The sequence below is a fragment of the Lytechinus variegatus genome, chromosome 4, assembly GCF_018143015.1.
Source record: "Lytechinus variegatus isolate NC3 chromosome 4, Lvar_3.0, whole genome shotgun sequence".
Lineage (NCBI taxonomy): Eukaryota > Metazoa > Echinodermata > Echinoidea > Temnopleuroida > Toxopneustidae > Lytechinus > Lytechinus variegatus.
In genome coordinates this window covers 21,825,951-21,898,039 of record NC_054743.1, presented here as the reverse complement: position 1 = coordinate 21,898,039, position 72,089 = coordinate 21,825,951, and the positions used below count along the sequence as shown (strand labels likewise).

At 36.0% G+C, this 72,089-nt stretch overlaps 3 protein-coding genes across 3 annotated transcripts in view; all 3 read left to right on the top strand.

Annotated features, from left to right (window-relative positions):
* LOC121413628 (juvenile hormone acid O-methyltransferase-like) overlaps positions 1-4,402 on the top strand; it is a 5,848-nt gene extending 1,446 nt beyond the window's left edge. The window contains exons 2-4 of the mRNA XM_041606533.1: positions 490-818; positions 3,077-3,212; positions 3,962-4,402. Of these exons, the coding sequence (XP_041462467.1) occupies positions 490-818; positions 3,077-3,212; positions 3,962-4,137 (641 nt within the window). The 3' untranslated portion in view covers positions 4,138-4,402. The remainder of the gene's footprint in view (positions 1-489; positions 819-3,076; positions 3,213-3,961) is intronic.
* A 37,919-nt stretch (positions 4,403-42,321) lies between these two features.
* LOC121412604 (juvenile hormone acid O-methyltransferase-like) lies at positions 42,322-56,310 on the top strand. The gene is made up of 4 exons (XM_041605384.1): positions 42,322-42,508; positions 48,013-48,341; positions 49,072-49,207; positions 56,135-56,310. The coding sequence occupies exons 1-4, from the start codon at positions 42,322-42,324 to the stop codon at positions 56,308-56,310; spliced, it is 828 nt and encodes a 275-aa protein (XP_041461318.1).
* A 5,660-nt stretch (positions 56,311-61,970) lies between these two features.
* LOC121412603 lies at positions 61,971-71,750 on the top strand. Its single transcript, XM_041605383.1, has 4 exons — positions 61,971-62,281; positions 63,657-63,985; positions 67,767-67,902; positions 71,009-71,750. Exons 1-4 carry the CDS (start codon positions 62,095-62,097, stop codon positions 71,182-71,184), a joined length of 828 nt encoding a protein of 275 aa, XP_041461317.1. The 5' UTR covers positions 61,971-62,094; the 3' UTR covers positions 71,185-71,750.
* The last annotated feature ends 339 nt before the right edge of the window (positions 71,751-72,089 follow it).

Below are 72,089 nucleotides of genomic sequence, written 5' to 3'. Positions count from 1 at the left end.
CAGAACTCCTCTGCCTCAGCGGGTGAGCGGTTACACTCAGAGAAGCCCGGCCTTTGCTCTTGGTGGAGAAAAGAGAGTTCTTCTACATTAAAGAAAATAAAAATCCTATACGAGCTTTTTAGATTATGAGAAACTTGATTTAGACAGACTTGTTAGCAGTGAACGGAGAAGGGGAGTTTGATTTTGTTTTTTGCACATTTCAGTTACAGATTGTATATTATGTCACTGCTTAACCTACCCCCCCCCCCCACTCTTGTGTAAATTATGGGGATACTGGGATAACCAGAATTAAAACCATGGACATGTGACTTCTTCACAAATCCTTGGTTAATGTATATCATTTTCATTTCGGACACAAGTCATGCCTGTTTGCACTAATTTTCTTCCATCTTTTTACTAAAGAATTTTCTGATTGGCGTACTGTTCCTCTCTGATGGTGAACATGGGTCTCTTGGAGATGCTGTACTACTTTTTCTCTTCCTTGTGCAGGCTTAGATATCTCTCATGGAATGATAGAATTCGCTAGGATTGAAAACTCAGGGCCCAATATACGATTCTTTCAAGAAGACGCGCAGACGTTTGGTCCTCATCTTACCGATTGGCGGGAAAAGTTCAACAAAATTCTGAGCATGTGTAGTTTGCATTGGTGTTCTGACAAGGAGAATGTGTTGAAGAATGTCTACCAGTGTCTAAAACCAGGGGGTATATTTCTTCTTAACTTCGTTACACATGCGGAGCTCTTTTCGGATTGGAGTTCCTACGGAGAGACATGGGACTCATGGATTCGAAAACATCCAAAATGGTGTCAGTATCTGCAGGTAAATTATATATTATGCATGAGAGGGTATGTGTGTAACTTATATGGTGTTTTGCAAAATTTAAGATTAAAAATATGATTATACACAGTAAAAACGCTGTTTAAAACTTTTATACAACACTGTTTACTATATGAACCATACATTAATTGTTCAAACAGTTTAAACAAGTGTTTAAATCTTAAACAACAAAGTTTACTAGTAATTTTCAATATCTAATCTTCAACAAATTAAACATAATTGTTTAAACTTTTAAACAACTACTGTAAGGTTCATATAGTAAACAGCGTTGTATTGAATCTTGAACAGTGTTTTTACTGTGTAATGATGTTTTGGGAGTAAAAAAATGTTATCCTGCCTGTACATGTACTTTATCCAAAGCACTCGAGGCTGACTATACAACTGGGAAGTATCTATGATAGCACTCGGCTCAACGGAGCTAAAATAAGAACGTAGTCAATCTCTTATTTGCATATTTCCCCATTTGCAATCGATTTCAACTTATATTCTAACCTTTTCTAATAACCTCTAATCCATTGGTAACCTCTTCTAATCCATTGAAATCATAGCCTGTAAGAAAATATCTACCAAATTCTTTGCCAAGTTTTCCAAGACACTACCCCAAACTCAGATTTTAAGGCGAAAGCAACCAATGTGTTGACTTTCACACTCAAGGCTCAAAATTACAGGTCATTTCTTTCTCCCAAACGCCGAAATACGTTCCTCAATGATTCTTCTCTTAAGCCCCTTTTACACCTTCACGGAAGCAACACGGATCATCCCGGATTGTCAATCCGGGGTCATCCGTGTACAGTCCGGGACTACCGTGTACACTCCGGCTACTCATCCGGCGCCATCCTTGATGTACCGGCATGTCCGGGAGAAAAATTGAACATGTTCAATTTCTCATCCCGGAGTACGAGGACTGATAGTCATCCGTGTTCATCCTTGTAGCCTCCTTGTACATCCGTGTAGCTACCGAATGCATCCGGGAGGCTCCTTGTAAGAACCGGGTGATCCTTGTTGATACCGGCTTTATCCGGGGTCAAATGTTTGTATTGTTTGCGTACATGAACAATAGTCCGTATTCATAACCAAGCACGAGCATGCTCCAGATGCTGCAAAAAGGGACGAAACTTCATTCTAGCAAGATGCCGGCGACAAGAAGTGGTAAGGTCCTTGTAAAGACCCAGTAACATCCGTGATCATCCGGGTATTCCGTGTTGGCTCCGGGAGCATATCAAATAGGATCCCTATTGCTACCTTGCCTATCCTTGTAGACTCCGTACTTTTCCGTACATATCCGTGTTAATAACCAGTTAACTCCGTACTCACTCCGGGAATGCTATATAGGAAAATACAAATTTGGCACCCCGGATCATCACGGACTGAGATCCGTGATGATCCGTGTTGCATCCGTGAAGGTGTAAAAGGGGCTTTAGGAAATAAACCGACGCCTTTCAGCTGAGGAAGACGGAAAGGGGTGGCCCCGCCATAATTATGTCGCACACATCATGTAAATTTCATCGATATCTTAGCATGTTGAAGAACTTTTAATCCGTAATAGGTCCATGGTTATTTAAAGCCAAGGTTAAGGCTCAGTTACACCAGGGGACCGTTTCATCAAAATTTTTGTCCGACAAGTTGTCAGATCTGACTTCTTTCCTTGTTTCTGATTGGCCGAGAGGCACTGTTACTATAGTGACTGTCGGATAAAATGGGACGGGTTAAGGCTCAGTTACACCGGAACCGAATCTATTCGAGTACACATGATTATTCGGGTGATTTCGGAAGTATTTTGGTATCCGCGAATGCGAGAAAATTCAGGAAGGATTCAGGAACATTTGAAACTATCCGAATAAAATTCGGTTTCCTTGTAACCCTAGCTTAACCTATACCCATAAAGCTGTATATGTATGATTCCCATGTTTAGGAATAAACGAGGCCGCCATCACTATCAAGCCTATATCGCTCACGATGGCGGTCTCCTGCACTCCTTTAATTTCGTTAAATGAACATTATGTCATGTCTTATATTTTCATTGCTTATGTTACGACCACAGTAATGTTAATATGTTATATTCATTACCCCTGTATAATGTTATCTGTTATGTCAATGCAGAAATTAAATAAAATCAATCAAAATAAATGCGTAGCTTAAAGAAGCAGAGCATGAATCTCTCTCCGAAGGAATTTACAATGGTGATACTTTGTGTCAGCTAATGACTTTTTTTTGTCACATATAACAACACTTGTGTCAAGAATCGCGACTACGAGGTGTTTGCAACAAAAAGTACTGAGGGTTTTCTGGACCTTATGAGATCAGTGGGTTTCGTCATTGGACATTCAGAGGTGAAGCAGGACCCTTGGGTTGAATGGGAGGAAAGTAATGTCAAAAGTAAGTTCAGAAAGTGATTAACTCAGATGGGGGGGGGGGGCATCAGGTGACAATGCAGGAACCTGGATGCGTTTTAGTTTGAAGCTAAATAATGATGAGAAATAAAAAAAAATACCATGGGGGATACTTTTCATAAGCCAAATCGTATCATATTGATACATTCATTGTAATGTTAATATATGCTGGAACAAAAAAAAATTAATAATCCTAGTCGAAAACTGAGATTCGTCTCTTCTATTTATATTTTGTGTATGTTTCTAGCGTTTATAAACAATGCATATTGTGCGCTATAAAATTATATTTTCATCATCATTGTTAATATTATCATTATCATCATCACTGATGTCATTTTTATTAGCAGTAATAGTGGGAATAGTAGTAGTAGTAGTAGAAGTAGCAGTAGTAGTAGTAGAAGTATTAATAGTAGTAGTAGTAGTATATAGTAGTAGTAGTAGTAGTAGTAGTAGAAGTATTAATAGTAGTAGTAGTAGTATAGTACTAATACTACTACTACTACTACTACTAGTAGTAGTAGTAGTAGCAGCAGCAGCAGCAGTAGTAGTAGCATTAATAGTAGTTTTTGTTGTTGCTAATGTTGCTGCTGCTGTTGTTGTTGTTGTAGGTCTATTAGTATTGTATAACTCGTTTGTGGTAGTTTGGACGATATAAGCATGAAAACATAGATCAATATGATTCTTTAAATTGTTTTGCATTCATTTTTTTTCGCTGTTCATATTCACAATATACAGAACAAATACGCTGCTTGTTTTATCCGATAAAGTACATCCCTCTGGAACACCAAGAAGAATTCGTCGATGACGTGTACAAACGGGCCTGTGACGTCACTCCTAAGAAGTCTGGTAATGTTTACCAAGGTGAAGTAGGGAGAATGGAACACATGACCGTAATGGCTACCAAAGAATGACATCCTTGTTTGTTTTCCTGAGCCACTTAAGCACATCCCTCGATTTGTGTGTGTGTGTTTTTAACACCCGAACACAGTTTTGACCTATTCCTCCATCTTGATGATGCGGTCTTCTCTTGGAATAAAATTAGGGGAAGGCGGGGTAAGTAGAGCCTAAGCGTAAGTTGAGCCACCGCCGCCATTCCTATTCTGAATGGGTCTGCCATGTTGGTGGTTCCATATATTGATTATCCGTTGCATAACCTCTAACCCCACCACATTGTTTTCAACAGTAGTTTTTGAGAGGTAAAAATACACATTTCAGCCAAAAGAGAGTGTGAAAAGGACAAGTGCATTGAACCCACATGCATCTTTGAATGTACTGATAAGGACATAATATAACAATATTGATAGTCTAGGTATACGGATCCTCATTCTTGTCATAGTCTTTTACATGATGTGTGGATGTGAAAATATCCCATGAAGTTCAGACTGGGGTAACTGTTGAGCCAGCCAACGTGGGGAAAATGAGCCATGGTCATTCATATTGTAATGTATTTAATAACAAACAAACCTCAGTAGGTCATTGATACTCGGGCAGAAGGGGCCAAATTCACAAGACAGTTGGGTTTTTTTAGAGGATGTTTATGTTTAGGGGATTAGCAAGTGAAAAGACTTTTAAATGAAAAAAAATATATGATTCTTGCCTCATAGCTTTTGTGCATAGTTTTTGGCGCTCAACTTACCCCAGAAGTCGGCTCAACTTACCCCATGGGTGAGAAAAGTTGATCCATTTGACATATTTTGTTTCAAAGGTGACAGAAGTGCCTTTCAGTGTTGGGGTGGAAATTTTCAAAAAGGTAAAACAAAAAAGGTTCCCATGAATTGAATTTTAGGGCAAGGCATTTCTACAAGGTTTGCAAAGAGCAAAAAATGGCTCATCTTTCCCCACCTTCCCCTGCAAATAAACTCTAATAAAAGTTATTTTCAACATAAAGAACTCTGTGGATTGGGTGGAGGATATGATTCTTGAAAAAAAACTGATAACATGTATTATGTCATTGTTTCTCTTATACTATAGTCAACTATCAATTAAAAACTCGGAAAAATTACGGCGAGTTCCGTCGACATATGAAGACCAGCGCACTCTGTGCGATTCGATGCGATTTTTTTTATACATCGCATTTTGCATCAAATGCGAAGGTTCCAAGAAGAAATATTATTTCATTTGATTCGAATCACTGCAAATCTTCGATTCTAAACTGAAGTTTTACCTTTTCTAGCAGTATTACTGGCACTTTGACACTCATCCGAACTCTCTCATTCTTTCTTTTCTTGTGCGCCTCGGAATAGAATACTTCTAGAAATCTGATAGATGGCGCTATATAAAAATGCCTATTTTTGTCGACCGATATGCATATAATGCTAAATCTAACATTGTTATTGTGCTGCTCTTTGTTTTGTTACATCTGTGTCCGTCTTCGGAGGCAATTCTACAATAATATTTTAGATGGGTCCACACACTTTAGACAAGCATTTGCTTTTTACCGGATCCAATTTTCTCATATGTTTATGTGAATGATAATTTGCTTTTATAAAATAATTTGCTTTACTTATGGCCTTGCGTTGACCTCAATTATCATTGTTTGTATACGCTTCATTTGGAAATGTCATTGAAAATATTTACGACAGTTTTATTTTCTTTATGTTGAAAATGAAATAAAGTAACTACGATCATAAACCACTATTGTCTATTTTGTTCTTCAATTTTCCGTCCTCTTTTCACTCGAGTTTTAATTTATTATCTGTGAATAATAGGCCGGTGCCAGAGTTTTGTTTCGAAATCTTTGCCATAAAGTTAATATTCAAGCGACACAGTTAATTAACGCAATTTCAAGAAAGGAATATAAAGTCGAGATTAAATTAGGATGATCACTCAACAGCGGACAATTTGTAATATCTTATTCCAACTATTTTTTAGTGTTTTATTGTCAATATCGTTGTTTTTAATATGTTTGGTTTTAGTACTCACAATTTTGCAACCGCTTTTAATATGATAAGTTTATTAAGTATGCAATTATCTCTTTCATGTCTGATATTGTTATCAATTGGTTTTTTACATTGTTTAGTAATAATATTCTTTGTAGTATAATACAAGTGATAATATCCTCCTCCCGTCCCTTTTCTTCTGCTATCCTTCTTCTTCTTTTTCCTCTCTTCATTATTCTATCCTTGATTTGTTAACATAATATTGGTCCACTGGGATCCGATCACAAACACCAGCGATATATTAACAGAATATTTCAGCCGGTTTCCCTATCAGCATATTTCAGCCGGGTCGAATCAAGTCCGACTTTCCAGAAAATCAAAGGGAAATTGCTTTATGTATGTTGCACAATGTAATTTGTTTACTATCCAAAATTTTGAAATGAATGTTTGCAAGGCAATACGATACAGGGGCGTCGATCCATTTTTCAGAATGGGAGGGCATAATCATGACTCAACAACGCTTCAAAGGCGCTCGATCACACAAAACAAACAAACTCACACACGCACACTATATATATACATATGACTCACGAGAAAGAGACATATCTCACAAACAAATTAATGCGAGAGCTATGCGCGAGCTGAAAATTTTTAGTATACTGAACTTAAAACAGGTAAAAGGTACTTGTTTAAGACTTTTTGTAATAGTAACTCATGGAGAGGAATGAGGATACATAAATTATCTCACTATGCGAGTGCCGAGAGTGAGCTGAATTTTTTTATATTCTGACCTGAAATCTTGATATCAAGATGGTTGTATAAAATAACAATAGATGCGAGCGCGAAGCGCGAGCTGAAAATTTTGATATTTCGGTCTGAAAAAAATTGACAGTTTAATGGACTTTTTTAATAAATAACAAGATATATATTCAACAAAAGATTATTGCAAATCGAAGCGGTAGTACTTTTGAGGTTTAGAACTGATAACAAGATACTCTATTTACCTATTTAATCATGAAAAGAATGGGTTTTGCTTCAGAAATTATGCGAGCGCGAAGCGCGAGCTGAAAATTTTGATATTTCGATCTGAAAAAAATTTGACAGTTTAATGGACTTTTTTAATTTAATAACAAGATATATATTCAACAAAAGATTATTGCAAATCGAAGCGGGAGTACTTTTGAGGTTTAGAACTGATAACAAGATACTCTATTTACCTATTTAATCATGAAAAGTATGGGTTTTGCTTCAGAAATTATGCGAGCGCGAAGCGCGAGTTCAAAATTTTATATTCCAATCTGAAAAGTGTACATTTTGAGCACAATTTTAAATAAAGAACGAGTTGTGTATAACAATCTCGCTTGCTGATTTCTGTGTAATATTACAATTTTATTTTTGCACACATTTGGAATTATTGGGGGGGGCAAAACGACATGTTTGCCCCCAATATTTTCATAGGTGGGGCGATCGCCCCCCTCCCCCAGGATCGACGCCTCTGAATTAATATACTGAAATCAGCATACCCCCCCCCGAATTAGGCCTCCTGTACATTGCAAAATTGTACGAGGCTGCATTCGATATGCAAATTTTGCTGTCAACAGTGTTTTGATCGCATGTAAAGGCCCGGTCACATATAGGCGACGCACGAGGGGCGCATGGCCCACGTGTTGAATTTTGGCAGTTTTGGTCAATGCGTTGTTACTCGCTAGATCTGCGTCATTGTTCGTTAAGCGTTCGACGAGCGCGTTTTACCAACGTTATATATTCGACGCTCTTCGCTTGTGCGTCGTGATTTTTTGAGCATGCTCAAAAATATGCGCAGAGCTCGACGCATATATACGCCATGAACTCGCTAAACATTCGCACAGCGCGCTAGACCAACGCTAGACGTACGCTGAGCCTACGTTGAGTATTCGGCGGCTGATTTCGAACGAACGACTGGCGCACACATAACGTGCTTTCCAACGAACACACAACGAATATGAACGAGCTGAACGAATGCTGAACGAGTGCTGAACGTGTCTCTAACGCACACAACGTGTATCTTGCGTGTTCCTAACCTATACCCGGCGTGTGCCTAGCGTGTAGTAGAACTCGTAGTCATAGGGCATGTAAGTGGATCCGGCACCAACTCCTCATCACTTCTCCTCCAGCCCTCGAAAGAATCACCTCGGAAGATGGATGATCCTGACACTCAAATGAAATATAAAATTGCAGTTCTTCAACATCAGCATAACCTAATGGCACTGACTATTCACCAACTACAAGTCTCCAGAAGGAGAAAGAAAAAAGTCAACATTTGAAGACAAATCCACACACCCTTTTCTCCTACATGTGTCTATTAGCTTTTTTCATATTTCCCCTCTCTTCTTTGTAAAGTATTAAAAATATTATGTACAGTGATAATATTCAGATATGCCGGCAATTTTTTTTTTCAAAAAATAACTTGTGTTTTCCCTGCCTGATAAATTGAAATTGGTTTAGATATAAAATATTTTCAAACTATTCTTCTTTTGTAGTGTAAGTAAAAAAATATATTTTCTTTATAACTTAGTATTTTTTCTACAAAATTAATGTATACAGTTTCTGTTTCTGTTTCTGTTTCTGTTTGTGGTAACTCCCGTAGGAACTCGACAGGACAGCATTTTCTGCTGGTAAACGCCAAGCTGGTATATAACCAATTACCTTGGAAACATTTTACGTCTAGGTTAATCAGTCATAGTGGCTGACGTAATAGACGACAGATATCACTCTTGGGCCTTTTTATCAAAGTGGAGACAATGGCAGAGTTGGGATTCGAACTCACAACCTTGCGATTATGAGTCCAATGCTCTAACCACTGGACCACACGACCCGTGTTTATTTGGTTGTTTAGTTGTTTAGTTGTTTATAGGGTTTTTGTATTTTTTTTTTTACTGGATATCACGTCAGTCTTTTTTACCAAATGTGTTATAATGTACTTCTGCTCCCATTTTTCTGATATCCCTTTCAATTCCTATTCTTTATTTTTTTCTCATTATCCATGTCCTCTCTTTAATTATGTAATTATATTTTGTCTATTTCAAGAACTAAATGTATTCGCGTTTTTATATTTCCATTTCATTGATTATTATGTCGACTTTTATATTGTGTAAATCCAACTTGCATGTTGCAGAAGAATAAGTTTGACAACACACTTATTGTAGTTTGACAAGAAACAGGACTGTGCTGTATTTATTCAATGCACTAATTGTTTTTATTAAAGGCCTTGCAAAAGTTAATACCCCCATCAATTTTTTATTGAGGGGAAGGAAGGGGGTACAAAACCGAAATGGAATAAACTAAAATCATTATAAGTGTTTTCTTTTTTAGCATTATTTTCTATAACATTAAAATCTTTGTCTTAATCTTTTGCATTCATTTTTTTATATCATTTACTTGGCAAGTCCCCTTACATTAGTTTTCATTATTTATTGGTATGATTTGAAGCTATTCCGGTAATAGCAAATCAATAGTTAAAACAATATAAACAAAGAAAAATAAAAAAAAAAGAGGTACAAGCACTGAAACTTGAACTGAGGGACTTGTTCAAGGAGGATAGTTCCATAATCTACTGCACATTAAACAAAACGTGTTATAATGAGAATGACAAAATCGAAGGTGTAATAAGCATTTTACTATGTTTAATAACCAACGCTTTCTCTTTTGACATTTTTGGAATATTAAAATCGAATACAAAGCACATTGTTTAACAGTTGAAATGAGAGGTTGATAAAAAAATCATTTACCAAGACTTTTATTACCACTTGCTTTCAATCTGCACTGTCCACGTGAGAAATGGGCAAACACAAAGCGTATTATTTCAATTAAACATATTAACAATGAAATATGCATTAAAAAGCAAAACTGTCCTTGTGCATCATTCTATAGCGTCCCTCCCAATCTTGATCAAGAGTTCAAGACTGATTCTCACCGGCACCAGACATAGTAGGAGTATTTATATCCCTGGGTGTCATCTGGCCCGAGGTTGAAGATGCCATCTGACTTGAGGTTCTTTTTAGTTTTGCAGCCACAGTCACGTGACTGGAAGTTTTCGGTCGCGGGCTGCGCGTTGAATGCGCAGTGCATGCGCTAGCCATTCGTTCAACACGCTCGCAATACGTGATGCATTCGTTGGGAGGTTTTGTATATGCGCTCTGTGTACGGTCAAAATGCGCCCAGTATACGCGCAGCGCGTTAGCAATATGTTATGTATTCGATGCAAGTTCGCTAGCCTTTCACAAATTCTGACAGGAGTTGAGCGCACAACGACGCACTGGCCCTATTTTCCAATTTTCAATGCGCGGGTCGTGCGTCGGGCTATATGTGACCGGGCCTTAAGAAAGTAATCAATATTGTCGATGGTTGCCTACATTGAAAATCTAAATCATCAATTAACTGGACCAATGCGTAAATCATTTTTAAATATCATCAATAAAAAGTCGTTTAGATACTCGGGAGTTATTGTGATGTTGGTTACATCGACGTTTAAGGCCACGGGGAAAAAGGAGTTCGGCCCTAATATGAATTTCTTTATTATTATTTTATGTGTAGATCTATGAGGTGAAGAAATAAATTATCAGCAATCAGCATCATACTAATTAGGAAACTATACTTGAAAAAAAAATGCAGTCGTGTTTTTTTTCGACACCTAGTGCTTGCCTTCGTGTCTCAGATGCATCAGACAATATGATAACTATAGGCCTATGTAATTTCTCACGTCAACTTGAGTACCAAATTATATCAATGTTTAATTTGTTAATCAGAACCTAGAATATGCCTAGGCCTACATAGCATTTTTAAAATTCATACCTTCCAAATCATTAGAAAATAAAAGTTATATTAATGTATCGAAATGTTATGACCAAAGCAAAAATAATTGGGCATGTAGCCTACTGATCGTTGGCCTGTAGGCCTATACATGTAGTTATAGGATTATGCGCTATAGACATGATCTTCCTTGCACACCACCCGTCGCCGTCGACATTGAGAGAAAATGCATTTACGGCAAGCCATACTGACATATCATCTTCAAAAATTTTTTTTTTTTTTTTTTGGGGGGGGTTGCACTCTGATGCATTTTATCTAGGATGGCGCCATGTTTTTATTTAATGGGGGCTAGTTGTCATCAGTTTCAGGTCGTCTTTTTGCACGTACGGCAGGACGACCAAAAACGGATGTCATGTTAACTTCTCCGGGGTATTATAACCGGGTGTATATATATTTTTTTATATGCTTTCTTCTATTCTCCCTCCGTCTTATCCCCACCCCTTTTCCATAAAAAAATAAACTTGAAATACTTGAAATGGACGGCAATATCTCTCTGACCCTTCGTGCTTTCTCATAATAGATAAACAACATGAAAACATATCTATTAAAAAGAAATTATGTAGATAAAAAAACGTGTTTACAACGTTCACCCCAAAAACACGATACAAAACTTAGATGTTAAACATGCTAAATCATTTATTTATTAATTTTCATTATATTTTTTTTGTAGAGATTAATTTTAATCAATGAAAATTAATTGTTGGATTTGGAAGTGAAAAAAAAAAATATTATGGAAATTCAATACGGAGAGGCGCATTTTAAATCGTAGGGTCGGCCCCTTGATCGGCCCCTATGTCATAGCATAGAGCTAGCTCCATGGTCATAGCAATGTACGCGAACGCGAGTGAATATAATAAGCCATCTAGCTATACTCCTTAGCTTTGAAATGTTGAACATATATATTTTTTATGTTATTTCTTAAACCTTATATTCTTATCTAAACTCCCATAAATTAAGTGATAAACTTTAATTTTTTCCATTGCGGATTGATTCACACCTTTTTCTATGTTTTAATTATTATTGCAAAGTACTACTTTATCCATTTGTACATGTTTGCAGCAATTTTCATATTTTTAATTTCTTCGGTCATTCATCATGTAACTGAGGTGTGTTTATACTCACATTTGTATTTCTTGCGTTATAGCTGACAATAAAATAAATAAATTAGATTTTTCACACGCAGCCTCTCATTTTCCCTTTTAGTCTAATACATTCAGACACTGTTGATTTTGTTTACTCCCTTCAAACCCTAGTTTTACCTCAACAAATAACATATTAACGCATAAATTGCACAATTATCAGTATATAAGTATTCGCAACTTAATGGCATACTAGCGATACGGATGCGTGGCCATAATTGGCCTTAGCAACACTGATCTCTCCACTAGTGTAGAGATCAGCGCCTTTATAGCACAATAACACTTTTGTGTCAATTTTTGTACACAACTGTTATTGTAGGGTGCGCATTCAGACCCTTTAACTCGAGTAAGGGATTTTCACAGCAGACTGCATTGCATCAAGCCTGTGCAACAAGAATCAAGATGACTCGCGCTACGGGCGACTTACGATTGTGTACAGGCAAGACCCCCCCAAAAAAAAAAAAAAAAATATTAATAATGTTGATTGTTATTGTAATCTTGTCAGTAAGGTTACTTTTTGATGGCTTGAGCCTTTTGACCCGGGACGAATCAAAGCAAACAAATGTCATGTCTGAATAGTTTATTGGTATGCACACTGCAGTGGCGTAACTACGGGGGGCATGCGGGGGGCGTGCTCCCCCCCCCCCCATCGGCTGGCCAAAAAATAATGGAGGAACGAAGAAAAAAGGGAGAAAGGGAGAGAAACGTAGTGGGAAAAAAGAAATCACTGTTCATTATAAAGTTATTATATTATAATTATGTTACGTTATATTACAAAAAAAATCATAACTTTATGAAACAATTTGATTAGGGCATATGTCTTCATTGTTCCGGGTGCTCGTATTGTCTGTTTAACGAGATATATAATCATGTTGTACTAAAACCTCCCATTTTCAAGCCAATATACACCAAATATATGTCCTCGTACTGCAAATTATTATTGTTTTACGTAGTAACATATGCTTCTTTTTCATGACTACTTAAAGTGATTGCCCCGTTTTAAGGTCTCAGTATAAAAATTTCCTGTCCGTGCTTACGTTTGCATTATTGGATTGGTGAGATATGTCTGCTCTTCATAAATTCCTAAAATCAGTCATTAAAATGTCCCTTTTTCTGATCTGAATATGAAAACTTTTCAGCTTTCACTTCGCGCTCGCATAAGAAGTGAATACACATGGTCTTCATGAATTCCTACAAAAAATAGCCTTAGAATGCCCTTCTTCAGGTCTAAATTCCTAAATTTTTAGCTCGCGCTCACATTATTTGATAAGTGAGTTGCGTATGATAATCATGATTGCAATGACTACAAAAAGTGCTTCATGTGTTTAGATTATGATTTTAACAAATTCAGCATGCGCTTGGCACTCGCATTATAAGACTATGGTGGGATATGTATACTCTTAATGGATTCCTTAAAAAAATAGTCCTTAAGATACCCCTGTTTGGGTTCAATATATATATATATATATGTACAAAAAATATCAGCTCGCGCATCGCGCTCGCATCATTTAGTGAAATACTAATGGTCTTCGTGAATTCCTACAAACAAGCCTTTAAATATCTCTCTCCAGGTCTAAATTTTCAGGTGAGATGCGTACGTTAATCATGATTACAATGACGACAAGTGCTTCATGTGTTTATAAGAATTCTAACAAAATCAGCATGAGCTTGGCACTCGCATTAGATGACTATATGGTGAGATATGTACACTCTTAATGGATTCCTAAAATATAGTCCTTAAAGTCCCTGATTGGGGTCAATATACAAAAATTCCAGCTTCGCGCTCGCATTATGTGATCAGTGAGATACGTATCCACAATAATGACAATGTCCTTAAAATGTCTCTATTAGGTCAGTATACCTGGCAACTGAGCGCTTCTCGCGCTCACTGAGTGACTCAAAAGTTTTACTGGTGCCCCCCCCCCCATGCTGTGACCCACGGTACGCCACTTGCACACTGTATAGGCTTTGTATGCGTACTATATCATACATAGAGTGCATGCTAAGATCAATAGGCCCTACTCACGAGTGTCCATAGATTTCAAACTTTCCCGTGCGTTTTACATTTCAACGAAGCCGCAGTCTTTCTCGACAAATTTCAGCCATTTGAAAAAGCAAGATGAATACGGAAACAGTAGAACTAGCACGGGAATATGATTTGATAAGTTCGGTTTATGGTCAGAATCGAGTCCGAGATGAAGCTTTGACATGGATCGATTTCGATGAAAACGACGACGTGCTCGATGTTGGATGTGGTCCGGGAAGGTTGTGTAAAATGTTGTCTCCTCTTGTAAACTCGGTTACTGGTGAGTAAAACGGCTCGGTGTAAAAATTACAGAGGTAAAAATGGCAACGGTAAAAATGGCAAAGGTAAAATGGCAGAGGTTCGTTGTTCATTTCGTTTTCGGACTAACGAACCTTCGGAATTACGCCACAAATGTTCGGATTAACGAACCCTTTTTCCTTTTCGGATTAACGATCATCGAGGTATAGGCAATTTACGTGTTTCGGAATTACGAACATTCGGAATAAAGGACCTTCGGAATTACGAAGTGTAACCCCACTAATAAAGTTTTCGATTCGACTGGATCCATTAAACAAAGATGGAATGCGAGTTTAATCAAAACTTTTACAGAAAGTTTAGATAATGGCGCGCTTAAAAGTTTACTTCCAGACTTAAGACTCTTGGAAGGCAAAAACATCTGTCAAGAATGAACTGATCATGTAACGTGCTCGATCAAAAATGTTTATCTTAACGCAGCTATTAACATAATATGTCAAAAAGATATAAAACAAATTCTCATCCAAAACAAAATGATTTTAAAGTAGACGCAATGCTAAGCATTCCTTTTTTTTCTATGAAAAAAGTTCAGTAAAAATCTATCAAAATTGCGGTCTAAATAATTCGCATTAAAGAATTTAAGTAAGAAAAACAAATTCAATGCAGTTCAGAAGGAACTCTCAAATCTTAAAAAAATATTAAAAGGCAATTCAGTCTGCTAAACCAAATAACGATTCTAATCTTCGTAATAAATTGAGAGATTTGAATAAGAATCAACACCAGGTCCACTGGTAAATCATAAATTCTGCCAAAAGGATAAAAGAAAATAAGATTCTAATAGAAATTGAATCTCTTTACATACACTTTCGCAATGTTAGTCAGTCTTGCAATAATGATATTGAATCTGCTGATTCAGAATTCTTCGACAATGTTTCTTCAAATAGTATAAGTTTGAATTGTCCGTACTTAGACATGTTAGAGAAGAAGTTTTTAAACAAATGAAGCGTTTGAAATGGTAAATCCCACGGTGAAGGTATAATTCTTAACGGATTCTTAAACTTCAGCACAAGTTCTTTGTTAGATACAATTGTTAAATTATTTAAGATTATTCTAGGAAGTAGAATTTGCCATCAGAATAGACGATAGGGTTGATTCGACCACTTTACGAGAGAAGGGGTGATCCTAGCTAATTACAGAGGCATAACTCCACTTAGTTCTTTAGTAAAAGTATTCACTGCAGTTTTGAATGATCGTTTATCTAAAATTCAGGAAAAAAAATCAGGTTCATTCAATTGTAATATTGGTGTACGTTAGGGGGGAAATTTGTCTCCAATTCTGTTTGCTCTTTTCCTCAACGATTCTGAAGAATTCATGAGCCAGAGGTTTCAAGGAATCGATATTTTTCCTCTTATAATCGGAATTAGTCATTTATGGGATACTTGAGAGAACACTAGTTTCAAGTGGATCAAAGGTGCGGTAGAAAATATCTGCATGACATTCACTCACATAATTTATTGTTTGGAATATTTGAAAACTCACATTCCACTTACCGAATATTTTTTTAAAACATCTCCACTTCGAGAAGTACTTAATTGAATTTCCTAGACGTGAACTAATTATTCTTATGTAGATTTAGATGTGGTAATCATAAAGCTAATCGTCTTCGACAGGTATTCAATTATTCCACGGAATATGAGGGTATGAATTTGAATTTATTATTATTGAATTTGAATTTGAATTTATTAACAAACTTCATTCACATGACGTGAATACTTTGTTTTAAAATATATACAATGATAAAATAAACAAAAACATTCATAACTGTATGTCGTATAAATCAGTAATACATCAATACATAGATTTCCAATTATTATAAAAATATACATCTATATACAAAGAGAAATGACATATTGAAATTTAACAAGGTGTAGCATAATACAATGTTCATCAGTTATCTAATTATCGAATACAAATCAGGAAGTAAATAAATGTATAACGTTAGAGATATGTCTTTGGTAATAGTGACTTTGGTGGATTTTAGATAGCTTGAATGGAATTTATGTATTCTTTGCAAAATTGAAGCTATGTGAGATGAATTTCAGTATTTATTTCAATGCCCCTATTTGGAAAAGAAAGGAAAGTACCCCTCAAGAAATATCATATCAAGAGACCGAGCTCATTAAAATGAATCAGGTATTTAAAACTACCAGCCGTAAAAGCCGTTTAAACCTTGTACAATTTTGTCATGCAATAATGATTTGTTTTCGTTAATATACGACGTGTATACGTGACGTCTTTCTGTAATCAGAATGCCCTTTTTCCCTCTGGCCCCTCTCTCTCTCTCTCCTTCTTTGTCGATTTATTTGTATTTAAGCTATACAAATATTGAATTCATTGAAATGAAAATTCAAACTCGTGGGATTATTTTTCATTGCGTCTCTTTTTTTTCTCTTACCTTCTTATTTGTATTATTATGTTTGCTACGATCCGATTTATCGGTGCCTTTTTTGCCTTTTCTTCTTCGTCGTCGTCTTCTTCGTCTTCTTTTTTTTTCTTCTTCCTCTTCTTCTTCCTCTTCCTCCTCTACTTCTTCATTATTATCTTCTCCTATCTATTTTTCTCCTCCTTTCTCCTCTTCTACGTCTTATTCTTTCTCTCTATTCTTCTTTGTAGATATTTCATTGTATACACTTTTGTAATAGTCTGTAAATATTTTATGGAAAAGAAGACTAAATTGTAAAGCTTTTGTGAAAATGGCTCCAATATCCAATAAGCAGATAAGGGTGATTTAAGGGTCAATAAATTCATTGTCATTATCATTGCGCGATCGTTAAAAAAAGGTAATAAATCAACGGGAAACTGCATGGTTTTAGGTGAACTTGGAAGATTGAAATTAGAGGAATATATTGAAAAATAGAACGATAAACTTCTGTTCAAAAATGCCTGGTATGATTTACGAGATTGGAAAGATACTGTCTGATCAAGGCATATATCAGACAAGTTGTTTAACAAAGATAAAGCAAACTCTTAATAGACTGCAGAAATTGGATAAAACAAGCTGTAGATCTAAGAATAAAGAATTCACAAAATTGCCAAATTGGTTTACGTTCATAAATGAAAACGCTTAATGTGTTAACTGTAGAATATTCAAAGAAAATCTTTGTCTAGGAAGTTACGTCATTAATATGAATAAAGAAAAGGACAATACTCACTTTCTGTAGATTTCGTTGTGGCAATCATCGCCTTCCTATTGTCTCAATAAGATATGAACACCGTCAAAGAAACATGAGGCTTTGTAAATTATTCAACCTTCAATCAATTGGTGATGAATTCAACTATTTATGCATTTGTCCTTCTTTTGCTAAAGAAAGAAAGTTTCATCTAAAAAAAATTTACAATGAAAGACCGAATAGACTCAAAATGAATCAGCTGTTTAATTTAAAAAACAAGGCACGTGTTCCAACCTCGTTACATTTTGCAATGCTTCGTTACTGAATAACCTATGCTCAAAATGCAATATTTTGAGTTTTTAATTGATTAGTGGCATAACAGCCAATGATATGCTGATGCCATTACTCTGTTAGACATAATATGTATATGCTAATTATAATTTTAAAAGCTGGGGTTTCTAAGCGTTAGGGCATTGATCCATTATTTCAACTGTAGGCCTAATTTTCTAAACTTTTAATTGTGGTATAATAGCCATCGATATGACTATGTCGTTACTTGCATTTTTCTTTTTTTCTATCATATTTTAGTTTTGATTATATTTTTAAGCTTCAGGGTATTCTATTTCAACCGCAATTATCAAATTATTTTAATGCTAAAATTTGATTTTTTTTTATTACTTTTAGTGATTAACTTCATTTTTGATGATTTTTACTTGTAATGATTTACAAATTATTTGTAAATATTATTGATGGTTTTGTGCATTTGTAGGACTTTTTTCTCCAATACCCACTCTTTGGGTGACATGGGAATAAATGTCATTGTCATTGAATGTGATGGGGAAAAATGGACCAACAAATGAAGTGGCAAAGACCTCTTCATTTTGCACGTACTCAATCTAATTCATTACGCGTTATGACCCTATGGGCTAAAAGAGGATCAGCGAAACAAAAAGCTCAATCACTGCGCGGGGTGATTGATGGGGAGCGGGACTCTTTATCACATAACCGACTTCTGACCAACCCTAAGATTCTTACTATGGGGAATATAAATGTTCATTGAGCGCAAATTGCCACCTAGGCCTATATAGAACATTTTGGGGATGAAATTTAATACGCGTACTCTATAAAGCATATTGGGTAAAATGCTTCATGAGGGTATGTGTCCAACAAACATTGAGCATTTCTCTCGGGCATTTTTATTCATCCAGTGTAATGAATATTTCCCATTATAAAGTAATTGCTGCTTTGACAATATGCTTCACGCATTGGATAAACTACTGTCACATATTGGTTGTAGACATAATTACCCTCGTGCTGGTAAAAATTTTACCCAATATGCTTTTTTTCTGAGTGTATATTGGTCTCACTGGCGTGCCGTGGTTGGGCACCAGCAAGAATTTTTAGTTACTTCGTGAGCGCGCGAAGTGCACTCAGTTGCCAGGTTAAAAAAAAAGTGGTTCCCGGCCGGATGGCCACAACTCGGTGCCCGGGCGAAATTGGCTAAAAACTCACCGCTCGGTCGCCGAGGAGTGAGTTTGGTTGTGACCTCAAGTTTACAAGGTCTTTTATAACAAGCCTGTGTAAACTGTTGGGAGCATGGGGTAACCCCCCCCCCCAAAAAAAAAAAATATGGAAATGTGACCTCTACACAAATCCTGGGTTAATGTGCATTTCATTTCGGACCCTTGCCTGTGTGCATGGTGTCCTTTTCCTTGTTTCGCACCGTACTGTCCCTCTGATGGTGAACATACTTACATTTGGGACGCTGTTCTATTTGTATTTCCATTTTATGTGCAGGCTTAGATATCTCTCATGGGATGATAGAATTCGCTAGGATTGAAAACTCAGGGCCCAATATACGATTCTTTAAAGAAGACGCGCAGACGTTTGGTTCTCATCTCAACAACTGGCGGGATAAGTTCAACAAAATCCTTAGCCTGTGTACTCTCCATTGGTGTTCTGACAAGGAGAATGTGTTGAAGAATGTCTACCAGTGTCTAAAACCAGGGGGTATATTTCTTCTTAACTTCGTTGCACATGGGGAGCTCTTTTCGGAATGGAGTTCCTACGGTGAGACATGGGACTCATGGATTCGAAAACATCCAAAATGGTGTCAATATCTACAGGTAGATATACATGTATAAATCATACAAATGTTTAGGAAATTATTTAATTGTGATCAAAATGAATGATTGCAATATTTTATATTCCGATAATTCGGCAACAGGGGCGTGTCGTTACCCTCCCCCCACCGTGATTCCCGTGGTCTGTGCCACTTCGAGGTAAACAAATTTGGCATCCTACCAGTGCATGTACTTAATCCAAAACACGCAAGGCCGACTACAGCTGGTAACATTTATGATGGCACTCGGCTCATAGGAGTTAAAATAAGAACATTGTCAAGAGCAAGCGAAGCAATCTCTTATTTGCATTTTTCTCCTTTTGCAATTTACTTCATCTCATATTCTAACTTCTTCTACTAGGAATATGCTTTTGTATCATTGCCTGAAAGACGAATACCTACAAATTAGGCATGGTACCTCAAAGTGAGATTTTAGGAATAAAAATCCCCCGGGGGCAGCTAAATATATTGCTGTACACATGCGTGACCGAAAAAATGCGTTTAAAGGAGTCTTTTTTTTTCAGTTTTGGACGCAGGCCGCGCGTGCACTCGTTAACTTAAGGGTATAAAAAACACCGATTTTCAAGAAAAAAGGATGAAAGGATGGTCAATGGTCAATCACGGGGTCAAACATATTTAGGGTATTTTTTACCGAAGCTTTTTTAAAGACTAGCCAAACGTGTTTTGGGTATGTTTTATCCCAAGGTTTTGGTATACAAGTTATCCCCAAGTCTTGGTATACAAACTGGTTAAAGGCAAACTAGCATTACATCATGTGAGATGAGGGAAAACAGAGGTCATATCCTGGCGACAACTTGTTTAGGGGCAAAATTTTTAGGGGGTTATTTCCACACAGAGAAAAAACTCGTTAAGGGGTGTTAGGAAATAATTTGGTCATGCATGTGTACAGCAATACATTTGACTGCCCCCCCCCCTCCCGCGATAAATGCGTAGCGTAAAGAAGAGTATGAATTTATGGCAGAAGGAATTTACAATAGTAGTGCTTTGTTTCAGCTAATCATTGTTGCGCGGTCGGTTTTTTTTTTGTCACGACATTTGTGTCAAGAATTGCGACTACGAGGTGTTTCCAACAAGAAGTACTGAGGGCTTTCTGGACCTTATGGGATCAGTAGGATTCACCATTAGACGTTCGGAGGTGAAGCATTCCCCTTGGGTTGAATGGAATGAAAGTGACGTCAAAAGTAAGTTCAGCAAAATATTTGACCCAGATTGGGGGGGGCGATCAAGTGATAATGTAGGAACCCGGATGCATTTTAGTTTGAAGCTAAATAATACTTTTATATAATATACAAATAATATATTCTTATCAATATTATTATCATCATTATTATTATTATTGTTGTCATCATCCTCATTATCACTATATTTTTATCATCACCATCAACACTATTGCTGTTTAATATATTCATTATTATTATTATTTTGATATTTTAGTAGTAGTAGTAGTATTGCTTCTTGTATAGTCATAATACTTGTTCGTTGTAGTTGTGACGATAATAAGTAGGAAAGGTAGATCAATATGATTCTTTGAATTGTTCTGCATTCAATTTTTTCACCGTACAGAACAAATACGCTGCTTATTTTATCCGATAAAGTACATCCCTGTGGAACACCAAGAAGAATTCATCGATGACGTGTACAAATGGGCGTGTGACGTCACTCCAAAAAGGTCTGGTAATGTTTATCAAGGTGCAACGGGGAGAATGGAACAAATTACCATAATGGCTACCAAAGAATGACATTCTTCAAGTTTTTTACCTGTACTGATTGCACAGAAACGTTGTTAGTGCTAGCAGAAGGCCTGTTACAACCGGTAATGTGACTTAGATGCCTTATGTCACAACAATGCATTACTAACACATTGAAATAAATGTTTTGACTTCACTATGCAATAGCTATGACTGGGCTTATACTGTTAGCGCTTTGTTCATGTTGTTAGGCTAACAAGGTGTCTGTGCGGCCAGCACTGATTCCCTGGGAGGGGGGGGGGGGGCACTCAACTTATTTTCGAATGGGGGCAATAGCGTACCTAGGATGTTCGACGGGGGGGGGCAAAATCCATAGGCGGCGGAAATTTTTGGTTAGCCACTCCTAAAATTTAGCTTGATAATCTGTTTTTGGGGCGCTTGTCCAATTTTTTACCTGTGTCCATCCAAAAATTTCAGGTGACCACCCCCTAAATTTTGGGGCTTCCGCCGCCAATGGCAAAATCGCCCCCCCCAAAAAAAAAAAAAAAAAGACAAGCAAAAAAAGGTCAAATAGATAAATAAATAAATGTTAAACATAACAATGAATTATTAATTTAAACTCGGAAATATACGACGAACTTGAAATTCGACCTATTTAGACCAGGAGCCCGTAACACAAAGCTTAGCAATGATCGTAAAACATTTTCTACGATTGATTGTATTGACAACAATGTACAATCAATCGTGAAAATTAAGCGTACGATCAATCGCTAACCGTTGTGTTACGGAACCCAACATATACTATGCGATCCGATGCGACATTATTTTGAATATGCATTTACTTCTACATGGAGACTCGAACTAGACTTAATTTCGAATTCACTAGTACCACCATTCTGAACTCTGAATTTTGAACTCTTTATCGCTAAGATTTAATTGGTTAGAATTGTTATCTAAATGCTATAGCAATTCATTTGAAATTCGGATCGCAGCGAATCGCATATAGTCCAGGATAGAAGAGGCATGACCTTGTTTTTTATATTTACAATATTTTTTCATGGTTTCTTGTCAATTCGAGGGTGCTGATTACGAATCTGAATGATGCCACTCGTGTAACCTTGAGCATTTTCCGCAAATTGGCAAAATCCAATATGGCCGCCAAAATATGCAAATTACCCATGACAATCATAAAATTGTCCGCACATTGGCTGTGAAATTCATGAAATTGTGTGGCAGGAGTGAAATACAATCTTAACAAATAATTTTGACAAAAAATGTTTTTCCTGATATTCAAAAATTTTAGGCCATTGTATACACTATCATGTCCATTATGAATAGGGAAAACTAATTTTTACAAAAATGAGCACTAAACTGCAAAAATGGCGATGAATGAACGAAGTAATATATGCAAATCACCATTACTAACGAGATACATCATTTGTAATGTCATATATGGGAAAATTGCAGTATTTTGATATCTAAAATAGCCGCCGCTGGCCCAAACAGTATTGCGTACAATGGCATTGGGGGCCAAAAATTTCTCAAGAGTGATCACTAAAATGCTTATAATGAAGATTAAACAGTTGGAATACTGACTATAAACATAATTATTAACGAAATATATTATCAATATGCCAAGTATGTGGTGAATGTTGTATTCTGATATTCAAAATGGCTGCCAAAGGCCCTCAAAGTATTTTACACAATGAGAAATGGGAGAAAAGAAATCACAAGAGTGAGCGCTAAAATGCATATATATGTGATAAATTAATTGGATACTGTCTAAACACGTATTTTCTAACGAAATATATTATTCAGGTTTCAAGTTTGTGTTAAATACTGTATTTCGACTTTCAAAATGGCCGCCATCGACATTAACCGTATATGTAAAATGCAAAGTGGGAAACCAATATTCACAGGAGTGAGCACCATAAATGCACGTAATAGTGATCTATGAGTAAAATATTATCTGAAAGCATCATTTCTATTAAGATATAACATTCATTCTGCCAGTTAGGTGATAAATACGGTTATTTTTAAGTCAAAATGGCCGCTACAGTCCCTTACGGTATTATACACAATATGAATGGGAACAAATCATTTGAACAGAATTTGACTGCTTAGTCAAATGGTGGAGTGGAATGTTGTTTGAAAACATGATTTGTAACAAAACATATCATATCTTATGTAATTTAGGTGATAAATACTGCATTTCAACATTCAAAATGGCTGTCATATGCTCTTTTTGTGAACATCATTTGTCTCCACCCAAATTGTATATTATACGATACGTGCCTATGGTAGCCATTTTCAATTTAAAAATGCAGCATTTATCACCTTAATTACACAACATTATGATATATCTAGTTAGAAACCATGGTTCTAGACAATAATTCACCTTTACATCACAATTCACAATTATATGCAATATTTATAGTCAAGCAAAGCCAAATTCTGTCAAAATTATATGTCCTATGGTACAATGTACACAATACTTTTACGACGTATGGCAGCCATTTTGGATTTCAAAGTACAGCATTTATTACCTCCACCATGTCCACGACCAATATGTGATGTATTTAGTTAGAAATAATGTTTAAGACAATATCTTTACCCGTACATCACAGTTGTATGCATTTTATGATTCTCACTCTTGTGAAAATTAGTTTCCCTGTTCGCATGTTACATAATTTAGTTAGGGCTTGTAGAGGTTATTTTTAATGTAAAAATACAGTATTTATCACCTATATGAAAGAAGAAATGCGATGATTAAAAAAAATGTTTTCAAACAACGTTTTACTCATACAACAAGATTATATTACAAGTACATGCATTTTATGTTTCTTACTCGTGTGAAAATTAGTTTCTCTATTCGCATTGTACATGATGAATATAGGGGCTATGGCGGCCATTTTGAATTTCAAAATACAGCATTTACCACATAAATGGCATATTTACAATTATGTTTTTTTGTCAGTAATCCACTCGTTTATCTTAATAATATGCATTTTAATGCTCAATCTTCTCATTTTTTGGGCCCCGGCCATTGCCATTGTGGGCATTGTACGCAATACTGTTTGGGCCAGTGGCGGCTATTTTAGATATCGAAATACAGCAATGTTCCCATATTTGACATAATAAATAATATATCCCATTAGTAATGATGATTTGCATATATTACTTCGTTCATACATCGCGATTTTTGCAGTTTAGTGCTCATTTTTGTGAAAATTAGTTTTCCCTATTCATATTGTACATGATAGTGTATACAATGGCCTATGGCGGCCATTTTGAATATCAGGAAGAGAAATATTTTGTCAAAAATTATTTGTTAAGATTGCATTTCAATCCTGCCACACAATTTCATGCATTTCACAGCCAATGTGCGGACAATCTTATGAGTTTCATGGGTAATTTGCATATTTTGGCGGCCATATTGGATTTTGCCAATTTGCGGAAAATGCTCAAGGTTACACGAGTGGCATCATTCAGATTCGTAATCAGCACCCTCGAATTGACAAGAAACCATGAAAAAATATTGTATATATAAAAAACAAGGTTTGGTCAATTTTCTATGGGGCCTATCCTGGACTAATAAGGTGGTTTCAAACCGCCTCGATCACAAGAATCCCCGTTAAATTACGAGAACTTTTTAAGGCTAAAAAATACCCGTTAACTATTCTGCATTCACACCGCCCCGAAACACATCGTTCGGGATAAGTTCCCAAAAATACGAGCATGCACATAGTATGGTCTGATAAGCAGGCAAGGCGCGAGATTCAAAATCACTAGCCCAGCAGCAACCCACAGCCCCCGCGCCCAACGACACGCTGGGCTAAAAGTTCCCGTAATTTGCTTTCACATCGCCAAAATACCTGCGACCTTGTAAAAATTCCCGCGAAAGTTCTCGTAATTTCGCCAAGTACCTACTAGGTGGTTTCAGACCGCCTCGTAGTTCGCCAGTTCCAGCTATTCTCTGATCGGGAAATTTACCCCGATCAGAAAATACCAGGTATTTTGGTAATGTGAAAGCAAACTACGCGTAATCTCCCCGAAAGAAAATACCCGCTAAATAGTAGGTACTTGGCGAAATTACGAGAACTTTCGTGGGGATTTTTCCAAGGTCGCAGGTATTTTGGCGATGTGAAAGCAAATTACGGGAACTTTTATCCCAGCGTGTCGTTGGGCGCGGCGGCGTGGGTGGCTGCTGGGCGAGAGATTTTGAATCTCCCGCCTTGCCTGCTTATCAGACTACACTGCGCATGCTCGTAACTTCGGGAACTTATCCCGAAGGATGTGTTTCGAGGCGGTGTGAATGCAGGAATAATATTAACGGGTATTTTTTAGCCTTAAAAAGTTCTCGTAATTTAACGGGGATTCTTGTGATCGAGGCGGTTTGAAACCGCCTACTATTTAGCGGGTATTTTCTTTCGGGGAGATTACGCGTAGTTTGCTTTCACATTACCAAAATACCTGATATTTTCTGATCGGGGTAAATTTCCCGATCAGAGAATACCTGGAACTGGCGAACTTCGAGGCGGTCTGAAACCACCTATAGTGTGTGCCGAGTTTAATACCTTGGTCACATATGCTGTACGGCGGCCGTAGATACATGAATTCGAGAGATTTCTGCGGCGGCCGTAGAAAATCTGCGGTGGCCGCAGGGTCGACGTACGGCGGATTCCTACTTTTTACAGGCCGTAGGGGTGGCCGTAGAATTTTAACTCGGAGTTATAACATTTTTTCTTTTCTACGCTCGCCGTAGAAATTAGACTAGCCGTAGGCATGGCGTAGAACGGTCTACGGCGGCCGTACGGTGAGCGTACGGTGGCCGTGCGGCTGCCCTCGTGTTTTTCTTCCCTCCTTTCCCCTTCTCCTATTGTGTTATCTGCTCGGAAGCCACCAGGCGCGTATTCAGAATTTTGCACCTCGTGGGCCCGCCCTATAATTTTGGCCCATATGCATGTGTACTTTTCGGAAAAAAATGGTGACCCCTGTTACACCCACAAATGTAATAATCGCCCACAAATGTAATAACGCCCACAAATGTAATAACACTTTACCCACAAATGTAATAACGCCCACAAATGTAATAACACTTTACCCACAAATGTAATAACGCCCACAAATGTAATAACACTCTACCCACAAATGTAATAATGCACTTTACCCACAAATGTAATGACTTTACCTACAAATGTAATAAATTTGAAGTGATTTTTGGCGAATTCGTTCTAAACTAAAATCCTATAGTAATGCGTTCATAAAGCACAAAAGTTCAAAGTCTTTTTTCCAGACCCGGTTAATGAAATATTACAGTAAAAGTCCAAGTCTTTTTCCATACCCGGTTTTTCAAAATTATAATATACGTCCAAAGTCTTTTTACCAGACCCGGTTGTTTCAAAATTGTAATATACGTCCAAAGTCTTTTTTCCAGACCCGGTTAATTCAAAAATTATAATGCAAGTCCAAAGTCTTTTTTTCAGACCCGGTCGTTTCAAAATTGTAATATACGTCCAAAGTCTTTTTTCCAGACCCGGTTAATTCAAAAATTATAATGCAAGTCCAAAGTCTTTTTTTCAGACCCGGTCGTTTCAAAAGTTATAATATACGTCGGTGAGGGGTAAAGACAACACTCTAAGCCCAAGCATTTAAAGGGGTTTAATTTTGAAGATTGGTCTCAGCTGTCATTTTTTCAATATTTCTTTATCTTTTAAATGACCGGGTCCAGACGAAAGACTAAGCATAATACTCGTGTTATTCCACAAGAATAAGAATATGAGTCTTTTGTTTTTAGGATTGTTTAAATCATTTTTAAATCACCGGGTCTGGAATGAAGACAACACTTTAAACGTGTGCTTTTCTACATACATGGTCTTAATTTGGAGGATTGTTGGTTCTTAGATTCGTTGTTGGGGGTTGAGTTTTATTGATTTTTTATTCCTGAAATAATTGTGTCTGGAGGAAAGTCGATCTTCGACAATCGGTCTTCATGTTGTTTCCACAGTAATTAGATTATTGGGTATTCGTTTTAGAATATTTGTAAAAGCTATTTTATTTTTCAATTAGTAACCAAGTCTGGAAAAAGGATGTCTGCTTTACCCACGCTTTATTACAATGTTTTGTAGGGATAGTAGTATTATTTAAAAAAAGACATATTTTTACTGGGTGAAACTTTGGAAATTTGGTCTTAGATTCGAAGATTTTCAGTTACTTTTTTAATAGCCGGGTCTGGAGGAAAGAGTACGTTTTAAAACTCGTGTTATTCCAGGAGAATAAGAATATAAGGTCTTATGTTAAAAGATTTTTTTTCGTAACTGTTTTAGGTCTGGAATAAAGACAACACTCTAAACCTCTTTTAAAACAGGTTCTTAGGTTGAAGGTTTGTTTGGTCTTAAACTTTGATTTTTTTTAATTCTTACTATTAGCGTTTTTTTAAGAAAAAAGTGGTCGGGCTGAAAGACTACGCTATATATCCAGCATTAATAAGATTATGGGGTCTTTATACTGTTTTTAAACTGTTTTTCATAATGTTTAGATAACAGGTAACCGGGTCTGGAGAAAAGACTACGCTTGATTCTCAATTTACTCTTAGTGCATATATTCACAATATACACCGTATAAGTTGAAACAACAACAAATACATTAATTCCACCAGTTTTAATCAACTGGGTCTGGAGAAAAGACTAAGCTCGATTCCCATTTTTTCCACAGGAAAATATCATTATCGTATCTTAGTTTGGACTTATATTATAAATTTTAAAATAACTGGGTCAGGAGAAATACTTTGGACTTATTAAAATTCTTGAAACAACCGGGTCTGGAAAAAAGACTTTGGATTTATATTATAATTTTTGCAACAACCGGGTCTGGAAAAAAAGACTTTGGACTTATATCACAATTTTTTTAACAACCGGGTCTGGAAAAAAAAGACTTTAGACTTTTATTATATTTTTTGAAACAACCGGGTCTGGAAGAAAGACTTTGGACTTTGATGTTTTATTAACCCGGTCTGAAAAAGACTGCACTTTTGTGCTATATGAACGCATTACTATAGGATTTTAGTTTAGAACGGATTCGCCAAAAATCCCTTCAAATTTATTACATTTGTGGGTAAAGTCATTATTACATTTGTGGGCGATCAAAAATTATTACATTTGTGGGTAAAGTGTTATTACATTTGTGGGCGTTATTACATTTGTGGGTAAAGTGTTATTACATTTGTGGGCGTTATTACATTTGTGGGCGTTATTACATTTGTGGGTGCAACAACCCCCTCCTCGTCAGGCAAACAGGTGCCTTAAATGCAAGTTGAATTATCTTATTTCATAATCACATGAAAAGGACAACTGCAGACAACTTTTTTAATTATGACTTAATAAAAAAGCAAACTATCCATGAATATGATATACTGTAATACCACTTAAAAAAAACAAATGTGACCAGGAAGCACAGATATTGCCCTTTCACTAGCGGCTAACTTGGGTAAAATATGATGTTATTATCATTATCATTATTATTATTACTATAATGGGGAGTTAAATGCTGATTTTTGTTGTTGTTTCCTGGGGTGTAGTTCTTACTTAAGACTAACGTGTTTATTAACATATTAACTTTATTCATACAAACAAGTTAACATGGTTAAGGGAGATTTATTTCATAAGTCCAAATAAATAATGCGAACGCGATTTTCGATAGCTTGTGTATAGACCTGAAAAAAGAATATTCTGAGAAGTTTTGTAAGCATGAGCAGGATGGGTATCTATCTATCTGTCAGGGCGAGCTGATGATTGTCTATATTCCAAAATGACCCAAAGTTTGGAAATTCTAAGCATTATTGGTAATCATGAGCAGGATGGGCACTTAAAAATTATTCGATTATATTCCGTTCCAAAACTAGACATTCTACGCAATTGAGGTAATCATACAGGATGTCATCTAACTAATCATTCGATGCGAGCGCGAAGCGCGAATCACCACAAAGGTCGAATTTGCCCCCCCCCCCTTCCTAGGTCGAACATTACTGATCGTATAATATTCAGATCAGTATCAAACATTAATTTGGCGACCCCCCTTCCTAAGTCGAACATCAATTTGGCACCCCAGCACTTTTATTACTCCTCCTCCTTTCCCCTTTTCTCTTCTCTCCTTTTCCCTTCTTCTTGTTTCCTTCTCTCTTTCTTTTCTCCCTTTTCTTTCCCTTTCTTTCCTCCCTCTTTATGGCGCCCCCTTTTCGCCTACCCGGGGGCCCGGGCCCCGAACCCCCTCCCTCCCGCCCAGAATACGCGCATGGGCATGGTGCGACACTTTGAAAACTTTCTGAAATGAAATGTCTAATGTAAAATATCATGATGGTATTTCTCACTGTATAGTCCCCCTGCGGCCGCCGTGAGGAGCCTTGCGGCCACCTTGCGTCTGCCGTAGTATTTGTCAAAAACCTACGGCCAGCGCAGGGTCGCCCTAGGGCGACCGTACGTCATGATTTCAAGGACATACGTCAGCCGCAGATTTCTTTTCTCCATAAATTAAAAAATACGCCGTGCGGCGACCGTAACATATGTGACCGCTAGAGTAAGTGGCCGTAGAAATTTTAGAATCTACGGCGGCCGTAGCAAATGTGACCATGGTATAACTCACAGGGTTATTACTAGAGATTGCAAGATCGTATGACCAATTCAATTCGCAGGCATCCAGAGGATTAGTGGAGCCCTATGCTTTCGTATTTAAAGTATGAATTATAATTAGATTCGAATTTATTCGATATAATCTTCTTAAATTATAATCAGAATGGAGAGAACAAGACCGTATCAATTTTTCACTCAGCACGCTCATTTATTTAAGAATAGCTTTGACATGTTTGAATTTATTTTTTTATTAATACCTTCGTCTGAAATGGAGGCATATATTTGATGTCGATTTCCTTGATTCGAATCTAGTCGGTCGATATACATTATGCTATTTTTGATATTACTAATATGCTGTTCTATGTTCTGTTAGCTCTGTGCCCGTCTTCATATGCAATTATGCAATAATTATTTAGAATAGTCCTCACATGCACTTCAGACAATGACAATATTTTGCTTTTTTAGTGGATCCCTCCATTTTCTCAGATCTTTGTAATGTGAATGATAGTTTGCTTTTATATGATATTGTTTTACTTATGGAAAAATATACATTGCACCTGCCCCAATTATTGTTTGTAAACGTTTCACTTGCGAATGTCTTTCATTTAAATAATTTTGATTGTCTTTTAAATTGTCAATTTTATAACTTATTTATTAATTTTACTTAGTTTAATTTTAGTCACACGTCTTTTTTTTGTAATTTCCTTTATTTCTATGATTTTGTTCGCCGTCGTTTAAACTGTCTTGATTTTAATCAAGGTTTTTAATTTTTGTTTTGATTCATTTAAGGTGATATCATTGATATGTCATGTAATTTTGATTGTGTACTATATTTTATTTTATATTAATTGCATGTCATTTATTTTGTAAATCTTTCTATGTCTACAGGGCTCTTTTGTAAAGCAGGACTTTTGGCTCTGAAAGGACTACCCTGTTTTTAGATAAAACTGACTGAATAAATTAATGAATGAATAAATAAATAAATGATTGCAAATATTAATAACCATTTTATTTATGTTGAAACTTAAATAAAGTAAATTTGAACATAAAAAACACTATTGTTTCTTTTGTTCTCCAATGTTCCGTCCTTTTTTCACTCGAGGCATAATCTATGATGGAATATCAATTAAGTTATTATGGAAATGAAAAATAAACCTGAACTTGAACGAGGTATTTGCTTTTCAATCTCACTCTTTCTTTCCCCCTTCCCCATTTCATTTTGTCTTGGGGTGTGAAGAATCGTACCACACGTAGTGGACTTGTGCCAACTATAGAAATGGCGTTTCACCTCCAAGCCACAGTGTTTTTCACTGGCCTCGTAGTTTATCGTTATCAAACGGATGTCAGATTTAACTTGTTTTTGTCATGTCTGCCCTAATGTGTGTGTGTGTGTGTGGGTGTGCGCGCTCGTGTATGTGTCAGTGTACGTGCGTGTGTGTGTGTGTGGCTTGTGTGCGTGTGATAATTGGTTTGAGCAATTGCTTGATGGAATTAATGTTTCAGTGATTTATCGATTGATTTTATTGATCAAAATGAGTGACTGGTTAATAATTTGATTATTAATGGAAAAAAATGATCCACCAAAATTTCAGAAGAAAAGTGATAAAAAAGGAAGGAGTAGGTGAGAGGATAGGAAGAAGGTTGTATGTGCGTGTGTGTGTGGGAGGGGGAGGACAGTGGGTTGCGTAATGTTAATTATGATTTGGAATATTTCAATTTAGCCAATTCCCATTCATCCTTAATCCCGTTCACATCTACCAGATCAATGATACAATAAGATGGGAGTGGAAGTGTGTGTGCGTGTGTGTGGGGGGTGGGCGGTGGTGTTTCGGGATTGATAAATAACAGAGAAAAAGGAATGGTATTCAAGGTATTCAAAATATCCTGTTGATCCAGCGATCATGAATATCTCACATCGACCTTATTTTGTATTAAAGCTACAAGTAACTTACCTGTCCAAAATTGGAAGGAAAAATTCTGCGCAGGCACATTTTCATACCTCTAACTTAAGTGAACACTGTTCATCGAAGCATGATTTTTTTTCCAATTTTTCGTATCATATGAAAGGTTGGTTCTTCAGCTTTCTATACATATCGACATTTCTTCATAAAATTACATATGCTCAATTTGGCAACCATTTCAAAAGTGTTACGTTTTTTTTAGACACATGGTATAGATGCAAAGAATTAATACTCTAAAATGAAATAAAAAGTTTTGACGAAACATTGACACACAGCAAAAACTGTGGTGTCAACCGGTGTTCATAGAGGACAACACTAGTTATTTTACACCGGTGTTAAATTGGTGGTGTTAGTTTTACACCTATAGTTGTCATTACAACACCTATGGTTGTTCATTTACACTCTTTGGTGTTATGTTCAATCTCTAGGGTGTTATTTTAACACCTCAGGGTGTGGTCCTCTATTAACACCAATTGGTGTCAGTTTTAACACCACAGTTTTTACAGTGCACCGGGTCGATATTACTAATATTAGTGTGTACTGTTAAGGATATCAGGTACTGTTTCAAAGGAAGAAACAATCTACTTTTAAAAATGGGTTAGTCTTGGGACGTTTCATGAAAGGACTTGTCGGACATTTCATCCGACAAGTCCTGTTTTATCCGACAGTTACAAAAGTAGTAGTGTATGTCTCTCAGCGAATTAAAATCAGGGAAAGTTGTCAGATCTGGCAAACTTGTCGGACAAAAGATGAACACTCTTTATTGTTTATGATTTCAAGGACATACGTCAGCCGCAGATTTCTTTTCTCCATAAATTAAAAAATACGCCGTGCGGCGACCGTAACATATGTGACCGCTAGAGTAAGTGGCCGTAGAAATTTTAGAATCTACGGCGGCCGTAGCAAATGTGACCATGGTATAACTCACAGGGTTATTACTAGAGATTGCAAGATCGTATGACCAATTCAATTCGCAGGCATCCAGAGGATTAGTGGAGCCCTATGCTTTCGTATTTAAAGTATGAATTATAATTAGATTCGAATTTATTCGATATAATCTTCTTAAATTATAATCAGAATGGAGAGAACAAGACCGTATCAATTTTTCACTCAGCACGCTCATTTATTTAAGAATAGCTTTGACATGTTTGAATTTATTTTTTTATTAATACCTTCGTCTGAAATGGAGGCATATATTTGATGTCGATTTCCTTGATTCGAATCTAGTCGGTCGATATACATTATGCTATTTTTGATATTACTAATATGCTGTTCTATGTTCTGTTAGCTCTGTGCCCGTCTTCATATGCAATTATGCAATAATTATTTAGAATAGTCCTCACATGCACTTCAGACAATGACAATATTTTGCTTTTTTAGTGGATCCCTCCATTTTCTCAGATCTTTGTAATGTGAATGATAGTTTGCTTTTATATGATATTGTTTTACTTATGGAAAAATATACATTGCACCTGCCCCAATTATTGTTTGTAAACGTTTCACTTGCGAATGTCTTTCATTTAAATAATTTTGATTGTCTTTTAAATTGTCAATTTTATAACTTATTTATTAATTTTACTTTGTTTAATTTTAGTCACACGTCTTTTTTTTGTAATTTCCTTTATTTCTATGATTTTGTTCGCCGTCGTTTAAACTGTCTTGATTTTAATCAAGGTTTTTAATTTTTGTTTTGATTCATTTAAGGTGATATCATTGATATGTCATGTAATTTTGATTGTGTACTATATTTTATTTTATATTAATTGCATGTCATTTATTTTGTAAATCTTTCTATGTCTACAGGGCTCTTTTGTAAAGCAGGACTTTTGGCTCTGAAAGGACTACCTGTTTTTAGATAAAACTGACTGAATAAATTAATGAATGAATAAATGAATAAATGATTGCAAATATTAATAACCATTTTATTTATGTTGAAACTTAAATAAAGTAAATTTGAACATAAAAAACACTATTGTTTCTTTTGTTCTCCAATGTTCCGTCCTTTTTTCACTCGAGGCATAATCTATGATGGAATATCAATTAAGTTATTATGGAAATGAAAAATAAACCTGAACTTGAACGAGGTATTTGCTTTTCAATCTCACTCTTTCTTTCCCCCTTCCCCATTTCATTTTGTCTTGGGGTGTGAAGAATCGTACCACACGTAGTGGACTTGTGCCAACTATAGAAATGGCGTTTCACCTCCAAGCCACAGTGTTTTTCACTGGCCTCGTAGTTTATCGTTATCAAACGGATGTCAGATTTAACTTGTTTTTGTCATGTCTGCCCTAATGTGTGTGTGTGTGTGTGGGTGTGCGCGCTCGTGTATGTGTCAGTGTACGTGCGTGTGTGTGTGTGTGGCTTGTGTGCGTGTGATAATTGGTTTGAGCAATTGCTTGATGGAATTAATGTTTCAGTGATTTATCGATTGATTTTATTGATCAAAATGAGTGACTGGTTAATAATTTGATTATTAATGGAAAAAAATGATCCACCAAAATTTCAGAAGAAAAGTGATAAAAAAGGAAGGAGTAGGTGAGAGGATAGGAAGAAGGTTGTATGTGCGTGTGTGTGTGGGAGGGGGAGGACAGTGGGTTGCGTAATGTTAATTATGATTTGGAATATTTCAATTTAGCCAATTCCCATTCATCCTTAATCCCGTTCACATCTACCAGATCAATGATACAATAAGATGGGAGTGGAAGTGTGTGTGCGTGTGTGTGGGGGGGGGTGGGCGGTGGTGTTTCGGGATTGATAAATAACAGAGAAAAAGGAATGGTATTCAAGGTATTCAAAATATCCTGTTGATCCAGCGATCATGAATATCTCACATCGACCTTATTTTGTATTAAAGCTACAAGTAACTTACCTGTCCAAAATTGGAAGGAAAAATTCTGCGCAGGCACATTTTCATACCTCTAACTTAAGTGAACACTGTTCATCGAAGCATGATTTTTTTTCCAATTTTTCGTATCATATGAAAGGTTGGTTCTTCAGCTTTCTATACATATCGACATTTCTTCATAAAATTACATATGCTCAATTTGGCAACCATTTCAAAAGTGTTACGTTTTTTTTAGACACATGGTATAGATGCAAAGAATTAATACTCTAAAATGAAATAAAAAGTTTTGACGAAACATTGACACACAGCAAAAACTGTGGTGTCAACCGGTGTTCATAGAGGACAACACTAGTTATTTTACACCGGTGTTAAATTGGTGGTGTTAGTTTTACACCTATAGTTGTCATTACAACACCTATGGTTGTTCATTTACACTCTTTGGTGTTATGTTCAATCTCTAGGGTGTTATTTTAACACCTCAGGGTGTGGTCCTCTATTAACACCAATTGGTGTCAGTTTTAACACCACAGTTTTTACAGTGCACCGGGTCGATATTACTAATATTAGTGTGTACTGTTAAGGATATCAGGTACTGTTTCAAAGGAAGAAACAATCTACTTTTAAAAATGGGTTAGTCTTGGGACGTTTCATGAAAGGACTTGTCGGACATTTCATCCGACAAGTCCTGTTTTATCCGACAGTTACAAAAGTAGTAGTGTATGTCTCTCAGCGAATTAAAATCAGGGAAAGTTGTCAGATCTGGCAAACTTGTCGGACAAAAGATGAACACTCTTTATTGTTAGGTTTGTGTTTTAATAAGTAATGTTTCTAAACATATATTGTCATTTTATACCGATTTCATTTTTGTATATTTGTAAACCCCGACTAGTGACGATAGCTTCATAACAGAAACTAGTTTTTCTTTTAGTCATCCTCAGGCACTAGTCGGTGGTAATTTCTTCTTCTTGTACTTATTCTTGATGTCTTTTGCCAGGAAATAAAATAAATAAATATTTTTAAACAGGTGTGGCAATTAACATCCCCTAATTTTGTCTCATGTCTGCACTGCATTTATACTCTCACTACTGTACCAATGCTTTTTTTTTTACTTTTAATATGAATTTCTGTTTAAATTTACCAAGTGCTTCAAAATCCCTATACCGAAGTACTGTTTGCATTTTTCATGTCACACGCCTCAAACATATTTGCGCGTCCCCACAAAAATGTCACTCGGATATACAGCTGAATTTATTCCCAAAATTGAATATTATTCTCAATTAAATGTGTGGAACTTGGAAGCTCATTTCATGTTCTTACTTCTATAAGTATTTCATTGGTCTCGCTTTAGTGGTTTGAATACACAATCTATTATGTAACAGAAGTACTTTTCAGTCAATTTCAAGTTTGCATGCTGCACTGCTGTATGTTCTGCTCTGTCTAGCCTATCAACCCCTTTTGATCATTCTGACCAGGGACTCGGCAATCTCTAAGATTGATAATGAGAAATGCACATTGATAGAGACAACAGGTCATGACCGTTTCATGCCTAATTCCAGCAACTGAATTTCGTTTTCATTGCTATTTTTTCTTATTAAGTTACTGAGGTCAAGATCATTTACTCTAAACGTACTTGTTTGAATGAAAAAAATAATTTCCACTGGTAATGATTGTACTATCATGACTATCGCAAAGTGTGATACACTTGTAGTTTGCCTTCATAGTACAGCTTATAGTACTCATCCATCATTCAAATTTTCTTTCATGTTTGTTTGCTGATTCCCCTTTTATTAATCATCAAATAAATTCAGTCTGGGTGTTTCTTGCCCTTCTGAACATGCTCAAGTTTATTATTTGATGAGCCTGGATAGATCAGGGCAGTGTCCCTGCTCAGATCCTGGATGTAACAATGGGGGGGGGGGGGCTTATGCCGAAAGGGTGGGTGATGTCGCGTTAGGGTTCGTCAACGCGAACGCGAAGATTCGTCCAAAGCCCCCCCCCCCCTGGTTTGGCCGAAAGGGTGCGTCGGGAGCGCCACGTCGCGTCGCGTTCACTGGAACGCGCCCTTTCGTCCAAAGCCCCCCCCCCCCCGGTTTAGACGAAAGGGTGTGTTTAATAATAAATAAATAAATAAAAATACAAATATTTATAAGAAAGCTGAATATAAGGTATTTTGTCAAACATTGCCAATTTGCACGTAAAATAGTGGATTTTCAATCGTTTAAAGCATTGACAATTTGAGGAAAAGAAAGAAAAGTTTAACTAATAATAATAATGATAATAACAATAATAATAATAATAATTATGATAATAAAATCAGATACCCACCCTTGCAATAAGCCACTTGGCGCCAATTTTTCACTCCAAATTCATTTCCATAAATTCACTCTTTGGGGTGAAAATTATTATTATTATTATTGTTATTATTATTATAAGTATTATTATTATAAGTATTATTATTATTAATGTTATTATTATTATTAGTTTTATTATTATAAGTATTATTATCATTATCATTTTACAAACAACACGCACATATTATTATTATTATTTTTATTTTTATACACACAACATGCACACATACACAACAGATACATCTCACAAAACATAATGAGGCAGGGTCTCAAGTGTAAAATATAGTAAGGTAGGGTCTGAAGAGTTAAACGTTGTGAATGCTGACCCGACATCAATTTTGGCCTTGCCCTTCCAGGACACATCTGCCGTAATTTTTATAATTTGGGGGACACCAAATATCTCCAGGTATACGAATGTTTTCCTTTGTAATAAATACACACCTGCAAAGTACAAAATTGAAGGTAAGTTGCTTTTTGTATTTGAAAGAACCTTGAAATCATTCATAATTTTTACATGTATCAATATTACACCATAAAACATTTCCACCGAAAAATCCTCATGCAGCATGCCGTCATTGTTTTTTTTTTACCTTAAAAAGAATGTTTGTGCCATATAATGATTTATGTTCCTATGCAAATTTCACATATCACTCGTCTTTTTTGTTTGTTGTTATTACAAATGATGAAAAAGCAAAATTTTGAAATATGCATTGCCAGAACTCCTTTTACAACCCCCCCCCCAATAAAAAAATTAAAAAAATTAAAAAGTGCCCGTCTATCATATCAGATCAGGGAGAATCAAAATACATCATTTTTCATTTATGAAATTAATAGTGCCGTAGTGCCCCCATGAATGTGACCAGAATAATAGCAAGACTATTAAAAGTTACTATGGCACAGATTAGAATGGCAAAATTTGAAGCATGAATCAACAGAACTTCAGAAAAAAAAACATTTGAATACATGAGGTAAATAAAACAGGTCTGTTTTCCCGTGGTTTTAAGGGACCTATTTAATGCAAATGCATGTTGACTTGTGTTGATTTGTAATACTTTTATCATCACTTATGTGGCCAAAAGAATATCTAAATTTGTATCGTATATTTTATAATAATTTTTATATTTTTCTTTAGCACGCTTAGAAACGCCCACAAAAAATCCTCCAGACCAAGACTCTGTCCGTGACCTCATCTGTCAATCACTGCTTATTTACGAAATGCAATTGACAAAAGACACTGGAATGCACCTCCCCCTAGACTGAGGATAACTTGCATGTTTCCATACAATGGCCAATTTGTGCCTTTGTTGTCCTTAGCATAGCAAATGTCATTGAAATTGAAAATATTTTGGTCGGTATTATATACAAACATGCAGCTCTATTGTAGGAAGATGCCCATCTTTGGGGAAGGTGCATTCCAGTATCTTTTGTCAATTGCATTTTTAATTAAGCAGTGATTGAAAGATGAGGTCACGGACAGAATCTTGGTTTTGGAGGATTTTTTGTGGGCGTTTCTAAGCCTGCTAAATAAAAACAAAAATTATCATAAAATATACGATACAAATTTAGATATTCTTTTGGCCACATAAGTGATGATAAAAGTATTACAAATCAACACAAGTCAACATGCATTTGCATTAAATAGGTCCTTTAAAACCACGGGAAAACAGACCTGTTTTATTTACCTCATGTATTCAAAAAAAAAATTTCCGAAGTTCTGTTGATTCATGCTTCAAATTTTGCCATTCTAATCTGTGCCATAGTAACTTTTAATAGACTTGCTATCATTCTGGTCACATTCATGGGGGCAATGCGGCACTATTAATTTCATAAATGAAATATGATGTATTTTGATTCTCCCTGATCTGATATGATAGACGGGCACTTTTTAATTTTTTTTTTATTGGGGGGGGGGTTGTAAAAGGAGTTCTGGCAATGCATATTTCAAAATTTTGCTTTTTCATCATTTGTAATAACAACAAACAAAAAAGACGAGTGATATGTGAAATTTGCATAGGAACATAAATCATCATATGGCACAAACATTCTTTTTAATATAAAAAAAAAAAACAATGACGGCATGCTGCATGAGGATTTTTCGGTGGAAATGTTTTATGGTGTAATATTGATACATGTAAAAATTATGACTGATTTCAAGGTTCTTTCAAATAAAAAAAAAGTAACTTACCTTCAATTTTGTACTTTGCAGGTGTGTATTTATTACAAAGGAAAACATTCGTATACCTGGAGATATTTGGTGTCCTCCAAATTATAAAACTTACGGCAGATGTGTCCTGGAAGGGCAAGGCCAAAATTGATGTCGGGTCAGCATTCACAACGTTTAACTCTTCAGACCCTACCTTACTATATTTTACACTTGAGACCCTGCCTCATTATGTTTTGTGAGATGTATCTGTTGTGTATGTGTGCGTTTTGTGTGTATAATAATAATAATAATATGTGCGTGTTGTTTGTGTAATAATAATAATAATAATACTTATAATAATAAAAATAATAATAATAACATTAATAATAATAATACTTATAATAATAATAATAATAATAATAATTTTCACCCCAAAGAGTGAATTTATGGAAATGATTTTGGAGTGAAAAATTGGCGCCAAGTGGCTTATTGCAAGGGTGGGTATCTGATTTTATTATCATAATTATTATTATTATTATAATTATTATCATCATTATCATTATTAGTAAAGCTTTTCTTTCTTTTCCTCAAATTGTCAATGCTTTAAATGATTGAAAATCCACTATTTTACGTGCAAATTGGCAATGTTTGACAAAATACATTATATTCAGCTTTCTTATAAATATTTGTATTTTTATTTATTTATTTATTATTAAACACACCCTTTCGTCCAAACCGGGGGGGGGGGGCCTTTGGACGAAAGGGCGCGTTCCAGTGAACGCGACGCGACGTGGCGCTCCCGACGCACCCTTTCGGCCAAACCGGGGGGGGGGCTTTGGACGAATCTTCGCGTTCGCGTTGACGCACCCTAACGCGACATCACCCACCCTTTCGGCATAAGCCCAATGGGGGTTAGCGTGCTAAGGACAATGCAGAAATACAGCATTGCTGCAAACTTGGAATGGGATGAAACGAACCACTGTTATGTATACAGAGTATTATTCAAAACCGCTGGGGCGAGACCAATAAAATTTTCATGGATCTTAGAATATGAAATAACCTTTCTAATCCTGCACTTTAAATTGAGAATACTATCACAAGTCATGTTGATATTAATTCAGTCCTAGTATGTTAGAGGGTTTTTTTTTTCTTGGACGCGCCGTATATTTTTTTTCTATTTTCTTCAACACTTTATGCAAAGTGAAAATGACATATTTGCAATTTTTCGTTAGCGTCTGGCGAAACTGCTCTTCCTATTCACAATTTTTCGACAAATACCTCCCAGCTTTTATTATGATTGAACTTGCATTTTTGATGTATTTGTTGTGTGCTGGGATTAATTCTGCGTTGCGTTGCGAAGCTCCCCAATTCAACAGAAATCACGCTGTAACATTGACGTCGTGTCAGTGTTACATCAGATTCACCCATTTTCTAAAGTAGAATTTTCAAAATATCTAATCAATTATTTGAAATATTATTGTTCATCTTTTAAAGCAGCATGTGCTCTTAGTGAAATGAAAATTAATAAGTTAAGTGTCAATAAACAGAGATAAAAATATAGATAATTTTTTTTCGGGAAGGTGAGTGTCCGTCTTCACTCCTGAAGACAATTTTGTCTCAGTCTTTCCACGATTAAATCACAATACATAAACATCATTTACAAAAGCCATTGTAACAAAGAGTTAAAAGATCTAGTTTAAGCATAAAACATGATTTAAGCAACAAAAAAATCAATACATTATTAGCACACGAGTCATGGGTTTTATTATTGTTTTAGCTTAAAGTCTCATTTAGGCTGGTAAAACAGTTAAACAGGGGCGAAGAAACGTTTTTGAAAGGGGGGCGCTGAACCAAAAGTGGGGGAAGGGCCTGATCATGCAAAATATTACAATGAGATGGTAATTTTTACGTTTTGGTGAAAGGTTTTGGAAAAAAGTGGGGCCGAAGCCCATCCAGCCCCCCCCCCCTGGCTCCCACAGCCCCTAAATAGAAAATGATCGTATGTAAATATTTATACATGTAGGTGAATCTTTCAAGGTTAATTATGGCATATTGACGAAAGTAATCAAGGGAACAGAACTTTTGATTTTGTACTCTGTGGAATCTACAGTTTAGGTCCTGGCCTCCGGCGCGAAATATCGAGTGCCGATTGGTCAACGACTGATATTGTTTATTTACCAATATTGTGATATTAAACATGAAAATCACGTATTTTATTTCCAGATTTCATCCCATCGTCGTTTGACCCTTAACATTAAACATGGCTTCCAAGATGATGCTGTTAAAGGAAACCAAAACCCAAAAGAGAAGCAATTTTATTGGAAAGAGTAAAATGAGAGGAGCAATTTAAAACAAGTTATATCAAAATCGGTTGTAAAATAAGCAAGTTATGGATGTTTAAAACGTTTTGTACTTTCTATAGGATCATCAAATTGGCAAACATGCTTAAAAAATGGCTGATTTTGTGGACAACCCTCCATTTGTTTTGTACACAATTTTTCAGATTTTCCCCTCTATTTTATGTATTTCACATCATTTCCTCCTAACCTTGATATATGTGAATTAAATTTTCCCATGAGATATTTTATGCTCAGAATGAGGCAATATGCAATTTATGGGGAAAATTTAAAAAATGGCATGAGTCGGCTGCAGGCATTAGACAGGTCCATATTTGAATTAAAGTTAATGCCCTAGTCTAGGCTAGACTGGCTAGTCATAGCCTAGTCATGAATATTCATATTGATGTCCACTACTGTGGTGGGAAAAATGATTTCGCTTCGGCCTATCGGGTAAAGGGTTAGATATAACAAATCGAAGTTCATTTTTTAATGAGACCCTTGAAATTTTAGCGATGGTCTGTGTCTTTATTGAAAGCATGATGTTTAGTACGCTCGGACATGTACGATTTGACGTTTTCTGCACACTATAGATTGACTCGAATGCTTTGATAAAAAAAATTATTGTCTGTCTTTCTGAATTGATATTTTCAACTAAACTCGAGCATTCCAAGCAAGCTAGGCAAGATGAATACCGACACAGTAGAACTAGCTCGGGAATATGATTTGATAAGTTCCGTTTATTTTCAGAATCGAGTACGAGATGAAGCTTTGAAATGGATCGATTTCGATGAAAACGACGACGTGCTCGATGTTGGATGTGGTCCCGGAAGGTTATGTAAAATGTTGTCTCCTCTCGTAAAGTCGGTTACTGGTGAGTTTGTTTGTTTGTTGTTGTTTTGGGGGTGGGGATAGAGTCTATTGGTCCATCTTACACTCGGACCCCTGTTCTCATTACCGTCCCAATACTATTTTACTGGAAACTAGTTTAACGTGGGCCCTTCTTCTTTGGGTATACTGCCCAACGCCCCACAGTGAGAGCCAACCAAGTCAACCGGGTAGGAAATTAGAGCCAAACGACACACACACACACACACACACACACTGAATTGAAGCAGGCCTTTTGGCTATACATGTGTATGTGGTGTGTTGCCGTATATATATATATATATATATATATATATCATTTCATTTCATTTATTTTTCCATTTCCAACAATCATTTACATTTACAATAGTTTTGTTACATACATCTTGATATAATTATAATCAATAAAACAAAGAAATTTATTATGTATAATAATCAAGATAACAGGTCGGAAACGGAGGAAGCTGCTAAAAAGCGAAGCTTGTATGATGCAGCCTCCTATAACATTTACGTATGAACAATGTTAACAAAACACAAATACAACAAGGTAGAAATTTGAACTTAAATCTATCTGAATGAATAGTTAAAAAGAAAAAAAAAGAAATAGAAAATGAGCAAAAAAGCAAGATCAGTGGTCTCTAGATTCTTGCCCCGACACTCACAGCGAATATACGGATCAACAGGAAAACGAAAAATATCATATTTCATAGTTCATAGTGCTGAGTATAAATGAAAAATATAATGTATGAGTGATGAAGAGTTAAATAAACTAACGAGTATCTTGGAGAAACTTTTTCAACTTAAATTTAAAAGAATTTAGGCTTGGGGAATCTTTGATAGTAATATTAAGAGTGCCCCAAAGTCGAGGGCCTTCGAAAGTGAAGATAGATTTGGCAAGAATTGTCCCGGGTAGAGGAAAATGAAATTCCTCGGACTGACGTGTAGGGTATTTATGAATAGTTTTGTTTTTGTTAAATGAAGAATAAAAAATTGATGGTAGCATATTATTATTTAATTGATACATAAATTGACCCAAGTTATATTGATATAATGTTTTTACTTTTAAGATTTTATTGTCAATAAACAATTGGTCTGTGTGGGATCTCCAGGACATATTAAAAATAACGCGCAATACCTTTTTCTGTAAAAGTAATATTCGTTCTAGATATGATGTATGTGTATTTCCCCAGACAATTATTATCCCGTAGTTTAGATAGGGTAAAATTATATATATATATATGTTTAGGCCAGAAGTTTACATGCACCCAGGAAATTCAAAGAAAATTTTCACTTGCCAAACATGATCAAATTAACTGTATCTTATAAAATATTTGTGCTATCATGACGAATTTGATATCAATCAAATTAGTTTGTCATGTCCCTTTATCATATTGCTTTGTCATCAGGAGCTGAAAAATATTTAGGTGTCATTTTTCCTCCAAAAAAATCTTCATATTTTATTATATTTATAAAAACTTGACAAAAACATTTCATATTTCATATATTTTTATATTACACTTTTTTGTTCAGTGGTGACATATCATGATAGAAAATGTAACATATATATTTGAGATTTAAATATTTCTATGAACACTGATAAACGATGTTTGAAAATACAATAACAAACAATATAATACATTTAGCACGAATATTATTTTTTTCATTCAAAGAAATTTCCAACTGAAATATACTTAAACAGCATCCCATTTATGTAAAAGAGCTTAATACGCTCTTTCATTTGATACCAAATTCGTCATGGTAGTATTTATTTTTATGAAGATATCGTAAATTTTACGATGTTTGGCAAGCGAACAAATTACACTGAATTTCATGGGTGTATGTAAGCTTTTGGCCTCAACTGAATATATATATATATATATATATATATATATATATATATATATATATATATATATATATATATATATATATATATACAGTATATATATAAAGTCTGCTTCGGCATATGGAATAAAATAATTAATAAAATGTTTAGTAAATGCCGTAGAAATAAAATTGTAGATTTGAAAAGGAAGGTAGCTCTAAAAAAATGAGAGGTAGAGTCACACTCTCTGTCAGTGCCCATGACAAAAAAAATAGATAATTCAAAATCCGTTTCTGAAACAGTCGTGAAAAAAAGACGTCTGCTCATTGGCAAACGGATTGTGAAACTCACCTTTCAAAGAAATCAATGCGCTGAAGATGGAGGAAGCCCACTGAAAAAAGACGCACCTAAAGACGCGTTGCCATGACAAGATGACAATACAATAGCCAATCTCCGGCTCCAAAACAGGAAAACAGTCTAGGTTTAGCAGTAAAAAGTACCTGAGTAAGATAGAAATAGTCTGTTTCGGCATATGGAGTAAAATGATAAAAAAATTGTGTATTTATATATTGTCAAAATGCCTGCCTGCATTCAGTTCATCATGGTTAATCGATTCGGATACACTCCGTTCATTACCATATAGTATGCAACATTAACGAAAATCTTTAAGAAATTGAAATTCATGGAATTTCTTAAAATCTCTGTACTTTTCGAGTTTATGAAGAGGTTCACTTGGTTTGAAAGAAATACATGTGAAATTAAAAAATGATCACTGAGGGCAATCTTGGCGACATCGGAAAGTAAATATTCTAATATTGTCGTAAAAATTAAGTCTATACATTTTGAGGATGTTAGAGTGATTCTTGTAGATTTCGTAACAATTTGTGTCAGAGCAATTAAATATTCGATGATATATTAATTGATTATAAGCAAGATAATCATTGACTTGATAATCATTGTTGACATGGTTGAAATCACCATTTTTGATGTGGTTATAGTTCCAGAGCATTGCATTTTTAGCAAATGTTGATCCAAGAGCCGTTCCGGAGACCCAAATTTTAAGACCAAGATTTAGCTCCAGAGCACCCTATTTCGACTTTGGTGAGGCACATGGGTGTCATAAAAGAGTAGCCCACCCCCCCCCCCCCTCCCCGGGGGTCCTTTCTTGTTGCCCTGAACGAGTCCAACCGGCCCCGTCGTAGAAACACCCTATTCGTTGAATGTAGTGAAAATCCGTCGAACGACCCTCACCTTGTGGTTTGAGTATTTGCTTTCTAAGCATGCTAAACGAGCTGATAAGATTAGTGGCGAATATTATTTGTTTTAAAGGGGAAGTTCACCCTGCCAAAAAGTTTATTGTAAAAATAGCAGAAAAAATAATAAAAATATTGCCGAAGGTTTGAGAAAAATTCATCAAATAATTAAAAAGTCATTAGAATTTCAATTATTTGATTTGTGACGTCATATGCGAGCAGCATTCCTACATTTATTTAGCGAATGGTAAAAAATCAATGAAATGTCATTTTCTCAGAAAATTGAAAATGGTTTTCACTGTAACTTTTGTATATCAATAGACAAATCATTTCACATCCAATCATGAAAAGAAAACAGAATTAAGTCATCAGGAACCATACAAAATTGGAAATTCATACATTTTATATCACATAACACATGGGGCAGCTGCTCGTTTATGACGTCACAAATCCAAAATTTTGAACTTTAATAACTTTCTTACTCTTTAACGGATTTTCCTCAAACCTTCACCAATATTTTTACTATTTTTCTGCGATTTTTTCAACAAAGTTTTCTTCAGGTTAAACAATACCTTTAAACGACTCCCACCTTCTTTGGGTATTTGCTTTCTCAACGAGGTAATAAGATTAGTGGCGAAGTTTATTTTTTGTTTGTTTTAAATAATTATCTTATTTCCCCCTCTTTCAAATAAATAAGTTTACAATCTTAATTCATATAAAGTAAGATTTTGTACATGAGTGTATACGAAACAAAGAAATGTATCAAATGGGATTACATATTTTCAGAATTATTACAAAAGAAATTTACTGCCCAATTTCTCTTCCATAACAATTTAGTGAAAGGAGAGGGAAAAAAATATATCAATCGACAAATTAAGAACAGACTTTGTAAAAGATGACTTATATTCTCTGAACAGAATAGAAATATCTCTTTTGCACATTATTGTACAAGAAAGAAAATTGATAAAAAGTTTACTTTAAAGGTAAATTAGAGGAAGTTGATTTTACCTAAAACGTCCATACACACTCACCTTACCCCCATACCCCTCCACCACCCCGTCACAAAACTCACTAATCCATCTACACACGTACATCCATAATATTAAAACAGTTATGCATTGATTTGTTCCCATTTTCTTAAGTGCACCCCAGATTCCCCTTTTTGAACGCTATTTGATATTCCGCATCTCTATATTCTTTGACCAAATGTTTTTTTTATTTTATTTATTTACCACTTGTGGGATGGAACACCCTATCAGCACATGCTGTTTTTCGTAGGGGTCCATAAAACAGTTGTGTCACTTTCTGTCCGGTTAACAATATTCCCTGTTTTCTTGAAATAAAAATAATATGCTTAACTAGAAATATAATACAATTTATCAAAGGACAGGTCCCCCCCCCCCCCACAAGAAGTTGATTTGAATAAAAAGAGAAAAATCCAACAAGCATAACACTGAGAATTTCATCAAATCGGATGTAAAATAAGAAAGTTATCACATTTTAAAGTTTCCACTTAATTTCACCAAATAGTTATACGCACATCCTGGCTGGTATGCAAATGAGGAGACTATGACGTCATCAACTTACTATTTCTTTTGTATTTTTTTATGTGAAATATGAAATATTCTACTTTTCTCCCTATTGGCAAGTGATATAACGATTAATTTCTCCCTGGAATTAGCATTGTTAAATACTATATGGTACAGTCAAGTTGGTCCTTCTTGTCTAATCTATAAAAAATGAAATAATAATAATTATAGTTCAAGTCATCTTTGACTTAATAATCCCGTGCGAAATATACCCCTAAGATTTTGACATATTGCTGTATTTGGACAAAGGTGAAGAAGTTAACCTTACATTGTTAGATTTTTTAGCTGCTTTCGACACCATAAGACATGACATTCTTTTAAATCGCTTAGAATACACTTTTGGAATCTCTGACCTTGAATTGAAGTGGTTCCAATCATATCTTCTTGACCGTAGTTACCGTGTGGTTAAAATGTCAAATTTTTTAGGTATGAATATAAAAATTTTCAGCTCGCGCTTCGAAGTATTTGATCAGTGAGATACATATCCGGTTAATGACACAGTCATTCTCTTTTCTCTGTTGGCTCAGCAAATCTGGCAATATAGTGCGCTTCTTTTCTTCATCTTTTGCTTGTCAAATTGTTTGGCGGACGATTTTACCCCCCCCCCCCCTTCCTGTGGAAAATCCTAGGTACGCTATTGATGTGTACAGTGCGGTTCCAAATATCGCGCGAAACATGTAACCATTGATAGCTCCATAATGATGTAACCCCACTGAAAGCGTTCAGTTCCCCTTTTCAAAACCACTTTAATGCTTGCAAAGCGATCTTAGAAAAACGGTTTTCCTGAACCGGTTCTGAATGAGATCATTATTTAACATTCATGATACTATATGGTTTTACGCAGGTTTAGACATTTCGCCTGGCATGATAGAATACGCAAAGATGGAAAACTCGGAACCCAATATACGATTCTTTCAAGAAGACGCGCAGACGTTTGGTCCTCTCCTTACGGACTGGTGGGAAAGGTTCAACAAAATCCTGAGTATGACAGCTCTTCATTGGTGCTTCGACAAGGAGAATGTACTGAGGAATGTCTTCCAGTGCCTTAAACCTGGTGGTTTATTCCTCCTTGACTTCGAGACGCACTGGCACATACATGGGGAAGGGAGTAGATACGGTGAAACCTGCGAAGTATGGCTTCAGAAGCATCACAGATGGGGAAAATATCTGGAGGTAAGGAGCTTACTTGGTTCGGCTTTGTTGTAGTGAGTAGTAGGATTTCATGAATGAACAGACATATCTCATCAATCCACAAAGCGAACGTAAGCAAGGGCAGGATGTTTTTGTATGTTGTATGAATGTTGGGCAATCACTTAAGTATATGAAAAAAAGGATATGTCACGACATAAAACATTGATAGTTCGACGAAGTGCGAGGAAATATATTTGGTGTGTATTCACTTGAAAACGGGAGGTTTTAGTACATATCTTGATAAACAGAAAATGCGAGCACCAGGAACGATGAAGACATATGGCCTGAGCAAATTATGTTTCATAAAGTTATGAAATGGTCGTATGTAACAACATAACATAGTAAGAATGTAACATTACAATGAACAATATTTTTTCTTTCCCACTTCATCTTTCTTTCTTTCTCCCTCTTTTTTTCCTTTTCCCCGTTTTTTTTTTTTTTTGGGGGGGGGGGCAGCCGATTGGGCGCACGTGCCCCCCGTAGTTACGCCACTGCCTACACCGCCCTCTTGCAACGAACCACAATATTTTTTTATTGTTAGAAAGCAGAAAAAAAAATATATATATACATATATCAACATAAATACATTTTAAAATGTAGGAGACCTTCATCTTAAGATTAGAGCAGTAGACCGAAATGTTAATATTGATAGCTTAGTACAATACATCTCTGTTTTGGTTGGTTTTAAAACATCGTACTTTTAAACCTACAGAACTGCGACAATTCAGTTTTTCCGGTGGAAAGTACTGACTCCTTTCTCAACCTGATGAGATCAGTAGGATTCTCTATTATAAAATCAGAGGTAAAGGAATCACCCTGGGTTCAATGGAAAGAACATGAAATTAAAAGTAAGTTCGACATCTAATCTATTCAATTGTGCGGGTATCTACTTATATAATATTGACTGGACTTGAGGGGAACATCAAATATATTGCCAGCAAAAGAATCATATTGTCATATTATAGTCTTTAGACGAGGGCAACATGGGTCTTTTAAGGGCAATATATTTTATGTTTCCCGAAAGAAGAGCCAGTCAATATTGTTATTATCATCCAAATCAGATATCTAGAAAAATCATGATAATGAGGATATTTCTTTTAGAAATAGTTATATTGTGTCATGTTAATATCGGTCTAGGCTCTGCACTTTACCATTATGACGTACTTGCAAGCGCTCGGATCCAGCGTTGTCTTTATTATGACGTATATTGTGTGCGCGGATCCTAATATGAAGCGTATCTCTTATACCCGGGCTTTATACGCATCCACAAATGCCCGGATGTGAGACCAGGGAAAATACAAAGGTATATTTTGCATTGTCTCTGCATGCAAAGTAAATACGCGCATTGAGACCGAGGAAAATACAAACAATATACCTACCCTTCCCGATATTCAGAAAAATGTAGGGCAATACGGTTTTGTAAATGACCAGCTCAGATGTCTGATACGGGTGATAATATTGTATATTGTATAACGCCTTCTTAGCTTGTACGCGAGGAAATGAGAGGCTAACATTCGTACCGGTGCACGCAAGACGTACCATCCAAAATGTACCGTTGCACGGCTTTGGGAGGTGACGTCACAATACGATTCAATTCATTGCGCTCAGTAAATGAAGGTTAAATACGCGCATAGCTTGCTGACTACATGCGCAGTGCTGCTCGAGGTCGTCATGTGCGCTTGTGGGATTTGCTTTTTGCTTTCAATTTTTTGCTCTCTTTTCATAGATACTGCAAGAAAAAACTCCCTTTTCCCCGATATTTTCGCTAAAGTCCGAGGCGTTGTACAACACAAATAGCGAATATTCTTATTCGTGCAATGGTGCGAGATTTCGCATACGGTGAAAGAAAGAAACACTCTATTCAACTCTGCTAACGCCTCGTTGAATAGAGCATCTTTCTTTCACCTCATGCGAAATTTCGTAGATTTCCCGTATAAATTACGCTTAATTTAGCGCGTATCGGGTGCGTGTATAAAACATGTCCAATGCTGATGCGCGCTTTTGTCACAGTGCGCCAAATTGACGCCTGTTACCATGGTTAGATACGCTATTTTATTCATGAGTCCACTGTTTTTATTCATGAGTCCACTCTTCAAACAGTGACAATGACAATGATTTATTTACCCATGTCACCCTAATTCGGGTATTGGGGATAATATCATATAGAACATAACATATTCAAAATCATTTCAATTATATTTACAAAGTATTTACAAATATATACAATCACATGTTACAGAGTAATGGAATAAATACTACATGAAATTACTTAGAGACGTAAAAGTAAAAGGAATGATGTGTCTCTAAATCAATTGTTGAGGGAAGGAGGAGAGACAAAATAGGAAAAGAAGGAAAAACAAAAGGGGAAGAGAGAGAGAAAAAAGAAAAGAACCAAAAGACAAATGATTGTAATAACAATAATTTTTAAAAGAAACAGTTCTAACAATGATAATAAATAAAGACGAATGAATGCGTGTTATAGAATTGAAAAAGTTGGAACTGCAATGCAAAGGCACCGATATGTGTATTTAACGTGGATATTTATATAATTATATTGGACTTTGGCATAAAAATTGATAAAAATTTTTTTTAAGAAATTAGAGAGAATTAAGATTTAATTTTTCCTTTACCTAATTATTGTTTATTTACATATATACATGAACGTGTTTTCAAATAGAAAATGTTAACATAAATATTTTATTTATTTATTTATTAAACTTATCCATTATAATGCTACAAAATTTTGATGAATCTATTAATGTTGACATTTTGGAAGAATTGAAAAGCTTAAACATTTTCAATGCATTTGGACGGCTTGTAGAGGAACCATCAATATATTTCTTTCTTGCTGTAAGAAATGCAGGGCACTCGAACAAATAATGAAATTCATCACCCAGCTTTGTTGTATTACATACATAGTGCATATTCTCTGTGATCGTTCAATATTTGCAAATCTACCAGATGTTATTGGCAGACGGTGGTTTCCACACCGGAATCTTGTTAAAGTAATTCTGTATTTGAAAGGCAATTTTAGAAGAGATAATTCACAACTGCAATTTTCTTTGAAAATGCGATAATTTAAGCACAGTGAATTAGAAAACATTTCAGCATGCCAATTTTGAGAGTATATATCGTCCAATCGTGTATTAATTGTTGCTTTGAACCACCAATTTATTGGCTGATTATCAAACCAAAGGTAAGATAAGCCTAATCCAATGTATTTTTTATTTTTACTAGCCACGGGTTTTGATATATATTCAGATCAAACATTATTTTCAGAATATCGTAAACAGTATGGGACAATTTTGATGTTTTGCTCACGATTATTTTAATAAGAATAAAATAGCGTATCTAACCATGGTAACAGGCGTCAGTTTGGCGCACTGTGACAAAAGCGCGCATCAGCATTGGACATGTTTTATACACGCACCCGTTACGCGCTAAATTAAGCAAATTTATACGGGAAATCTGCATAATAGTCAGGCAGCATAATTATGTCATGATTTACCGGCTACTTCGACAAATTGGCTAAGTCTGATTTTTCACTTTTATGTGATTGGTGACATCACAAGGAACAACTTTCAACTTGGTGACAAATTTCTAATGGTCATCTTGACCATGTGAGGGGTCAAAATGTGGTCAATAGGGGTCAATTTTTGGAATTGCCCCGATTGTGTCGAGTTATACATCAAATTGTTTGTCTGGTTATACTGAACAAAAAAGTGTACACAATCATATACTCTTGACCTCCCGTTAAAAAGTTATGACCGAAATAGCAAAAGGTCAATGAACTTTCGTTTCTGTAACAATGTAACATTGTATATGGCAAATTACACTGAAGGTGTTAAGAAAGCTATTTTCGGGTTTTTTTTTCCTTTTTTGTGCATGTTTGTACTTTTTTTATTTTCGATTTTAATAAGTTCACCTTCAGAGGTCCTTATCCAGAAGATATTAGGGTCAAGACAAGGTCAGGGAAAGGTCAAAAGGTCAACATGTAGCTAAAATACACTAAAAGCGACTAGAATCCTAGAAGTCTAATTTTTCGTGGGTTCTTTATTTTCAGAAGCCTGTATCTAAGACATTAAATATATTAAGGGGCTTATTTAGGAACAAATTAGATTAACAGAGATAGACGTCGAATGCATTTAGTGTGGTATCATGGTATTGCAGGAATACCTTGAAACAACTTGACAAACCCTAATGCCCTTAAAATCTTATCATCTTCATGATGTAATAAGCATAAGTGCAACCAGCTCTTTTCGAGTGTCTCTTTTTTTAAGGAATTTAATTTAAGTTCAATTCATTTTCAATTTACTAGTCTTTGATATGTAAAGAAACATTTCCTTCATTGCTTTGTCAGAATATTTCAATCAACAGAAATTATTGTATTGTAGTAGGGTATAAGTGGTACTATGTCTGAATAAATATCGATTGACCAGTGCCCCAGCTCCTAAGAAAGATGCATAACATTTCATTTGGATTAACTTAAGAATAAGATTATGAGGTTTGGATTGAGGATGATATGGTAAGTTGGGCTCCAATTGCTCCTTAATTAACTCGAATGTGTGACGGTTATATTATTTCTGACAAAGAGGCAACATCATGCAGGCATGCGTATTGTAGTCGTGTATGTCAATTATGCTGATGTGATATATTCTGACCATTTCGATCTCTGGAGTCAAGAGGGACTGCACATTTCTGGTGCTGTGCTGTTCTGAGCTAATCATCGGGCCGTTTGCATAATTGTAAAGAGAAATTTATAGATTTCGTGCATACTTTTGGTCAATTATTATGTATCTTTCAGTAAAGAAAAATGCAAGTTTTCACAATTTCTGGGGGCAGCTGCCACCCCCGCCTGCTGCGGCATGGTCATGGTTTACTTCAATGACATATGTGATTATTCTTTCTGGCAACATCCAGGTAGTTCACCAAGTAGGAAAAACACGACAAAAGAACAATCAGCATCTATGCATATCACTATCGTGAGAACAGGTATTAAGTTTAGATTCACGTTGTATGCTCTGGAAATAAACTTGATAAACACTTGATAAAATAGTAGGCCTAAAGCCGTGTTAATGACAGCACACTCAGAAATATTGTGCAGTCCTTTTTGGCTCCAGAAATCGAGTAATGGTCAGAATTTATCACATCAGCATAACGACTACAATGAGCATGCCTGCAAAATGTTGCATCTTTGTTAGAAATAATATAACCGTCACTCGTTCCAATTAATCAAGGAACAATAATTGGAGCCCAATTTATAACAATCATCCTCAATCCTGACCTCATTATCTTATTCGTAAGTTAAGTCAAATAAGATGTTAGGCATCTTTCTTTGGAGTTGGAAGCATTGATCAATCGATGTGTTTATTAGCATAGTACACTCTTAAAAAGGATTGGTCAAAATGACCAATCTCTTGGTTAATATGTGTCCGACCGATAAAATTGGTCAATATCAACCAAAATTTTGATCGATTTGAACCAATAATTCGGTTGCTTTTGACCAATTTTATCGGTCGGACACATATTAACCAACAGATTGGTCATTTGACGAATCCTTTTTTAGAGTGTATTACACATATACCCCAGGACATTACAATATTTTCTGTTGATCAAAATATTCTGTACAAAGCAAATGGATGAAATATTTCTTTACATATCAAAGACCAGTAAATTGGAAATGAAAAGAACTTGAATTGAATTCCTAAATCAAGAAACTCGGAAAGAGCTGGTTGCACTCATAACATCATGAAGATGATACGATTTTTATAGGTTTTGTCAAGTCGTTTCAAGGTATTCCTGCAATAAACCGTAATACCACACTAGACTATTCGACGTCTATCACTGTTTATCTATTTTGTTCGTAAATGAGCACATTTAACCCCTTTTTTGTCTAATTGATTCCGCGGAATTCTTCCGCACATTATCAGAGCATGATTGAGAAGGGTCATTGACCGGAGTCAGTGATTTCTATAAATCTACCTTTAATTCTGCAATGATCAATCGCACATGATAGGAAAGTAATGGTGGGTCGTGTGGAATGAGATAAAGCCTTAAAACACACACCTATGATTGCAACGTTTGGTTCCCCATAATAAGAATTACACACAAAAATGTTGAAACAATATGACTAAATTTGCCAAACTACCTGATTCCCCCCCCCCAAAAAAAAATGGTTAAATCATTTTCTTACAAGTACTTTTCTCAAAACAATCATGACAACTGTAACACATGTGTTACAGTTATCATGATTACCACCTGAAATATTGGCCAAACGGACAAAGCGGACGGCCAGGCACGGTGGCATATAGGAAAACCGATGCAATTTGGATCCATGGCCGTCTTATTAAAGGGATGGTCCAGCATGTCCAGACTGGAAATATTTATATCTCAATAAATAGAGCAAAATACACAAAGTAAAATGCTGAAAAATTGATTAAAATCGGATCACAAAATACAATTTTTTTATTTTTGAGATTTGCATTATTCCGTTGAAACAGTGCTAGGTATGTCTTTATGAATATTCATTAGGTGGGCTGATGATCTCATATCCCCACTTGTTCTTTTGTATTTTATTATATGAAATAAGGTTTATTAAAAAAAGATCTACCGAGAACTAAAACAACTGTATTAACAACTGATTAAGTGCATTAGTTATTATTGCCGCAACTCATTTCATCAGAATGGAGACACACCATTTACACATGTAAGAAGAAATGAAAAGTTTGTGATTTCATGTAATAATATTTAAGTAAAAGGAAAGTGGGGATGTGACATAATCAGCTCACCTAATGAATATTCATGACGATGTGCATATAACTGTTTTCACAAAATATCGATAAACTTTAAAATTCAATAACGTTATTTGCTATCCGATTTTGATGAAATTTTCAGCATTTTGCTTTGTGAATTTTACTTTATTTAGATAAAAATATTTCCAGCCCGGACCATCCCTTTAAATAGATTAAACTTTGCACCTTTAAAGATGCAGATCAAACGTCAAACTGGGTGCAATTTTAACCTTTTTTGGAAAGGTGCAACCGGCTTTGCACTTCTCTTGAAGGTGCAAATAAACATCTTCTATATGTAAAGTCGAATCTATTTTTAGTTTGGAACCAATAGAAATTTGGACTGAATTCTAATCGCAGAAGAATCATTCGCTGAATAGATTCTACCAGATATTGGATGCAAAGGGCCACACCCGTCAGCTGGCGCTGCTTCGTGTAGTCTTTCTGCTTCAGATCCTAAATTGGCCTACACTATACGGGCACTATACACACTCAAAATGTTGGGCAACATACTGTCCACTGTGTGGGGAAATGTATGTTCTTGGTAAAAAATATATATTCTGGGCAAATATTATCAAATTGAGCAGGTTTATTACCCAATTATTAGTTTTATTACCCAAATGGGACAGATGTTAGTTGCGTGGAAATTATGTTGCCCAGGGTTGGTTAAAAGTTGAGCATTTTTTGCCCAACTATTTTTAAGAGCGTACACCGGTATCAAGCTTGACAAAGTCCACGATAACTGGGTGATATAGCGTGCGCCTGTTACGAATTGATACAGAGGTTCAAGGTCTGAGCCTTGGTCATCTCTTTCGGATAGTGACCCTAAATTTCGGTCCCAGGCGAAAATAATCGTATATGATTGACTCACACACTCAAATACAAACACACGCACGCGCCACGATTCCATTGGCATCGACCCCCTGCCTTCGTGGATGCTATTATTTTGTAAAAACTGTCATCGCTCTTATCTCCATTTTCATGCAGGTCAATTAAGGTGCTTCTTTTACCGGATAAAGTACATCCCTGTGGAACACCAAAATGACTTCATCGATGACGTGTACAAATGGTTGTGTGACGTCACCCCAAAGAGGTCTGGTAATGTTTACCAAGGTGCAGCGGGGAGGATTGAACACATGACCATAATAGCTACCAAAGAATGAAATCCCCAAAGTTTTTATTAACTGATTCACGCGTACAGATCCCTCATTTCTGTTTATTTTTATTCCCATACAATTCCCCTATTCCTCCTTGTAGGCTTAGGTATATCTTGAATATGATTAATGTGTATGTATATATATGAATTATATGACATGTATTCCTTTTCAAGATTAAAAAACAACCATGTGGATGGAATTTGGCAAGCTGACGACTCTCTCTGTGTCAATCCCGCGCCTAGAAAAAAAAAACAGTCCGGGACGCCGTTTTCTCCCGTATTTCACAATTTTGAACACATTCATGATTCATTAACGTATTCTCATATGCGTAGGCCCCTAGTAAAAAATGAAAAGGGGAATTCAGGGTGCAAATTTCTGTAAATCTTTATATGCAGTATTTATGATTATTTTTCGTGAAACCTTTGCTATTTAGAAAGGTTCGTACTCAGCAGTAGTAATAACAATAGATGTTGAAATAATATCCACCAAATAATATAACATTTCAACCCCAATTCCTTTCATCTTCTTTCAATAATATTTAATTTTTCATTTTTTTTTCCTTGGGACTTTTTCGAGACCCCAAAAGCGCTTTATGTCCTACGAGCCAGCGATTCTGATTTTTTTTTAAGCCTTACCAAATACGATGGCGCCTTCAGGGTCATCAACTTCTGCTTCTAAGAAAAAAAAGTGAACAAGAAATCCGAATGCAGGGCTTACATGGCTTATGGCAAATTACAAAAAAAATCAACGTGAGACAAGCGTCGGGGGGGGGGGTGGCGGTGCACGTGCACCGCGGTGGGAGAATCGAAACTTTCTTTCCAAAATAAATGTGGAATACAGTCATTTAGCCATTCTTGTTTAGATTTGTTTGTTATGTATTAGCATCAATGTTTGTAATGCCATATTTATCATGTTTATTAAAACTGGCTGCATCGATGAGACAGATTTGTTTTTCGTTATTTTTGTGAAACCAAACAGAATCAAATTTTGCATCAAAATTAAACATTTTAACGTAGCCCTAGGCTTATTCCATATACATTACATTGTCTTGTGTATTCTTTTTCTCACAGGTCTGCTGACCTTTTAAAAAATAAATCAGCCTATTTTATATTAGTGTCCTAGGACCTCATGATCTGGAAGATTTTTTTAAACGCTTGGTATATATATAAAATAGTAGCTGCTCTTTTGCGTTTCACCCAATGTAATATTTTCAAACAAGCACATGAATATTTGAGTTAATGCATGGAATACCAGCATTTTTTGTCTAGATTTAACATGCAAAGATAAAAAAAACTTGAACACGAACATCTTTCTGACTTACGCTCATCAGATCGAAATTTCATGAGTGAGCAGAAAGCTTTAGATCGGCTACCTGCAGGAGCTCAAACATTCAAGGAATCTCTTCCGATACCGGGTACCCATTCACCCCATCTGGGTTGAGTGCAGCACAATATGGGTAAGTTTCTTGCTGAAGGAACACATGCAATGACTAGGAAACGAACCCACGTCCCTGAGATTGAAAGACGAGTGTCGTAACCACGAGACCAAGACGAGTCGTGGACTCGTGGTTCATGACCGGTTATGACTCTCGTCGCGGCGCCCCCACAAGCTAAACTCATAGGCCCGTATAGCAGGTTTAACTTAGACCACGGTCTAACTCTGTACTAAAATTATGGGAAGCCAAGAAATAAAAAATTTAGTTTATATTTTATATTTCTTATGTGTGATATTTTTTTCCCTTTTGCTTTCATAATGAAGAAAATACCTCAGTTATCATTCCCAGACAATTATGAACAATTTGGGTGTCATATGAGTTAATAAACTGAATGTTTACTGTTGGGGATTTATGCTCCAATTGGCTCTCCATACTTAAACCACAACTTTAAACCTGAGTTTAAGTTAAACCCGACTTCAGAATACGGGCCATAGACCCGTATAGCAGGTTTAACTTAAACTCAGGTTTAAAGTTGTGGTTTAAGTACGGAAATCCAAAAGAATCAAAATTTTATTAAGTTGAACGTTTCTTATGTTTACTGTGCTCTTTCCTGATTCATCGATGGTGAAGACAATATAATCTATGTATACTTCCTAGACAATTATGAATGATTTGAGAGCCAAATGAGCTGAAAGATGATATGTCTACCGAGTGATTTATGTAACAACTGGCTATCCATGCTTAAACCACAACTTTAAACCTACACTGTACAAACGGTGGTGTTAAAACCGACACCAGTTGGTGTTAATAGAGGACCACACCCTGAGGTGTTGAAACCACACCCTAGAGATTGAACATTACACTAAGGAATGTAAATGTAACAACCGAAGGTGTTGTAATAACACCTAGGTGTTAAACTAACACTGTCAATTTAACACCGGTGTAAAATAACTGGTGTGGTACTCTATGTACACCGGTTGACACCACAGTCTTTGCTGTGAAAGATTAAGTTTAACCCGACTTTAGAATACGGCCATGATGTTACATATGTAGGCCTATATTATATAACTTCGATGTGTCCCATATTCGACTGCCTAGGGAGCGTTTCATGAAAGGACTTGTCGGACGTTTTATCCGACAAGTCCCATTTTATCCGACAGTTACTATAGTAACAGTGCCTCTCAGCCAATCAGAATCAAGGAAAGATGTCAGATCTGACAACTTGTCAGACAAAAATGTTGATGAAACGCTCCCCACATTCTGGTCAACCTGCTGCGCCTGTTCAAAGGCTTAGATAGGCCTACAATGTTCAGTATTTTTTAATAAGACCTTTGGAATTTAGCGTTGGCAAGTGACCAGTAGGCCTATGTATATATTTAATGCTAACATGATGTAAAACTTTGCGCCATGGTTGGCTGTCTTCTTTTTTTACCCCAATACTATTTAACATGCAATTTTGAAAACACAGTTTTCATTTTGTTATTGATTTATGAACAAAATACAGACTCTTATGCAAAAAAAAAATGTAAATTGTTATGTATGGGGAACCAAACGTTTCAATTCCAATTTCACACGACCTACAATTTCTTTCCTGTTGGTGCGATTGATTATTGCAGAATTAAAGGGATGCTCCGGGCTGAAAATAATATGACATAAACATATGAAGAAAATCAGACAAACAAATCACTAAAAATTTGATCAGAATCAGACAAGGAATAACAAAGTTATGGCATTTTAAAGATTTGCATTATTCCGGTGACCCTGTTCTAGGCATGTCTTCATGAATATTCAATGAGCAAATTGATGATGTCACATTCCCACTTGTTCTTTTGTATTTTGTTTTATGAAATTAGGTTTATTCAATTGTTTCTACCGAGAACTGAAAAAACTTGATTGAGAACTTATTTAATGCATTAGATATTTATTGCTGCAGCTTATTTCATTATAAAGGAGACACATTAATCACATATATAAGAAAGTGTGAAACAATTATGATTTCATGTAATAACAGGAGGAAAGTGGGGATGTGACATCATTAGCCCACCAAATGAATATTCATAATGATGTGCAGATAACTATATTTTCACAAAATATTGATAAACTTTGATATTCAATAAGTTCGTTATTTGTTTTCGGATTTTGAAGAATTTTTCATATTTTTGCTCAGTGAATTTTAATCTATTTATTTAGATATAAAATATTTTCAGCCCGGAGCTTCCCTTTAAAGGAAGATCTAGAAATTACTGGCTCTGATCAATGACCCTATACTCGATCATGCTCTGATAATGTGGACCGCAGAAGAATTCCCTGAACCACCAGAAATATTTGCCGGTGGCAGTAAGCAGTGAACGAGAACGGCGTAGCAGTTGTCTGATCGTTCGAGTCAACGTCGTCGTATGCCCTTGTTCACTACAGACATGACAGATGCGAATACTTCAGGGGAGCGTTTCATGAAAGGACTTGTCGGACGTTTTATCCGACAAGTCCCATTTTATCCGACAGTTATCATAGGAACGGTGCCTCTCAGCCAATCAAAATCATGAAAAGATGTCAGATCTGACAACTTGTCGGATGAAAATATTGATGAAACCCTTCCCTGGAGTACCATCGCCTGGCGACCCGGTCGGGTGATGCGAGGGTGCAACCTATGCACACATGCCCTTTCAATTGCTTTGATTCCTTTTTACGCGAGTTAGGATATAATATCGATATGTATTTGGAGATCAGAAAGCAATTTAAAATATGATAAACATATAATGCGTCGTACAACCTACATTAACTGTGTGAAAAGTCACTGAAAACTGTGTTTTGAAAGGGAAAGGTTGATCTTTATGCTGAGCTTCAGCGGTTGAAATGACGTCACTCAGTCACGTCACCCGCACGTCGACTGTGATTTAGGAGAACCGCAAAATGAATGTGGCGAGGTTCTCGATTCTGATAGTGGACGTGTGTGAGGACCTGAGGCATATATATATATATATAGGCCTGAGGCATATATGGCAGGCCAAAAAGTTACGTCATCTAGTATCAGTCGTCTATGTCGACGTACGTTTCTAAAAGTGCTCGTACTGTACACATGCGTGACCAAAACACGGGTTTAAAGGGTGGGGTTGTTTTTTTTTAGTTTTAGACGTGGGCCGCGCGTGCACTTGTTAAGGGTATAAAAAAAACACCTGGGTTTTTTTTAAAGCTGGTTTTGTAAGACTGGCCAATTGTCAATCGCGGGGTCAAACGTATTTAGGTTATGGTTTTTCAAAGATTTTTTTTGTAAAGACTATCCATACGTGTTTAGGGTATGCTTTTTCCTTCTAAGCTTTGTCCCCGGGACTTTTTCCTCCACGTTTCTGAAAAGTGTTCGGGTTTTTCACGATTGTGCAGGTATTTTAACCCTAACTGCAATGGCGGGGATGAAGTACCCATGATGAATATTTAAAAAAACTTGTTTAGGGGATTTTGTCGACAACTTGTTTAGGGGCCAAAGTGTGTACATGAAGCCCGCGAAAAACTTGTTTAGGGGATTATATTTCACACATAAAAAACTAGTTAATACTAGAAATAATTTGGTCACGCCCCCCCCCCCCCACCCGGAAATATTGGCTAAACAGACAAAGCAGACAGCCAGGCACGGTGGCATCCTACTAGGAAAACCGTGTGAATTTCGATCCATGGCCTTCTTTAATAGGTTCCTCATTCGAATGTCCACGTCTGGACATCCTGCTACGCGAGTTCAAAGGCTTAATCTTTTTTAATAAGGCCTTTGGAATTATAGCGATGGCAAGTGACCAGTAGGCAGTGGCCAGAAGCGGATCTAGAGGGGGGTGGGGGGGTTGCAACCCCCCCAAAAAAAAAATCCGGGGACTATTTTTTAAATCTTATCTTTTTTTAAAACTTAATTTTACAAATTTTCATGGGGGTTAATTTGGCAACGACCTCTATACCAAAAATAGTGGTGTTTTAGATGCAAGAAAACGCCATTTTCACACACAGATTTTCAAAAAATTTCCCTACTGTGGGAGGGGGACACCCCCTCCCACACCCTCCCCCTCGCTCGCTCCGCTCGCTTGGACTCGGTCGCTACGCTCCCTCGCATACTACCCCAACCCCCCTCCCTTTATAAAAAGCTGGATCCGCCCCTGAGTGGCGGACCGTGACCGGAGGAGACAAAGCATTGGAGGGGCACAGCATTGTTCAGTTTAATGCAAGTGACCCTCCAATGCTTTGTCTCCTCGGGTCATGGTCCGCCACTGCCAGTACTAGTAGGCCTATATGTATTTAATGCAAAGATGATTTAAAGCTTTGCTCAATTTTCTGCACTGATCTTTTCAACTTATTTCGGACATTCAAAGCAAGGCAAGATGAATGCTGACACAGTAGAACTAGCACGGGAATATGATTTGATAAGTTCCGTTTGTATACAGAGTCGACTTCGTGATGAAGCTTTGAAATGGATCGATTTCGATGAAAACGACGACGTACTCGATGTTGGCTGTGGTTCTGGAAGGCTTTGCAAAATGTTGTCTCCTCTTGTAAACTCAGTCACTGGTAAGAAATTAAGCCATTTCATTATGAGGTATTGAAAGTTTTGCGTTGCTTTTTTTTTTCTTTTGTGCTAGGCGCGGCTCTGTGAGGGTTATTAAGCAAAGCATCATTCCCTGCCATATCTCCTACCATACCTTGTATTACGATTTAAAGTCTCTAAAATGTGAAAATATCGCTCTTGAAAGTAGGATATTTTTTACTCGAACTAGGCTCACTCAAGTAAAAATGAATATATCAAAGGACAAGTCCACCCCAACAAAAACTTGATTTGAATAAAAATAGAAAAAATCAACAAGCATAACACTGAAAATTTCATCAAAATCGGATGTAAAATAAGAAAGTTATGGCATTTTAAAGTTTCGCTAATTTTCAACAAAATAGTTATGTGAACGAGCCAGTTACATCCAAATGAGAGAGTTGATGACATCACTCACTCACTATTTCTTTTGTATTTTATTATATGAAATATGAAATATTTTTATTTTCTCGTCATTGTCATGTGAAATGAAGTTTCATTCCCCCCTGAACACGTGGAATTCCATTATTTTAACATTTTGTGCTTCAGGCAAGGAGGTCCTAATCGTCAAATTCGTAAAAGTTGAAATATTGTATATTAGTGAGTGACATCATCGACTCTCTCATTTGGATGTAACTGGCTCGTTCATATAACTATTTTGTTGAAAATAAGCGAAACTTTGAAATGTCATAACTTTCTTATTTTACATCCGATTTTGATGAAATTTTCAGCATTGTGCTTGTATGATTTTTCTCTATTGATTCAAATCAACATTTTTCTGAGGTGGACTTGACCTTTAACAACACAGGTCCATTTCCTCACCTGGACCAGTCTTGTCCCCATTATCTTCTTCTTCTTCCTGAATCTCTTCCTCCGTTGCTTTCGGAGATCAACCCAATGAAGGCAGTCATGGCAGTAGTATCCAATGTTCAAATCATCCAGGGGGTCAGACAGCTATAGGACAAATCAATAATCATTTCATAGACAACTTAGTTTAATTGTGGCTATATCCCGCCCCTCCCCCCCCCCCCCCCCCACTCCGGTCGGAAGGACCGCATGATTGTTCCCAAAATGTCCTCATCATACATAACAATCATGTGAAAGTAATGAATAATACAAAATCATTAATATAATTGAATCGGAATCCATGCAAAACAAATTTAAAATGATCATTTTAAAAGGAAAGTAAGAATCGGTCTGTCATATATTTTTAACGATTTATAATCACAAGGATTAAAATACAAAATAAAATCTTACATAAATAAATCTCTCTAAATATAATCATACCATTCAACCCCCTGTACCTGCCAGGCTATCGATATTTGTGCCTTATAGAGATTCTAAAATGATTTATTTTTTCAGGCCTAGATATCTCTCACGGATTGGTGGAGTTCGCTAGATTTGAAAACTCAGGGCACAATATACGATACTTTGAAGAAGACGCGCAGACGTTTGGTCCTCTTCTTACCGACTGGCGGGAAAAGTTCGATAAAATTCTGAGTTTGACAGCTCTTCATTGGTGCTCTGACAAGAAGAGTGTCTTAAAGAATATCTACCAGTGTCTTAATCCAGGAGGTATATTCCTCCTTGATATCCCTGCACATTGCCAACTTGTTTCAGAATGGAGTCCCTACGGTGAAACCTGCGATGTATGGATTAGAAAACATCCAAAATGGGGGCAATATCTACAGGTATGTATGCAGCATAATAATATCCTAGCCTACAGTTGACAGTTTCACGTATTCATGGTATTGGCTTAATGGCTTCAGTGATAGTAGTAAAGTTAATGTGTGTGGGGTTTGGGGGTTTCAAATTACGTTTTTATTGTAGTAAAATACTAAAATTTTCGACGTCTCCATCAGGAGTATATTCGAAAAGGATTCATATTACGTCTTCGTCAAGGGTTTGTAATAAACTCCTGACGAAGACGTAAAGGCAACATCTCTGACGAAGCAAACCGTCAGCTCATGATGGATTCGGAACTCAAGAACCAGTGACAAAATAGATATTTCTTTATTCGGATCAAATATTTTCACAGAATGTTCTCGATTGCATAATGCTAGTCCAGGCCTGTTGCAGAAAAAGTTGCGTTTGAAAACAACTGAAAATCAATCGCAAGTCACTAACTGTGCATCCCATTGGTTTAAAGTCAATTTCATGTTTGATTAATCACGTTTGGTTAAAGATGTGATGCCAGTCTTCTTAAACCTTCATTTTCCTTTTAGATTTAAATATCGACTCGCGAGTTGTTGGCCGAAAATCTATTAAAAAAAAGAAATAAAAATGAGTGAATGAAGACGTCATTAATTTTATTCAACGCAATAACGAAACTTGGATTGAGAGGTTTTCTGATGAGTTCTCAAAGAAGGCTCATATTTCTTTGTTTAATGAATCATATCGCATGAAATTCAAGCCAGCTGTTTGAAAAAATGCAAATTTACGATTACATAAATTTACGAAATATAGAATAGGATTTAGTAATTTCACATTATACTTAATTAAAGTGTCATTAACATTTTTATGTTGGAAACGCTGTATAGTGTACAATGATTGGTCTGATTATCCTCTTTAAACACTGGCGTTGTAGTTCTAACATAAGTTTGTTTTTGTTTTAACAGCAATTATTGTTGTAGCCGTATGTTCATTATTGACAGCACTCAAAATCTGAAGAGAAGAAAGTCGTTGTAAACAAAGTCCTAGATCAGTGTTAAAACCAGTTCAGTTAAATCCACTTTTTATAGACAATAACAGTACAATGCACCCAAAATTCGAAAGTTCATAGCGAAATATTATACTATCATTGGTGTCTGAGCTTACAATCAGAGCAAAGAGTCCTGTCATTGTTCATATTTCCCTAGATTGAGAATTACGATGAAGAATATGCAGCAGACATGGTATAGAGCAAGGCATTGATGTAAAATCCAAGAAGCAATTCGGTATAACTGTATAATGTGACAAGAGATTAGCTAATCTCTTGTCACAGGAAGAGTCACATGCACACTGGTATCTTTTCAGAGCAATATCCAGTAATGTATATTGAAAATATGCATGGTATTTTGTTAAAAAGTAAAAAAAGAAAAATCTATAAAAATTTAAAGATGGCCGTCATAATTGCTGGCCGTGCTGCCTATGGAGAATATATAGGTACACGCAGCACCCCTGTAATTCTGGTAGATGAGAAAAAAAAATGATAAAGATGTAACCAAAATGATCTCGATTTTTTATTGAAAACTTTTTTTTGCTTGTAAAATTTCTCAGGAGCAAAATGACCTTCCATAATATTTTCAGTGCACTTCTTTTTAATATTTGTTTTTTGCTTGTCATATTTACATCATCACCCCGATCAAAAAATCGTTTTCAGTGCCCTGACACGATACTTCCATCTTTCACTTGAAGTAATATCACGATTTTTGTTTGTTTATTCAATGGCTATATTGTAACGGGTTTGTTGTGATGTAAACTACTGGGTTTCACTTATAATCCAAATGCGAGCGAGCGAAGAGAGCGAGCAAGTTTTCCATAGCTGGAAGAAAGAATGATTATCAAATCGTCATTCACGGGAGTGTAATTATAGGAGAAATTGCGGCGAGTGGGCGTAATGAGCGAGCCTCGAATTTTTTTCTTCAGTCGTTTAAAATGATATGCATTAGTTATTTTTACAGAAGATGATAAGGGTATAAAATCACAACGTAAACTTTAGAAGAATGTGAACAAGAAATATATTTTTTATTATTATTATTTATTTGGTATAATCAAACATAATACAACATATACAAACAATAGGATAAGGAGAGTCACATGGATGCCGGGAAAGGAAAAAGATTAACTAAATAACTATAACCCGAAGGTCTTCCTTTCCAATCCATGTGACTTACAGGAGTAATTTCTTGTCTCAATCATAGTGTTGGCTTCTCTGCCTACATGTATAGGGTCTAAGAAAACTTAATTTATGTCAATCATTTTGCACACATGCTAAATTATTTTATTGCATAGCGCTTTCTTCATTGATACTTTGTCAATCTGGGCACGTGCTCAAATCTAAGTTATGACAAATCAAATTAAAGAGCAAATAGGAATTAATAATGATCGAGTTTTGTTCAGTGAAAACTTATTTGCTCACTAGTTAAAGGTGAGATGAGAAGAAAAACAAAAATAGGACCACGATTATCGGAAATAAGGGTGCCATACAAAATGATCATATTTATAGGCCACCACGGGTCACAATATAAACTTCCAAAAACGTGGAAATATCACAATGATGTATATAAAAAGGAAATATTATGAATAATCTGATTTTATTAGAAGGTGATGCAGCATTCCGAATGTAGAGCAAAATTAATTTTTGAAGAATTAATTGCATTGTTGTGTTAATTGATGTAATTTAAAGTCCCCTATAAATGGATAAAAATCAATGGTAAAGATGAGTTTCATTAATGGCATTGATTTGATCAATGTCATCAGTAAACTCGTACACTCAACTTGAAGAATATACGATGGGCAATATGTATTTTGTACAAAATCCCCCGCTTCCACAAAGATGCCAGGGACCTGTTGCAGAAAGAGTTGCAATCAAACGAAACTAAAAAAATCTTGCGCAACTTGATTTTCAGCCAATGAAGCACCCGTATTTGATTTGATTTATTGTTTTCTTCTGCATCCATAACATTTGTATAGTACATTTTTCATAACATAATAAACATAATATGTTAACATTTTTGGCATAAATTGTAAATAAAGATTACTAAAAAGATAATTCCAGACAAAAATGATTAACTACATGATGTTCACAATTTGCAGGAGAAGGATTGTCATCATTCGAGAATTGCGTTTGATATTTCTTTCTGCAACAGACCCCAGATGACCCCCTCCCCCCCCCTGTGGTTTCGTTTCCATATTCATGAAAGTGTATTTACAGGATGTTTTGATTCGTTTATGATAAAAGTTATAAACATATCTAAAAGTCATTGGAATCGCTTATTAATAAATGGACTTATTGTAACTAAACTCCCATGATGCACTAAACATAAAGAATTGCCACGGAAAACATTGGACTTGTCGGATAAAAATTCCGACAAGTCCTTTCACGAAATGCTCCACACCGGTGCTCCACATGCCAATTCAAGCACTTTAATAGCAAATAAATCCACACGTTAACAGTAGGTTGAACCATTTGATGATTTTTTTTAAAATCTATCTTGAAAAGTGGGGGGGGGATGATTGTACATACCATCTCCCCTCTCCGAAAAGTGAGGGTGTATCCCACATTCCCCGCCGGATTTACACCCGTGGTACGGGTTAAAACTTGATAAGCAACAAAGTGTGAATCTATCAAGAAGCTTATAAATGGCTTTACCGACAAAAAGGAGCACGAATCTCTCAGAATAACATTCAAATTTCATGAATGTTGAGTTGTTGTTTTTTTTTTTCATTATTTTTTGTCCTTTTTTTGTCACACGCAAAACTTGTCTTCAGAGATGCAACTACGAAATTTTTCCAACAAAGAGTACTGAGGGTTTTCTGGACCTTATGAGATCAGTGGGTTTCATCATTGAACATTCAGAGGTGAAGCAACCCCCTTGGATTGAATGGAAGGAAAGTGACATCAAAAGTAAGTTCAGCACGTGATTTACATAGATCAGTAAATGTGGTTCAGGGTCAGGTGACACTTAAGGAACCCGGGTGACGTTATTTCTTTTATCAAGCTAAATAATGTTGAGCAACCCATGGGTATCGATCCTGGGGGGGATGGAGGATAAATCCCCCCCCCCCCAAAAAAAATAAATAAAATAAAATAAAAAAAATAAAATAAAAAAATCGTTTCCCAATTCATTTTTCTAAAGTTGATTTGATTTGATTTGATTTATTGTTTTCTTCTGCAATCTGCATCCATAACATTCGTATAATACATTTTTCATAACATAATAAACATAATATGTTAGCATTTTTGGCATGAATTATAAATAAAGAGTACCAAGATAATTCCAGACAAAAATGATTTACTATATGATATTCACAATTTGCAGGAGAAGGATTGTCATCATAAGCAGATTGCTTGAAAAAAAATGACAATCCCAAACTTATACTAATTGAATTAATACATTTATAAAGCAGAATGGGCATATATTTTCAAATACGAAACATGAATTCATGCAATATTTTAGTATGAAGATGGAGATGATAAAGCTGAGGGTGACGGTGATATGATGATGATGATGTTGATGATGATGATGATGATGAAGGCCATGGAGATGATGGTGGTCATGATGAAGATATTGGTAATGACTAAATCGAAGGAGGAATAAATTCACGATAAAAAGGATACGAATAAAAAAGTTGACAAGTCTGTTTTGAAAACAGTTAGTACATTCATCTGTGTGTAATAATTGAACTTGTCGATATAGGGTAATCTCATGAGCCATAAATAAATGCGTACTTTTAGGCCCTCTCTTATTTTGATGTTGCATAAAAGCAAAATTGTTTTAACAAAAAGAAATATATGCATTATATATTAATTCATAGGCAGATCGAGGAGCCTGGGTCCCCCTATAGGGGGAACTAAAAAAGGGGGAGAAAAAAGGAAAAGAGATGAGAAAAGAAAAAAGGAAAATAAAATGAGAAGAAAGAGGAATGAACAGAATAAGATGAGGGGAAGACTTGGAAAAAAAACGAACTATCATAGCACTATATCAAATTTTTGCTCGCTCCAAACGCTCGCATTGCTTGTTCGATGATATATACCTTGCTCAATAGGCTGATATATTATATAGAGCTTAAATATCCAGTTTTGAAGTCAATATACAAACCATATTTCTTCTCGGACATCGAGCTTTCAATATTTTGTTTGAATTAATCTTTAAAAAGGTGCTTTGTAAAATGTCTGTTTTGTGATCTGAATATCAACATTTTCAGCTCGCGCTACGCGCTCGCATTATTTGATTTGTCAAGTACCTATCCTTTCCGTGTATTCCATAAAGTTCTAAAAATATCCCTCATAAGGGCTGATTGTCAAACGCATCAGCTAGCGCTGTGCGCTCGTATTTTGATTGTATGTATACCTAAATTCTAAAATATCTTAAAATGGCTTTTTCATGACAGTTTATCAATGAAAAATTGCGGCTCGTGATTTGTCCTTGCATCAATCGTTATCCACTTCACAATTTTCCTACACAATGCTTGATATAGTGCTTAAATTCACCATATTTCAGTTCGGAATATCAAATTTTTTCAGCTCATGCTTCGCGCTCGCATTATTGATTTAATTTATATGTTTATGGTCTAAATCTAGAACACGCACAAGCATGTTTATTGAGATACGCAGATTGTTCTTTATCTAAAAATGCTAAAATCTAATTTCAGATCAGAATATCAACAATTTTCTGCACGCGCTTCGCGCTCGTATTATAGGCCTATGTAGGAAGATACCAGCCAAGCTAGCTTTCATGATTAACAAAGTATAAATAGTGTCCCGATTTAGGTAAAAAAAATCTTTTTTTCTGCTTGCGCTTCGCGCTCGCATCAATCGTTTAGTTATATAACCTATCAAGCTCATGATTACAAAAGTGCTTACAATTCTATCTTTTTTTTGGGGGGGGGGGTCAAAACGTCAAAAAATGTTCAGCGCACGTTTTGCCTTCGCATCAGTTGTTATATACCTATCCTTTTCATGTTTTTAAAGTGCTTAGAGTGCCCAGTTTTTGTCTCGCCTGCGTAGCGGAGCGAGACATAGGTATCACTATTTCCGGCGTCGGCGTCGTCGGCGTCGTCGTCGTCGTCAACAATTGTGTTGTACACCCAATAACTTTCTATAGCTTCGAAGTGGGATCACCAAATTCATACCAGAGGTCCATCTCCTGAAGGCACAGGTCAAGTTCGAATATGAGTCAATTCGAAGAAGGTCAAAGGTCAATGAACTTTCCATGACTGGCACTGTGCTGTGCTGTACACACAATTACTTTCTATATCTTCGAGGTAGGATTGCCAAATTCATACAAGAGGTCCATCTCTTGAAGGTGCAGGTCAAGGTCGAATGTGAGTTGAATTTTATTAAGGTCAAAGGTCAATGAACTTTCCATGACTGGCATTGTGCTGTGTTGTACACACAATAACTTTCTATAGCTTCGAAACAGGTATTAAAGATATCTGACTGGTACTGTATGTTCGGAGGCTTTTTGCATCTGTTTGTTCCACTAATGACATGACCTATAGTTTTGACATGCAGTCTCTTCATGACTGCAATATGCAGGCGAGACCACGCTTGGCGTTTGCCTTGTTTTAGGTCGGAATGTCAAAAAAAATTCAGCTCGCGCTCCGCGCTTGCATCATTGATTGTCTTCATGGCTAACGAGAAAAAAGTCCTCAACAATGTTTGGTAATTTAATAGTGAAAGTTGACTACCATATGATGGCCTAAATAGCTAAGGCTAGAAAGTAATTTCAATATGCTCTAGAATGCGATTTTAGCATGTCAATTTCTTGAAAAGTCCCTACCGTGGGAGGGGAATACCGCCCCCCCCCCCTTGCTCGATCATTTCTCGCCCTCGCCGATCATCCCCCCCCCCCAATCATCACAAGAAATCGACACCCATAGAGCAACCCAAAATGTCACAGGGTGAGTGGTTACATGGCCGATATTCAACTCTGATAATATGATTTTTGACAATGTCTTGTGACTTTACCGTATATCGTTATTTCTCATTATCAATATTTGTTATACAGAACAATTACGTTGCGTGTTTTACCCGATAAAGAACATCCCTGTGGAACACCAAGATGAATTCATCGATGACGTGTACAAATGGATGTGTGACGTCACTCCAAAGAGGTCTGGTAATTTTTACCAAGGTGAACTGGGAAGGGCCAAAACTATGACCATTGTGGCTACCAAGGAATGACATTCGTCAGGTTGGTGACCCGATGTAAACGAATGAAGCCCTCGGTTTTTTGAAACACAGGAAACCTTCACGTTTTATGATACAGTAGTAGGATAGATTTATTAGATGTTTATTTTTGGTATACTCTAACCGAATAATCCACATTTTATCATTTTTTCTTTTGCATTTTCCATTGTTATATTTGGTGCATCAACATTAATAATTAATGATATTTTTCTGTCTCCAAATTGGACGGAAAATGTTTCAACTTTTCAAACAGATAGGAAAACCCAATATACATTTTTTTTAAATGTGTAGTCTTTTCTTTATTGGTTATTTTTAGAATAAAGAATCTGTTTTCCCCTCTCGTAAACTTTAGGCTTGTCTCAAGTTTGTACATAAAAGATTATACAGAAATTGTCTGTAAATTTAACATTCTTGACCCGACCCTCCAGTCCAAATAATTGCACAACAATGACTTTAAAATCAAGGACAGCGTTTCTTGTCAATAAAAAAAGCCTTTGATACTGTAAGTGTTTATCAAAACTTAAAATACGATAAAATGATTTAAAAGAATAAAATGATACAAAAACTTTCTCGTCACTTCTTCATGTCAACTGCATTTTTTTATAGTTTTATTTACTGAGTGAATTAAAGGGAAGTGAAAAGACAGTTTCACACTCTGTGCGTGAGTGTAAGGCTTTCTGAGCAAAACAGTAAATTAACTCGTCCACTCACCACATGGTCTAGTTTCATTTAGTCTAATGCTATTACGTCTTTCAGCATTTCCTCTAACAACCATTTGGTCCAAGCATCATTTCGTCTAATCACCATTTCGTCTATGACAAATTTGTCCCATAACCAGTTGGTCTAATATCCATTTATTTTCATTCATTTTGCACAATTACACCTTAGTCCAATTTGAC

Excerpts from the sequence above, each read along its gene's own strand:
- LOC121412604 (XM_041605384.1), top strand. The coding sequence starts at position 42,322 with ATGAATACCGACACAGTAGAACTAGCTCGGGAATATGATTTGATAAGT. Across the intron at positions 42,509-48,012 it reads TCTCGTAAAGTCGGTTACTG|GTTTAGACATTTCGCCTGGC; the intron begins GTGAGTTTGTTT and ends GGTTTTACGCAG. Across the intron at positions 48,342-49,071 it reads GATGGGGAAAATATCTGGAG|AACTGCGACAATTCAGTTTT; the intron begins GTAAGGAGCTTA and ends TTAAACCTACAG.
- LOC121412603 (XM_041605383.1), top strand. The coding sequence starts at position 62,095 with ATGAATGCTGACACAGTAGAACTAGCACGGGAATATGATTTGATAAGT. Across the intron at positions 62,282-63,656 it reads TCTTGTAAACTCAGTCACTG|GCCTAGATATCTCTCACGGA; the intron begins GTAAGAAATTAA and ends TTATTTTTTCAG. Across the intron at positions 63,986-67,766 it reads AATGGGGGCAATATCTACAG|AGATGCAACTACGAAATTTT; the intron begins GTATGTATGCAG and ends ACTTGTCTTCAG.